At 38.3% G+C, this 55,953-nt stretch overlaps 5 protein-coding genes across 6 annotated transcripts; 2 read left to right on the forward strand and 3 right to left on the reverse strand.

Moving 5' to 3' along the window:
• Positions 1-6,121: 6,121 nt before the first annotated feature.
• LOC102229057 lies at positions 6,122-8,509 on the reverse strand. Its single transcript, XM_005797288.3, has 2 exons — positions 8,404-8,509; positions 6,122-7,714 (listed from the first exon to the last, which is right to left on the reverse strand). The coding sequence occupies exon 2, from the start codon at positions 7,680-7,682 to the stop codon at positions 6,573-6,575; it is 1,110 nt and encodes a 369-aa protein (XP_005797345.2). The 5' UTR covers positions 7,683-7,714; positions 8,404-8,509; the 3' UTR covers positions 6,122-6,572.
• A 5,398-nt stretch (positions 8,510-13,907) lies between these two features.
• Positions 13,908-18,216, reverse strand: LOC102228794 (zinc finger and SCAN domain-containing protein 22-like). The gene is made up of 3 exons (XM_014476053.2): positions 17,910-18,216; positions 15,445-16,300; positions 13,908-14,848 (listed from the first exon to the last, which is right to left on the reverse strand). The coding sequence occupies exons 1-3, from the start codon at positions 17,982-17,984 to the stop codon at positions 14,673-14,675; spliced, it is 1,107 nt and encodes a 368-aa protein (XP_014331539.1). The 5' UTR covers positions 17,985-18,216; the 3' UTR covers positions 13,908-14,672.
• A 2,108-nt stretch (positions 18,217-20,324) lies between these two features.
• Positions 20,325-23,300, forward strand: c5h22orf23 (chromosome 5 C22orf23 homolog). Its single transcript, XM_005797229.2, has 7 exons — positions 20,325-20,393; positions 20,743-20,836; positions 21,123-21,185; positions 21,291-21,434; positions 21,564-21,698; positions 21,864-21,961; positions 23,102-23,300. Exons 2-7 carry the CDS (start codon positions 20,743-20,745, stop codon positions 23,162-23,164), a joined length of 597 nt encoding a protein of 198 aa, XP_005797286.1. The 5' UTR covers positions 20,325-20,393; the 3' UTR covers positions 23,165-23,300.
• On the reverse strand, positions 23,273-43,976 carry LOC102228525 (MICAL-like protein 1). 2 transcript variants are annotated; one of them, XM_023334068.1, is made up of 16 exons: positions 43,106-43,976; positions 36,727-36,775; positions 35,318-35,459; positions 35,139-35,239; positions 33,973-34,103; positions 31,856-32,421; positions 31,715-31,775; positions 30,363-30,763; positions 29,129-29,442; positions 28,026-28,160; positions 27,798-27,924; positions 26,562-26,652; positions 25,988-26,061; positions 25,776-25,890; positions 25,656-25,702; positions 23,273-25,564 (listed from the first exon to the last, which is right to left on the reverse strand). In XM_023334068.1, exons 1-16 carry the CDS (start codon positions 43,246-43,248, stop codon positions 25,431-25,433), a joined length of 2,631 nt encoding a protein of 876 aa, XP_023189836.1. In that variant the 5' UTR covers positions 43,249-43,976; the 3' UTR covers positions 23,273-25,430. The 2 variants fall into 2 exon arrangements, with proteins under 2 accessions (XP_023189836.1, XP_005797343.1); XM_005797286.2 differs by having other exon boundaries at positions 29,129-29,484.
• A 291-nt stretch (positions 43,977-44,267) lies between these two features.
• LOC102228270 (ADP-ribosylation factor-binding protein GGA1-like) lies at positions 44,268-54,985 on the forward strand. Its single transcript, XM_023334691.1, has 17 exons — positions 44,268-44,347; positions 44,872-44,956; positions 46,030-46,105; positions 46,208-46,306; positions 47,391-47,514; positions 48,014-48,114; positions 48,331-48,411; positions 48,715-48,852; positions 49,732-49,813; positions 49,883-49,993; positions 50,108-50,233; positions 50,321-50,364; positions 50,473-50,654; positions 51,335-51,576; positions 52,333-52,502; positions 53,265-53,375; positions 53,491-54,985. The coding sequence occupies exons 1-17, from the start codon at positions 44,302-44,304 to the stop codon at positions 53,599-53,601; spliced, it is 1,929 nt and encodes a 642-aa protein (XP_023190459.1). The 5' UTR covers positions 44,268-44,301; the 3' UTR covers positions 53,602-54,985.
• The last annotated feature ends 968 nt before the right edge of the window (positions 54,986-55,953 follow it).

Below are 55,953 nucleotides of genomic sequence, written 5' to 3' on the forward strand. Positions count from 1 at the left end.
CCCGCTGAAAAATAATCCACACAGCATGAGACTTTCTTCACCATGTTGCACCGTGGGGAAAGTCTGTTCAGGACTTAATGTGCAAAATAAATTTCCTGTGACACCACACATTTGGCATGTAGTTATGGTTTCATCACATAAAAGACAGAAGTTATTCATTATTGCAACAATCCTGCAGCTTTTCTATAACTTTTTAGAAATGCATACGGACGGCTAATCTGCTTGTCAGGATCTGTGTTTTTCTGTGTGTTTAGAGTTTTTCTGTGTCCCTGAGTCTTTGTGTTGTCCTGTCTTCCCCTTGATTGTTTCCCAGGTGTGTCTCGTTTCTGTGATTACCCTCCCATGTATTTAATGTCACCTGTGTCTCAGCGTCTCTGTTGAGTCCTTGTCTATCTACCAGTCGGTTGTCATATCCGTCTCTTCTTGTAAGCATCCATTCGTATAACCAGTTGCTACTGACGTTGAGCCCTGGCTTCCGCTCAGTCGTGCTGCCTGGTGTTTTTGGATTTTGTGCTCAGGCTTGATCATCATTAAACTACCTTCAAATCATCTTTACCTGGGTCTACAAGCGTCTGCCTCACCACCACCTCACACCAATTCATGACACTGCTCTTTATTCATAGTGATTGTGGCTCAGTTAAGGATCCTTTCAGCTGTACAGTCAGTTAATATATGTAGCTGTTAATATTCTTATTATCTCATTGCAAAAACATTCAAACATGAATTATGGGGAGGAGATACTCGTTGAGTAGTGAGCTGGAACATCCTCAAATCATCTCTTGTCCTGCTCTGGTCTGCAAAAACAAGATGGTTAGAGAATCGTGTTGTTTATGCAGCAAAGCGCTTTATAGCAGCGCCAATGTTTTCCACTGTTGCATTCAGGTTTTATAGTGAGGAAATAATTTGTGCTTCACCCTTTTCATTGCTTTGGTCCAGCTTAAAAATCTGCATCAACATTATTTAAAATCAAAACCTAAATCAAACAATTTGCTGTTTTAGATAAAATTGAATGCTTGAATAACCTGTTTTCATGTGGCTGAAGTTACTTCATATTTACAGCACACATGGGGTTGTTACTTTTATTTATTTATTTATCTTTTTGTTCATTTAAAATTTTTAAATCTTCTTATAGGAGCTCTTCTGTCATCCAACAAAGCCTGTTGTTCTCAGCACGTTCATATTCCATATTTCATGGGGTCTTACATCAGTGCTGCTTCAGCTCCGTCCCTTCCCCCCTCTCTGTCTGCAACCGCACACATGCATCAGTTCACACACACACACACACACACACACACACACACACACACACACACACACACACACACACACACACACACACACATCATTACCACCATTACAATGTTGGGGAAACAGCGGCCTTGAACTTGTCTGGCTCCTCCTTCCTCCCAGTCAATCCTCTGTCAGAAGCCCCAACCCCCAACACTCTCCACCATTTCTCCAGCTGCAGCTCCAGCTGTGGTGTGGCAGTGCCTGCTTAGCAACCACAGGCTTTCACTGCTTCTCATATTTATTTAGGGAGGGGAGGAGGTGTGGGGGGGGGGGGTATCAGACTGGATCACAGACAAAAGGTCTGGTGTCTGTGTTGCTGTTTAGGTAAAAAAACAAAACCAAATGTTGTTGCACACTTAACCTGTGTAGTGTAACACTAAAGTGTGTTTTCTTACACCACTAAGACTGAAATGAGATTATGTTGGGCTTCTCCAGATACATTTTTCATTAAAAAAGCTTCTCCTTTAAAATCCATCTCTGCTTTTTCTGCATGTGCAGCATGTGGTGGTGTAGTAAACACAATAGACAGTGCTGTGGATGAATGAATGAATGAATGAATGAATGAATGAATGAAATTCATGCACATGAAGGCACTCAGCGCCCTCTAGTGTTGCCATAAGTAGGAAATGCTGAATGAAAAATCAAAAATGTAATTAGATTTAAATATCTTTTGAGGGACGGTTGTGTAATTCTGAATTTGTTTGTTTTGTTTCGTTATGTTTTGTTTTTTTTTGCTGCAGCTCTTTGGTTGTGAATTCTCCAAAGCCACATCCTGGTTCTGAAAGAGCTGATGTATGGATGCTGATCATGCCTCCATTTCCCCCCACATGGGACATTCTGTTTCCAGCTCAGCTCCTTTAAGGCTAAAAATAGCCTATTTTTTCTGTTTTCCATCTGACGTGATCGATGACTCATTCAGGGTCTCACTATTTTCTCCCGCATTCACCCCCCTCCTCACGTCTCGCTGTCCCCTGTGAGTGGATCACCTTTACCGAGAAAACCGGGTCGCCGCCACTGCGGGGATTGCAGTTTTACGGCGTTTATTAAACAATGTATAGCCACAAATGAAAATCAAATTGTTTGCTTTAGCTCTAAGTGAAAATTGTGAGATTATTTTTGGCTAAAAGCTACTGAAATATGTTGTTTTCTTGAACGTACGCTGTGACCTTCAGATCAGATGTTCCTGCACTGTGCACACAAGAGTTTGAACGCATAAGGTCAAAACTTCTGTGGCTAACAGTCCATGTCAAAATCCAGAATATCAATGAAAGGTTCATTTATTTCATGGTTTTAGTTCAGAAACCAAAGCTTAGAAAATAATTTTTTATATAGCAGATTTCAGAACAACTGTTGTGGAGAGGACTGATGACTTTACAGAAGTCGTAAAGGTCACTGCTGCAAAAGCTGGCTGTGTCCAAGAAGATTAATGGAAAGTTGAGTGGAAGGTAAAAGTTTGAAAGCAACCTTCATTTTTCAAGCTTAGCTGTTTTTGTTTTTGTTTTGTTTTTCTCACACAGGTGTTTTTCAACAGTTCATGTGTAATAAGTAGCCTTAAGAGTGAGACTTCTTGCTTTTAGTGACAAGGTCATTGTAGAAAAAACCTTATGGATGAAAAGGAAAAAATGTCAGATTTGTTTTTTTTTATTTAAATGGCAATAAGATTAAAAACAGTTCTGTGACCAATGTGTTACACTTATGTTTGGTCTTCATTAGAAGCATTGTTTGTTATTTCATACACTCCTGTTTTGCATTATAGTAACAAGTTGATTAATTGGGCCTCTGATGGTGTAATGGTGGAACAGGGAACTCATACAGAGGCTGTCCTCGAGTTTCAGATAAGGACTTATGCTGCATGTTTCACCCCGTTCTTTTTACGTCTCTGTCCTGTCTGAACTTTCCAAATAAAAGTCTCTGATGCCACAAAACCAGCACTAGGTTTTGTGATTGAACACACTTCCCTCCACCAATCACTACTCAAAAAAGAAATAACATCAAACTGTCAGAAATATTTTTAAAAATATATATATTTTTAAAACCATTTAATTAGACAAATAAAATAAAAAACAATACCTTAAGAAGTTAATATGTTAACTTATGTTCAGGAGCAGGGCTTCCCTCCAGCACTGCTCTAATTACCCAGCAGTCTCTTTGTAACCATTTAACTCAGCCTTCACTGTCAGCCATGTTGTTTCAGTCCCAACCCTCCCTCACCCTTCACTGGACATCTCTTCATCTCTCCTCATCCCTTCTTATCCCTCTCATCCTAATATCTACTTTCTATTATCATTTTCATCCAGTCCTCTTTGTTTCATGTCCCATCTGGTTGGTCCTACATCGGCTCAGGAAAAGGTCATTTCCCGAAGACTTCTTCCTCACGCTGAGTCTTTTCCTCCTAAGCCTTTAACAACAAGTTGCCCCAGATGACCCATCTCCAAACCCAGTCCATCATTTCAACTCATATTACTGTGCTGTGGTCTTCTTTGCTAGTGAATTACGTAAAGCATTAAGCTTCATGCATAAGAAGGAAAACACTTTCTTGCGTGAAATAACAGAGGTATTGCAACTTTTAAAAAACAGTAAGGCAAATCCCATTGAAGAGTTTGAGGGAGAGTCACAAGACATGGAAAGTGGGGTGCAGTGTAGTTTTTGAAGGAAATTACTGAAATAAATTTACTTTTCATTGATATTTCAAATTATTTTAGATGCCCTGCCAAAAGAAGACAAGAATAAATGACCAGGTACCCAAAATACCTCAACTTAAATGTCACCCAGCTCTTTAAAATTAGATCTTTTTTTTCTGAGTATTTTAGTGAGAGCAAAGTAGCTCAGATTTTGGCAAATATTAACATGTATTTTTTTCCAGGATGTTGCTAATCTCTGTTTTTCTCTTAGTTAATAATGTACTGCTCTTTTGTATCGGTTCAAAGATTTTTGTTATAAAGCCTGGGTCGGTTAGCTACTGAGGCAATTGGAGTACGTCTGCTTTATTAAACATAACGCCCCAACAATAATTTCTTATTGCTTTTGAAATGTCCCTGTTGAATTCAACTTTTGAAATGCATGTGACCAAACTGGATCTTAAAAATCTCACACTGACCTTTCAGCTATTCCATTTCACAACAAACTCATGAAAACAACAGATGGCTCTGTTGGTCAGTGGGAGTTCATCTTGAACGCGCTGTGTGAGTACATGTAAAAGTGGGATTGAAATTGCTTAGTGCTCTTCACATAGCAGATTTGCAGGGCGCTAGACAGCTGATTAAAAGAGCCAAAAGCTGCTAAATATGGCAGAGAGGACTCATAAAACTTTGACATTTGCATCACCCGACCTTTCATGTATGCGCCTCACTCACCACAGCACCAAGAAGATGATTAATGTCAGACCTACGTAAAAGTTTTCAGAAATCTTATGCATCTTCCCAATATGTATGTTTCTTTTCAGTTCTCAAGCTCGACGTATCGATTGATATTTAATGTTAATAAAACAATGACAACAAAGTGAAGTTAGTCAAACGAGGTTTAACAATTTGAATCGGAGTAGCCGTCTACTCTGAGGTTGGAGTCATGGAAATAAGTTGACCTTCAATTCATCAACTAATCAAACTAAAAGAAATGCTTATGTTGCATTTTGGAGCATGAAAGGCCGTTTTGAATTCATACCACTTGGACTGTAATGAATTTAAGATTAGACTTTGACTCCAGATGCAAATTAGCTTATGCTCTTGGTGACATTTATGTTTGAGTTGTACATTGTACCTTTCAAATAAAGTTTATTATTGTTAGCTTATTTATTACTATACAACACCCTTCCTTTTTGAGCCTTCCAGTGACGGTCTTCCTTCAGTGCTTATTACTGACCTGCAGCATTACACAAGTGCACTTCAGCTGGAAGTTATGAACTGCTGTCTAGTCATTTTCCTTCAGGATTCATGATTCCATCAATTAGGCTATAAAAATATTCGCCCTGGGGATCTACAGTATTTTATCCTCTTTATTACTTTTACAAATCAATCTCAATCAATAAAACTTGGCTTTCTTGACCCACACAAAAAAGGAGAAGCCTTCAACGTCAAAGTTAAAACTGATTTCTACAAAATAATGACAACTAAATACAAATTATATTACATAAAATAAGGCGTTGCATAAATTCAACAGAGGTCCAGCCAGTTGGTGCTAGTATTCCACTTACTGTGAAATAGGAGAAATGGAGATCACCTAAGTGATTGTAGTATAAAGACGTCTGTGTCTTGATACTGGAAGGTTCATTCACTGTTTCATCATTATTGCTGGCCAGACAAAAAAAAAAAAAAACACTCCAAGCAAATCAGAGAAAATGCTACTGAAAATATAAGTCGGGGGATGGAAACAACCTTCTCTAAAGCACTGAACATATCAGACACCAAACACTGCACATCACCACAAACAGTCCATGTGGGGATGGAGTGTCTGAGGAGAAGAGCTGGCAGAGGTTGAACAGTTTAGCAGGAAGAGCGGAGGAAAACTGCTGCGCCTGCATGCAGCCTGATGGAGACCTGTCCACACAGACTGTGTGCTGCGGAAGGCGCATCTACTAAATACTGACTTGAAGGTGGTGAATGTTCATGCAATCACTTATTTAATGTTTCATATTTTTATTTAATTGTCATCACTTTTCAAGAACTCATTTTTTAATTTGACATTAAGGGTTTTTTCTGTCAAAAATAAAAATGTTTAATCAGAATTGATTTATAAAAGCAATATAAAGGGCAAAAACAGTTCAGGTTCTGACAATTATCCTTTCTTCTTATTAAAATCAGGTCAGATTTTTTTTTTTTTTTTTTTTTTTTTTGATTCTACAAGCAATTAAAGCTTTAAATGAAATAAGAGGAAGTCAGTTTTGCAGCTGGCCTGGTCAAACCCAGCAGGTTATGTGCTTGTGTGGATCAACAGACAGAATAAAATACTGAAAAAAAACATTTTAATCACACTAATTACAACTTTAGCACGAGTAATTTTATAAATAAAAATAAAAAAATCCCGCCAAACAAACCATATGGTTGAAATTGTACAAAACAGTGAGAATTAATGTTACATCCTTTATTTCCTTAAAGCGCTCCCCATTCCCCACAGTCTTCTTACTAATATATTAACCCAATAAAATTTAAAAGTCACTGTCACTGATTTATCCATACATAGAAATAAAGATTGGTTATAAAAACGTTGCCGTTTTAGCGGAGATTAGTTATAAGCTGAATGTTTGAGTGAATGAGATCTCTGTCAACGTTTGGGCTTGAATTTCTTTTTTAAGGGATTTTATGGAGAAGCTGCTGGGAGAGGAGCCTCCTGAGCTGAGCCACCTCCTGAGACAAACTGCTGATGTGCGACTTCAGACTCACATCTCCTCCTGCTGAGAGCTTCCTGTTTGACTTCTGAAGAAACGAGGAGTCACCAAGTCCACAGGACGAGTCCCGGACCTGCTGCTGCTGCTCACACCCATAAGGAGGCTGGACCGCGGCCTGACCAGTCCATCCCACCTGCGGGACTGTTTTTACCTGGATGTTCGGCTCCACCATGGCTACAGGTGGGCCAGCAGGTCTGCTATCAGGTGATGAAGACATCCTCCCGTCGGGTGGACTTTTGAACCGGAGCTTGTGTGGGAGGTTCCTCAGACCGTCGGATGAGTCTGCTCTCCCGCTCGCTGCCTCACACACCCGTGGATGCTGTGTTGGTGGAGGCCTGACCCACTCATCCAGTGTGTCATCATTAAACCCAGTGCTGTCTGCCTGTGGGACACATGGACGGATGCTGGAGTCTCTACTGCCAGTCTGTGGAGACGTTTCTGTCCAGACACCCTGCACAGGCTGGGTGTGGTGGGTGTTGTAGTATGAGAGGCCATCGGTGTTACTGGGGGTCAAACTGGGTGGTGTGGACAATGGCAGGATGGACACATCAGACGGGTCCTTGACCATCCCGAAGTGAAACTTGAGGGCCAACACCTCGGCCTTCAGGCGAGCGTTCTCCTCCAGCAGACCCAGGACCCTGCGCTCTAGCACCATGTCGTTTGCCCGCCTCTTCTCCCTGGACCTCTTGGCCGCCTCGTTGTTTTTCCTTCTCTTGTCCCAGTAGTTTTCGTCTTTCCTCTCACTGGGGGTGAACTCACGCTTGCGACGCACACCGTCGCCGTTACTCTCATCGAAACCTGCTGCAGCAATCTCCTCTGGACTGGCAAGGCTCTCCTGAAACTCCAGTCCGAAGGAGCGGGGCTCGTATGTCTGCATTTTGAGGTTGGAAACATTTTTCTCAACGTAGGATTCAGAACTAGAACCAGAACCAGAACCTGGTCGTCCATGATCTACAGACTCTGCATGGGGCAGAGGGGGCATCACGTCAAAAACAGGACCCAGAGCTGCCATGTTCAAACTGGACTGCTCGGTTAGGGCTCCACCTAGAGGCGACAAACACAAATGCATGATGTGAGAATTACAGCGAGAGCCAAAGGTGCCACAACCAAGCAAATAAATAAAACTTTAAATAAATAGAAAATATATTGAGTCAATTTATCAAACAGATAATTAAACACTGTATAAATTATTAATTAAAACTTGATTTCAACATGTCTCCCATTCTACAGCTCATAAAAAATACATAACCATGTACTTTAAAAATTACATTTAATACATTTTGGTGGAATAGATATAAATAATTAAGTAAGCAAAAAGTAAAAATCAAATCGTTATTCATAGCATATATTAAATTAATGAGATATGTGCTTCCAGCTGTATTTAAAGGATTTTGTTTATAAATAGTTATTTATTTTTGCCATTTTGGTCCTTGACAACATCATCTATTAGGCAAAAAAAAAAAAAAATTAAAAGTTAAATATTAGATAAGAGCATTAGGTAAAAGCATGCCATAAGTAAACCTTAGACTTTATGTGCCAATTCAAATAATAACAAAAAGTTCATAAGCATCCCGATCAGTTAGTGTAAATTCACAATTAGGTATGGCAATAAAAATCCTGAATTCTCCCCACAACTGAATATGTTGCCTTAAATCAGAAACTTTGTTTCATTTCAGATAAATAAGAAGGAAAACCCCCTCAGTGACACAGAGAGAAGAGAAACTCTGACTTACCTCTTCTCTAAAACTTTATGAGGATGAAAACCCGAAGCCTTGCAAGTCGTGTGGCTGTTTGAGCCCCTCAGAGTCCTGCATCTCTCTGGCATCTCCTCCTCCAGCAGCGGCAGCTGCTGGTTCGTCTGGGGTCGGATCCTCACCCTGAATAACCTCCTCCCTTTTCCCTCCACTCCTCCTCCGCCTCTACATGACGGGAAGCCAGCTGGACCAAAAGAGAACTGCCACCATCTATGAACTGCATTCATAGAAAGAAAAGACTGCATTATGCTTATGAAATTATGCTGCTATGTGATAACAACTACGCATGAAAATGTGCTAAAAAGGGGAATATGTTATTTTATTGTTTGTTGTTGAAAGTCACTTTATGTGAATCACCATCAGTGCATTTCTCCAACTCACAAACTGACTTAAAACAGTGGGATTTGACTCTAGTTTTCTGTTTTTCTCATGTTATGGTTGTTTTAATAAGCAGAGGTCAAAGAGTAAAGCTTTGATTCCTCAAGGCATTTATTTAAATTGGTTGTTGCAAGATGGTACTATATAAGCCCGTAGGAAGTAAATAAGTATAATCAGACCATCTTTAATTTATTTTAGGTTACACTTCAGTAAAAAGTGGCTATTCAAGCAGTTACTCAAATAAGAGTAGAAAACTATTTGGTAAAAATGCTACATAAGTAATAAGTAACTGATGATAATATCTAATTTAAAAACTAAAATAAAAAAATACAAATGAATGACAATTGCAAAATAACAAAATAAGGCAGAAGAAATATTTGATAAAATTATTTTTTTTTTCAACATACACTTAAATGAAAACTTACTGTCTATATTTTAGAAAAGGGTAAGGTACATCCAGCGATAATAATGCACAATTCACTGCATATTTACTTGAAATGGCTCAGCAGACAGAAAATAGCATGTGTTGAGCGGATTTGTCACTCAAAATTATTGTAAAATATATAGAATTGCAAATAAAAGGAGAAAAAAAACTTTTTCAAATAAACATGCACAAAACAACAAGACTTTATCTTAAAACCTGAAAAACATTAAGCGATACTTAATCAAAACATGATCATAATCATCATTCTTTAGGTTTTACTGCAAGGGAGTAAGACTTCCTAAATTTTATTATATGAAATTAAGCTTTTTTACATATGTATATGGAGGTACTTTTATCAGCTGACAATAAAAAGCCAGATTTGTTTTTATTTTCCTAATTCTACCAAGATAATAAAAAAAAGTGCTGTTTCTTTCAGGCATGTTTTGAAAATGAGAAACAAAGCTTCAGATACAAAAAGAAAAACATTTGCAGGTCTTCTAGAAAGATTAAAATCAATGCTGCAGGAACCTTTTTTGCTTTGCGGAGCTAAGCTATGAGGTACTGAGAGACGGCTCAGTGGTTCTGCACAATACAGTGTAAGTAATATAACCAAATCCATACAGAGAATCAATCAGCCTGATTCAACGCCTTCTCTTCAACGTAAAGGCGGGCTGTTGTGTAATGCACAAAGAAAGAGCATCTGAGGACAGTGCAGCGCTGGAAGTTCAGCTGAGGCTAGACGAGTTGAACGACAACAGCAGCATTGTTCACTCTGCTGGACGACGACACTTCCTCCCAAAACAGGGAAGTGGTTCCCATTCAGGCTCTTTGTGTCAGTCTCATTAATGTATATTTTTCTCCTTTTCTTCTTGAAAATCCTCTTGGCAATTGAATAACTGTAATCCTTTCTCTATGACCATGACACAAAGGGGGAAAGCCAGATACGCAAAATCACTGCAGGATAAATAAATAAGCTTCTGGGAACACGTTTCAGTACAAGTTCTCTCACCAGAACTTAAGTGGATTATCATTTTTGTAGTTATAATCACATCACACACTGAATACGTGGGACACCTGGCAAAGATGTGTAAAAAAAAAATTTATCCTTCAGTTCCCTCAGTTTATTTTACTACCCTTACAATTCATTAGAAATGTTCACATTCAAACAAAAACAATTAAAAGGAAAAAGTAAATTACACAAATTTCACAGGTTAGCTAAATATTAACTAAATCCATCTTCTGTTTTCTAAAGTTTCAACAGAAAAAAGAGTTAAATCCAACCTTCAATTTCATCAGAATATATTCAGAGGTAAAAAATAAAAAAAAACAATCCAACTTTGAGAAATATTTAGATTTTTATTCTTTTTGCACAATTACAAGAGCACCTATCAATTCCTATAAAACCAATGAGACAAAGCATTCCTTATATTCCTATTAAATTTTTCAAGCTGAATAATATACTGGACTTTCAAATGACTAAACTTGGACAACCCATTTATCTGGGGTATAAATAAGATGTGACATAGAGTCCCATTTCCCTTTGCCAATATTCAAAATGGGAAAGACAAGAGGACATGTTGCTCAAGCTGCTCCTTATATATATGTAAATGGGTAAAACAAAACAGCAACTCACATAACCTTGTTGAACATCAGAACAATAACTTAAAAAAATAAACTTCACCCATATTCATCTTGTCACCATGCAGGGAGATTGAGAGCACAACATGAACATTTTAAATCCAACATTTCTCATCCTCACTAAACCTGGTCTTTTTTTTCTCATAACCATTTATTCACGGTAAGGAAAGAATAGACCCTGTAGAATGTTGCAGAACTCTAGCAAGGTGTAGCATCTTGAGTTGACACAGATTTAACATAAAAACACTTTTTGCAAATGTTTGTTTAGAAGAAATGCCAGGAAAAGCACTTCTGTCTTCCCAACGAAATTGTAAACAAACAGAGTTTTGTAAACTAAAGGACTTTTTGACAATAAAAACACCAGATGGGTGTGGCATAAAGGGTGAATCAATGTAGCAACAAAAAGAAAATACTTTTTATGACAAATTAGAAATATAACTCAGTTTATTGCTGTACCTCCATGTTTGGTGAGATTTAGAAAGTTTGTGCAAAAAGCCGTCTGAAAACTATCCAAATAAAAATGGTCGAGGACCGTGAGGTCTCTTTTTCTGTCACTTTTCAGAAAAATCTCACTCAGCCAAAGTGCTGTGACAGCTACATAAGCACACTATGAATAAACATGAGCAAGGCGCGTCCTGCAGGTGGAGTTTCATTACATCCTCGAAGCTCGGCGGTGCGGTGACCTTGTTTGACTCTGTCCACGTTCACTGGGGTTCAAATCAGCTCACAATCCCCTCGCACTCAGCCTGTGTCTGCAGCAGCTTTATTACTCTAATCCCCAAGCAGGCGCCTCAAATTTTACACAATCACTGGAGCGTTGCCATGAGGTGCACAGTACTGTATTGCTGCAGTGAAAACAATCAGGGATGCTGCACTGTGAGAGAAAAGGTGCTTTTTGACCAGTTTGTGTTCTTCCCATTACATCTATTTTCTTATTATTCTTTTCAGACCAAGATCCCTCCAAGCCCAGGGAAGCTGGTACAACATAATGTTTGTTAGTGTACTTTTTAAAGTATCGTTTAAGGTTCTCCAAAGTAATCTTTCCCCCTTTTTATCACACATGGATGAATGGTCGTTCTTTATGCTGCGCCAATTAAGGGATCGTAGATCCTGATTATCCTGTTTAAGCTTAACCTTTAACAACAAAATTCCTTCAGATTCCAAGAATATTTTAACGACCCTTTGTGGAAAAATCAAAGCAAACCATTTCTAATTCCTCTTTCCTCATTTGATTTCTCTAGTTGGTTTTCTTAATGACTTTTTGTAAAAAAAAAAAAAAAAAAATTATATATAAGTTCCTGTTATATATGTGTGACTGACGTTTCAGTCACACATCAGACAAGTGACTGAAATTCACTTACAGTAAAAATATAGTTTTATTTACTGTGTATATTTTTGTTCTTAAAATAAGTTCAAACAACTTTAATGACTGGACATTTTAAATTAGCATTTTTTATCAAATCTTTGTCCTTTTTTTTTCCATTAACCCAACTTTTTAGTTGACTGAGAGTGCACACATTTAGTTAACCTTGTCAGTCTGCTAGACTTTGCTTCAGAGTTGCTAGTTACCATGGAGATGCTGCTGGATCAGACAAGAGTCACAGCTGCATCAGTTCCCTTTAAATACCACAACCATTTAGGTGAGCAACGCCACTATCTGATCGTAAGAGGCAGTATTTGGTATTATTTATTCAGCTTTTCATATGACTCAACAAGGTTTTTTGTTTTATATGTTGCTAATTAGCACTATCTTAACCGGTGTTGTTAGTTTAATCTTTTGTATAAACCATTTTGTTGGTATAAATCATTTTATGTTTACAGTGTCTGAGCCTGATCAGCCACTATTTAAGATTTCTTCATGCCTTCTTTGTTGAACTACGTTGAACGTTGTTTTGGGTCCAACTTATGATATCTAAAACATATTTGACATTTTTATAAATAATTTTTTTTTCTCTAGCTTGGTTGTGCAGTCCCTGACTAGGTCTAAATAAATAGCAGGTAGATTGTTGACATTTAACGTATATAGAGGATCTTGAAGGGAAAAAGTTATATCGTCACCTTCTTAAATTAATAGTCATTTGTTGACAAAAGTCATTTTTTCAATAAAAAGCACCACATGTTTCTTCCAAAAGATGTTTTAGGCAAACAACAACAAAAAAGAGACACTTTTGGCAAATATAAATAAATAACGTAGGCCATTATTTTAGAAAGATGACAGAGTGCTACATGCACCACTAATCCATCCGTCTGTCCGTCCGTCAGAGGAAGAAGAGGCAGCAGCCTGAGGCCCGGTCTTCACTCTCTCCAGCTACTTGACCCAGCTCCTCCAAGGGCATTCACACATACACACATTTACGATTATTTTTGCTTGATGAGAATTTAAAAAAAATAATAAAGTACTCTTTAATTGAAGAGACATAATCTTAAACTCAAATATTCAGAAAAATATTACTTTCAATTTGAGTACATTCATCTTCTGAACACGGAAAAACACACTGAGAAGTAAAAGTGTTTTTTTTTCTAACATTTTCAGTGTAATAAAATACTCCTATGCTAAAATATAAAGCTTTTTGCACATCTCCAGGTGTGTTAATTAATTTTTTTCACATAAAGCCAGTCCTCCTTTTGCACAGATTAAAGCTCTGTACAACTGTATGCGGGTTCTGCAAATTTGGATAAATGGAAACTTTCATCACTGTCATTCCTCACTGTATGCGCGCGGTATGTGCCAAATTTTGTGACACTGGCACAGAGCGTGCTTCACAACATCCTGTTGATTCCCACCATGACATAATCAGGATGAATCAGCGGGTGCTCAGTTACATAAGCAGATTGTCATCCAGAAACACAGTAGACTCACCTACCAGTCACTAACATGGCATGAGAAGACTGCCACCTACAGGAAGCAGCTGATACTTCAATTTGTTTATTTAAATTTTTTGAAAGTTTTTCTTCTCAAAAATCTTTTTACTAGAGTCATAGTCAATTATTTTCTGCGGGATCAACAACCAATAATAATTCAACATACTCTGAAATGTAACATAATGAGCCTTTATTTCTTGATTTATGGCAACAATATGTGTACAACTTTAAAACCTCTGTTTGATAATAAAAATAACATTTTCTAATAACATAGTACCTTCTGTTGACATAAAAGATCATAAATATAAATATTATACTCATTTCTAGTTGATAATAAGGAGCTCAAAGTATCAAATATTTAATTTTTTTTAAATGAGAAGAAAAAAAAGAAAATTATTTGATTCTCAACCTATGATTCATTACGACAACCAACAGCAGTTTATGGTGCTTTTGCATAATACAACTGACAGACTTCAGAAGATATCAACTCTTTTTCTTTAATATTCAATGTTTACTTTGTTTTCTTTTTCCTGATGGTCTGTTAGTGTTTAGCTATCTACATGCGTATAGTATATACAGTGTTGGTTTAACAGGCTTTCATTTGTCCTCGTTTAAATTTTGCAGGGTTTAAAAGTTCCAAGTTCACTTTTTATAAGTGGCTAATAAACAAATCCTGCTTTGCTTTTTGTTTTGTCTTTTCATTTCATTTTCATTTAGGACAAATGATGTTGGTCTAACATGTAGAGTTGGTGTTCAGTCTTAGAAACAGGAGAGCTGTTGCAGGTCCTTAAAGTGAGAACATGTGTGGTACAAAGCAAACACACCAACAGAAACATATGTTAAATGAAAAGTACTGCTTTTTCAGGAAGTAATTACCTGAGAATGGCTGTTTAAACGGTGGTTATCAGTAAAATGAGTGAAGACCTCGATGTGAGGTTTTGAGTGGTCAGACATGTCTCTTCATGTGAAGGGCCAGGTGGTCCGAGCGGGAGAAGGCCCTGTGACACAGCATGCACTCATACGGCTTCTGGCCCGTGTGCTTCCGGTAGTGACGCGTCAGTTCATCGGAGCGGGCGAACTTCCAGCTGCAGCCTTCCCATGGACAGCTGTAAGGCTTCTCTCCTGTAAAATTCACATAGCGGTTTCTACGGAGGTCCAAAAGGGCCATAATTCAGTTACAAAAACAATCATCAAATAAAATGCCTTAGTTTTTAGTTAAAAATGCATTTTCAAAGATGCATTATATACATTATAATGCATATATATATATTTCATATATATGAAAATGAATACATTTTCTTTTATTTAGTAATATATTTATTACTAACATTATTCTATGATGTATTTGGAACATTGTTGTACTTTTGGACAACAATGCGGGACAACGACATTTAAAAGCACAAGGCTTTTAAAATACAATGAGTTCAGTTTTTAATTATTCAGTTGAACATTTAATTATGTATTTGTGCATTTTATAAATTCCTAAAACGTCAAAGTAATTACATAAATGCACTGACTTCGAACTGTTTGACTGCTGAAATGTGCTATACAAATAAACTTGAAATGACTTGACATATTTAGTGTAGTTCCCGTTTTTGTAAATGATCACATGTAATCATTAACTCAGCACCTTATTTATTGAATTGTGGCTTTCCACATTAGATACCCATTCTGGTTGTAATTTGAGTGTCTTTCCTTGTGGTTGTTCCTTTGATTACCTGTGTGGGTCCGGAGGTGGGCCTTGAGGTGCGAGCTCTTGGTGTAGGTCTTGGTGCAGCCGGCATACTCACAGCTGTGGATGGCAGGTCTTTTTTTCACCGTGGGCCTCCTCACACGCTTCTCTTCCACTCCACCAGGGGGCAAATGTGGCCTGATCATGATGGGCTGCTGGTGATTGGCCAAATGCATCGTGGCCTGACTGTGGGAGTGGGAGTAGTCACCAAGAAAACTGGAGTTGAGACTAAAATGAGGCACGTAGCTGTAAGGTCGAGGGTTGGGGGTCATGACCTGTGGCTGGATGAACCTGCTGTCTGGCATGGTGCGCAGTGGGTGATGCTGCTGGGTGTAGTAGTGGTTAAAGTCCCAGGAAGTGAACTTAGTGTGACTTCCTCTGCTGTGTCTGTCTCCACTGCCTCCTTGTGGGATGTCAAACTGATTGATATTTTGTACGTTAGGGAATACGCGTCGATCCGGCTGGTTGCTGGTGTAATCATGGTGGTAGATCTCTGGCTGCGCTGATGTGGTTTCAGCAGGAGACATGAGCTCAGCCATGACCCCACTGTTGCCCATCTGCACACCCCCCTGCCCTGTCTGCTCCTTGAACATGCCCACCTCTTGGTACGTCAGGTGTGGGTCGGGTTGTGCCAGTTGTTGACCGTCTAAAGGAGCGTTGAAATCAGGAGAATTTTTGCTCCACTCAGACAGCAGAAACTCAAGATCCAGCGATGTCTGGCTGTCGTCATCCAGGAGCTCCTCCGTCATCTGCTGGTTGACCTGGACCTGCTCAGAGCTGTCTGGTGAAAGTTTGTTGATCGGAGAGTCCAGAGGGAGAGCGCCATCGCTGGACTTCCACACCTAGATCAAGAGGTATGATCATAAGATGACTCCTACCTTCTGATTTTGCATTCCACAAACATCCAAAACTGTATTGAAAATGTACACAATTATACACTTTCAGGATCTGTCATATAGTTAATGAGTATAGTAACTATACTGTATATATATATAGTATACTAAGTAAAATTTGGCAGCCTGTCAGAAAAACCAGGAAAACCCTTCTTAGTTGTTTGCATGTAACACTAACTCAACATGTCTTAGAATGAACAAACAATCATTCCCTTAACCTGAGAGCATGACAGTCATGTTTATCAGCTTGTGTTGTTAATTTATTTTTATCTTATAAATATGTGGCAATTCTGCTACAGTTATTTCTTTTTGGGTCTTTTGTGTAACAAACTTTGTATCTATGGGACACAATCATTAAATTATAATAATAATAATAACTTTTAGTAGTAGCAGTATTATTATTAATACTATCCATCTTTTTCACATTTTCTCACATTACAGACTAAAAGTGTTTTCTTTTTTTTATTTATTGAGATTTTACGTGACAGACTGATGTTAATTTTATTTGTTTTTCACTCATTTTTAACTTGTCCATAGATGAATCAAAAAAGTTTTAAGACAATTAAACTAGTACAAAACAACAGTTGCTGGAGAACCTTTTTTTTTTCTTTTATGATAATCTGAAACTTATGGTATGTATTTGTACTCAGCTCCCTTATTCTGATACCCCGAAATAAAATACAATGCATCCTATTATCTTCAGAGATCATGTAATTACTAAAAGGAAACAGAAAGGGTATGGCACAAAGACAAACCCACAAACAACTGATAATTATACCAGTGCATTGTTAATAATTATACACTTCTTTGTAATGAATAAACTGCACTAAAATGTGCGGCTGCAGTGGCTGAATGACTCATCTGCAAACAGAAAAATGTGAGCGCAGCTCAGACACATGATGAGTAATTGTGATTACGCTCAGTTATGACTCCACCAACATAACTATGACATTTTTCCTGTTTCTGTTCAAACACAGCACATCTGTCACTTTTTTTTTTAACATGTTGGCATGATATTGATTTAAATGAATAAAAACAAAAAAAATTCTATCATTTCCTATTTTGAGAACAGCTTTCATATACTGAGCGAGAACTGAAGGAGTTTTATAAGGGCTCTGCTGCTCTGGAAACCCTAAGTAGCAGGTTGGTTTGCATGTACCTTGGTCTGGCTCTGAGCACATTCATGTTGTTTAAAGCTGGATCTAAAGTGAAAGTTTCAAAAACCAGCCTCAGTAAAATATCATCTAAATACAAAACACTTTCCAATAAGATCAGAAAAAGTTTTGGTTTTTTTACTGATATAATCACAAGCAATACTGTAACCTTATGCAATTTCAGAACATTTTAGAAAACCCTATCAGAAAAATATATATTAACTATGTTACCAACTGCACAGAAAAAAAAAATCTAATTTTACAATCTAACCTTTCCATTTTTCTTAGATATTGTTTTAACTCCAGCTACAATCCTCTCCCCCAACGTGCATCTTTAAAGCTCTTTTTATGTTGTTGTCTTGCCAACGTGCAGAAATAAAACATACAGACATTGCCATACTCACTTTCATGTTGTCAGTGGAGTGAGAAAGACCGGAGAATGAGCTAAAGGAAGGGAGCGTAGCCTGAGTAGCAGCCATCAATCTCTTTGGTGAGAGATTGCAGGAAAATAAATTAAAATACTAACAGTGATTATAATTCTAACAAAGTTTTTTAAAAATTTGCAAAATTTCTCATGACTACTTTCCCCTCACTTTCTAAAATTTCTAAACTTTCTAAAGTTCTAGTCGCCTCAGAGCCCGAGGGCCTCAGAGAAGTAAAGTCTCCTTAGTGCTCATCATTATCTCTCCTGTCTTGTCTGTCTCTGTCAGCTGGTAGTCCAACTTCAAATCTCTCTTTTTCATGTAGCTCTGGACCGTTAGAAGGAGGAGGAGGAGGAGACATGAGTGAATTACTTTACCCTTTCCATTGCTCAACTCTCTGTCTTCTTGTTCTGGAGAATTTAGAGCCAAAAACTATTCAATTGAACTATTGACAATTGTTTTTTTTTTTTTCTATTTTAAATAAAATACATCAATTTAACAATTTGCAGAATATTTGAAGAAATTATTGCAATACTTATTATTATCACAAAAAAAAACTTCTAATTTATATGTGGACACTCAGATATTTTATATATAATTTTTAGTTGAAACACTTGAATGAATCCATATATCTGGCATAAAAAAGGTAAATACCTAAAAATGAATAATTGGAGAACATATTTTACAGAAAAAGGCAGAAATCAAGTAGGAAACAACTGAAAAAAAGAAAGAAAGGAAGAAAGAAAGAACGGAAGGAAGAAAGACCCTCTGAGTTTATAAAATTGACCCACTTCTTTAATTTCCTTATTCTTTCTCTTGAGTTTAGCTTTATCCTATAAGTAGTGATCTTTAGATAATTTCCCAAAGCTCGGAAACCTTTTAATAAATCTTTGTTGTGCCACAGAGTACAGACTTCATGGGTATATTTCAGGAATGTGTAACTATATGTAAAATATTAATTTCAAGTTATTATGAAGAAATAAAAAAAACACTTTTCTGTTGGCGTATCTTTGGAAAAGCTTGCTAATTTGATAAGTAAATATGTCACATATAAGAGAAAATAGAAATACAGAAAACATAGAAACAAAAATATTTCTAAATGTATTTTAAAGTTTTAAGTCCTCTCTGGAAAGTTTTCTTATGGAAAGCGTAGCCCAGTTATTTACGCAGACCTGTCCGTATATTCCTGGTGCGGACGTGCAGCTTCTGAGAAGACCTGCATGGAAGGTGATTATATCCTCGCTGCTGTTTATCTGTGGAAACGGGTTGAAGGCAGCCTGCTGCCTACTCACAGATAAAGGCCGCTGCTGATCTGTGATGACGAGCCGGCCACTGATAAAGACTCTCTTTCCATCTGAATGATGATTACAGCAGACATTCATAATTAAAGTCGAATGGCCTTAAACATGAAGTTTGTTTGATTCATAAAGTTCTCCAGCAAGCATTCTGGGATATATATAACATCTGCCTGCTTGAATTGAATTGTTGAATTGTTTGAAGGGTAGTAAAAACACCTGTATTGTTTCAGAAATATGACACTATGAAGAAGTTGTCACACTATACAAACTTAGTAACTTTCTCACCTGTCTTCTGTTTCATGACATTCTGATGGTGTAGACTAACATCTGGCTCATTTGTAAAACACAATTTGATGTGTATAGCAGAAAATTTGATTTATAACCATTTATAACCATCATAACCATTAGTAGAAAATCTTGTGTTTCTTTGGAGGCCAAAGGTTAAAAAATGCTTGTATTTGAATAAAACAAAAAAAAAAAACTCAATAAAGACAATCTATGGGATTTAGATTCAACGATACAACATTCAAAAGCAGAACTCTGAAACTCGTCTGAAATAAATTGAAATGATGACTTTTAATCTCATAATTATGACTTTGCATCTCATAAGTTTTTATTTTAGATTACTGACTTTATTTGTCATGTTTAAAAATTTAAAAGACATAATTACCACTTTAAAAGCTAAAGGTAATAAAGATAACTTTGCATTTTATAATTACAGTTTTGGAACTTGCTATTTTGACTTTGTGTCTCATGACTATGAGTTTGAATGTGATAATTATAACTTACGTATTCGTAACGTGCTGGTATAATTTTTTTACTTTAAAGCTGATAATTACGATATTGAAACTGATAGTTTTGACTAAAAATGTAAATTAATACTTTTAAACCCATTACTTTGAATCTGAATTATGATTTAAGACTCGGAAACTCATACGTTTTTAACTTAAATAAATTAAGGTGTTAAGAACTTTTTTCTTTTACATATTTTTTACCATTAAGCAAAAATTGGCTTTCGTGAACAAACCTGCTGAAATAATACGTAAATAATTCAGAAACGACCATTAACATCGGACTTCCCTAGTGTTTTGCTGTTGCTATAGAAACACGCTTTCGCCGACTTCTTGAGCAGACTTTTGGATTTGGGTGCTTTTAAAACTCAAAGCAGGTAAAATTGTGTTGTTTTTATTACCAGTGTCACTACTTTAGAATGTTTTCCCCTTTATTGTCTAAAAACCAATCGTCAGTTTATTATGATTTCTCTTCGTTTGCCTTTTAATTGTATGCGGCGACGCGCTGTTGTTAGCCAACCCTTGTTAAAACAAGCTAGTTATTAAAAACATAAATTATTTTAACGTTAAAATAATATACATATATATATATATATATATATATATATATATATATATATATATATATATATATAAGCACCTTTATAAAGATATGACCTTTTGAGCCTGAGTAAGTGGTTTTCTATTCATTCTTGTGTGTGTGTGTGTGTGTGTGTGTGTTTACAGATGGAGAACATCTTCATAGGTGCAGGAGGAGGAGGACTGTGGAATAACCCCAGACAACCACGGTACAACAAGGAGGCCGAGGAATTGAGGAGTTGTGAGTGGATAAATTTGTTTATATTTTACTGTGTCCACTCATGAAATTAACTATATTAATAAACAGTTGTTTTAAATCTAATTTTTGACATCAACTGCACGGCTAAAGATGGATGAAAACATAGCTAGGCAAGCTTATTAAACCTTTGGCAATAGATTAAAAAACATCATTTGGCTTTATATGCGTGTCCTCAGAGGCTGAGATAGTGTTATTGTGTAGCAAGGTCAGTGGTTCAGCACTCCTTGTCTCACTTGTGCTTTTCGTGATGTTCTTCTGATTTGTTCAGTGAGAAAAGAAGAGGCGGACCTTATATACATCAAGAGAGAAGAGAGCATCAGACGAGCAAAGTGTAAGTCTGTTTACATCACAGTATGTGTTCAGTCAGCAGTTTTAGAAATACGTACCACCACGCACCGGTGAATAAATAAAAAGTTTTCCCCTTGCGTTGGTGCAGCTTTGTCGACTTCTGCTTCAGAAAAATCTACCGCAAGTAAATCTACCTATCAGTGCGAGCCTAGACGGACTCTGAAACGCAATGCTGAAGCTTGTCGAGCTGGGAAGAGCTACGAGAGGGAAATGTTTCACCCTGGTCCCTATCGTATGTACCTGAAATTATATTTGACTGAACTTCGGTAGATATGAAATTCTCCTGTGAATCCAAGAGAATGTTCAGAACATCCAGACCCGATACTGGTCACTCTGATCCTTTCTCTGCTTGCACTCTCAGGAGATATGGAGGATGAGAAGAAGAGGCTTCAAAATTTCATGGCAACAGGAAGATATGAAGACCCTGGAATGTCAATAAAAAAAGCTGAACGTCGCAAACCGGAGGAATCACAGAAGCCCGACCCCTATGAGGAAGGTAGTGCTAAGAACACAGATCCAGATGGAGCAGCAACGTTACACAAACAATCCATCAAGGATGAGTCTTGATTGTTGTGAATTAGTCTTCATAATTCTCTCCGAATCTCTCTAGCTTTCTTTTTTCTCCTGTGTTCCTCACATGAAGCATTTTTCTTCTCCGTAGTTTTAAATGAAATAGAAGAAAGGAAACAGTTTCTAGAAGATATGGAAGCTTTGGGCCAGAACCAGCACTCCTTCGTTGTCAATTCTCAGATATCACAGGTGAGCAAGTGGTTCATGTTGTCAAAAATAAATGTTTACATCCATGCTAGCTACCACATTGTCTACAAATGTATGTACATATATTTAAGTGTTTATTGTTGTTCATTTGGATGATCATGTCTTACTGATAAAAAATAAACTAAATTCAGTGTGTCAGGAAATTTGAATATTGCATAAGACCAATAGAGAAAGAATGGTATGACCAACATACTCATGGTGAAGACTGCTAATTTCACTGTTTGACCAGGAGACAGACATTGATAACCCTTAAATTGTAATAGTCAAATATTATGACTGATTACAAGTGAAAGGATAAAATGTGATAAAGAAAAGTGCATTCAAGTGTTTGGGGGAGTTCCATGAGGTGTAGATTGCTCCAAGAGCCACCATTCACAGATGTATTCAAGATATGGGCTACCACCGTTGCATTCTGCGTGTGAAGCCAGTACCGAAACAGAGAGGTCAGACATGTCCTACCCAGGGGAAGGAGAAAAAGGGCTGGACTGCTCCTCAGCCTTCTTTCCAGATAAGAGTCAATTTTGCATTTCATTTCAACAAAATTCAGGTTCTTGAGTTCCAGCTAGAAGTTTCTAGTCTTAGCCTCTTTCACAAAATATTTTCATCATAAGAGGAAGGGTCGTCTCCCTCTGACCTTCATAAATAAATAGATATTCTGCACAGCTGAGGGCTTTCAAAAACGCAAGTCAGCAGTGCAGACAGACAAGTGCCATGTGGCATTGACACCAACTGGACACGTAGAATTTGCTTCGTAAGTTTCCCCAGACCTACGATCTCAAAATACTGACAGATGTACTCGGTTTAACAATCCTGTTGTTGGCGGGGCAAATATTTGATATTTTAATGTTATACCTCCTCAACTGGCAAAAGAACTGCTTGCCCAGCAGGCTCTATGTGGTTTCTGCAGGTTTCACCAACTCAAATTTAAAACTTTTTAAGACCATTAGGAATGGAATTTAAGATCTCCATTATGACAGAAATATACAAAAGAAAATAGCAAATAAATAAATTGTTTGGGTTGGCAGCAGAAGTGAACATCATCAAGTCAACTGGTGATAAATTTGCACTTATCCAGGATGTTAAATTAACAGCACATTCTTCCTGTCCTTTTACCAACAACAGAAGCTTAATGAGCTGGAGGCTTTGGAAAAGGATCGCAGTTCCAAGCAGAACGCAGGCAAGTGAACATCACTTCAGGGATAACGCGCACCGACGAGACGGCTCTGCGAAGAACGTCTCAAACTGCTGGCTGGCTCATGTTTCAAGTTTATACATCAGTGAAAAACAACAAACTGGATAAATAAATTTGGTTTATTCTTCACCCTACATCTGTCAGTACTTTATTTAATCCGGCTGCTGTTGCAGAATACAGTATAGACGAGAAAGATGTGCGACCAAAGCCCTTGGTTCACGCTGGACAAAAATCAGGCACAGAGCAGAGGCAGAGCGATGGCAGAGGAGTGAAACTAAATGACAAAATCATGAGCAGAGCAACAACACACACATTTACATGAACTCTACAGACCTTCATCCATGTGCGCAGTTAAATAAATGGCACTCAAACAGCAAGATCATAAATACAATTTCCTATGAACCTTAAGGCAATATACAAACAGCAAGGCTTTGTAATGTGAAAGTTATTGATTGCATAAAGAAGCCTACATAAACCTGATAGTTAAAGCTCCTATAAAATGGTATTTTGCTTATTGATATACTGTCCTTTTCTAATTATTGCATGTGTGACGGATAATTATGAGAACTATAACAGAGCTACAGGTTGTTTATTTAAAAAAAACATTTTCTCCCTTTCACCTTTTTCCCAAACACACACTTCTCATAAATACTGTAAGTTTCCAGCACAGGCACAAACAAATGACAAGTATTTCAGAGACACTACAGCAGCTGGAATTCTTTAGGTATACTTTACTGGTTGAGCTTTTCAATGGAAAATGCTGCAGTTTAAAGCAAAAACACAATCATCCTAAAAAACATAGTACCACCAGTTCAAACCAAACGGGTTGAAACAAATAAAAGGTCCACCTTCTCTCCTAAGGTAAGGTGACCCTTTATCCTAAGGTAAATCTGTGTAATCTGTAATTGTCAGATTACACATAGTATGTGTAATCTGACAATTATTAGCCTTAAAAGACTTTGACCTGTGAGTAGCCAAACTGAAACTCAAAAATGTGATGTTTTTACCGATCAGTGAACGCACCGTACCTCTGCACCATCAGGTCACAGTAACAAAAATCTGACCTGTGGACGCTGTTACTGTGTAGAGAATATTTTCTGTAGCTGTGGGGTGTTTAAAATGTAGTCAGAAGAAGCTCCACTGCTGTAAGAACCTTGTTGAAAACAAAAAATGTTTTTGCAAATAAGGCTGCAGAAGAACGAGAGAGAGTGACACTTTCAGTAGGCAACAGGAGGGCTGAATGAATTACATTCATAGATTATGGGTGCACCGATGTATCGGCGCAAATTTCCTTAATTTTGGGAAATCGGTGATCATCCAATACTTACAATGTGAAGTCAAACTTATCCCCCAATCATCTACCTCAGCAAAGGCCTAAAAATCAGCCACTTCTTCTTTTCTCCTGTGTGACTGATTCAACAGCCCACCAGGTCATGTCTGCAGGTTTGCAGTTAACAGTCACCCCAACTCAGTAACATTTCAGACAAAAAAAAAAAATGGAGCCAAAGTCAAAATCGGCAGGTCAGGCTTTTTCAAGATCCGTAATCAGCGCTCAGCCAGAAAACTGCAATCGGTGCACCCCTAACTGTAGTTGGCCCGTTCTATTCTTTCTGGTTTTCAACATCGATTTATCATTATACTTATTATATATTCTCAGATGCAGTCTGAAACTGTCTCTGTTTCCAAGATTAACTGTTAATGATTGTTTAGCACAAGAAATGTGCAAAAGAATATTTTGAATGCAGTTTTCTTAAAGAATACTCCTCTCATGCCCCCAAGTAAATCTGGATTTGGATAAAAAACGTTTCGGAAGGTCAAAGCATAACAGAACCAGAGATTGGATCCACTCCCACAAAGTTCTGATCGGTGCATCCCTACAATAAAACCATGACTTGTGGGTCTCAGGTATCAAGGTGAAACAAAAAGTTTAAAACATGGTTCTCTGCCGGACCTTCATGGTCACTGAGCAACACCGGAAGAGTAAAGCTTGGAAATAAAACAAATCAGTGTTGCGCAATAAAAACATCCCTTACACTTCACCGTGTTTACTATTCAGAGCTCAGAAAGCACTTGCTTGTTAGACCATCGCTTTGAAACACAAAGATAGATGGAAACAGTCACTGCAGACATTTTAGAAGGATTGTGAGCAGATGCAAGGTTGCAAGTGAAGTTTCTCTTCTTGACCTGATATGTTTCATAATTCTTCTTTTAATAAAAACTTATTTAGTCTTGTTAAAACAGTCCAACAGTCCCTGCTCCTCAGCTTTTGTCCTTGCGAGGGCTGTGGCTCTTTCCTGCGTCTCCTTTATGGCTCAGCCTCTTTAGAACCTTGATGGGTTTGAACTTTGTCCCTTTTTTCTTCTGGTGGTCACTGTCTGGATCCTTGTGAAAGTCTGACCAGAAGAGGAAGAAAATAAAAAAGTGACTTACAAAAAAAAATTAAGACTGATTTAGGAGCCTAGCGCCTAATTTTAAACATCCTACCTTTTTTCTTCAGCATGGCCTCCATTAGTTTGTCTTCTTCTTCTTCCCTGTTAACACAGCGATCATAAATATTACCAATCAGTACATACTAGTACAGCAGTGAAGCAAGCTGCTGACTACCTCTGTCGCTCCTGATCCATGCTGTTAACTATTTGGTTGCGCTGTTCAATGATGGTAACTAGCTCTGCCATTAGCTCCTGTTCCCGACTCTTGTCCTCCTCAGTCCAGTCTTTCTCTGTTTTAAAAAAAAAAAAAGAATACAAACATTTGTTTTACACTGTTAGAGACTCAATCTGTTTGTGCCAAAGGGCATTATGGAAGTCTATAAAGACCTGGTTTGTTGAGAAGACACCTCAGCTCATACTCCACATCAGCTTGCCTCTCCTCCAGGTTCTGCTGCTTTGCACTGTGTGGAGAACAAAACACCATTTTCTGGTTCATAGTTCAACTTCTATCAGATGCAATATAGCCTTGTCTCTTTAGAAAATAATCCATTATTCCATGTTTGCACTGTGGTACAAAAACAAGATAGAAATACCGTCAAAGGTTTGTGTACAGAAGCATCAACAGTCTGGGCCAATAAATAAAGAATCAAGCAATTAAAAGCTTCCCGATAGTTTCTGTATCTGTAAATGGGTTAAAAGATTGCAGATGCACATCAGGTAATTCAGGTAATTACCTGATGGTAAGGTAATTCAGGTCATAAAGTCCAATTCTTTCGTAATTTTATGCCAGTTAAAACTAGCTGCAGATAAATTTACACAATCATAAACAGGAAAATAAAAGTTGTTTTACTTTTATCTTTACAAAAAGACTGATTCATTTAACCATTTGCTTGATGAGAGCATCAATCAGCTTTTAGTCCTCAAAATATGAAGAGAACCGTTTCTTCAGTATTAGACTTACGTGTAGACCAGCTCAGCTTCACGTCGCACTAAATGATGTTTATGGTGAATCAGAGTGAACCAGTCCACCAGGAGGCGCTCCTCATCCTCATCTTCACAATAGAAGAGAAAGAACTTAAGCATGGCTTAGCATTAAATATCATTGAATACTTGTATTGAACAGAAATCATCTCTACACACCTGAAGAAATGTCTCTGCGACATAAAAAGAGCACATGATAAGTCACTTCAGAGCTTTTCCTACCTTTTATGTGACACTTAGCCTGAAAAACAAATTATGATAGAGGGGAAAGTGTAATCTTTCATCTCCGATTGAGATGGGATGTTGTTTTAGTGCCAAATTATGGTCAAAAGTTTTAATGTACGGTGGCTTCATAAAACTATCATTTGTTTTCCAGAAGGGATTAGGAGATTTTAGCCATACCCAGATGTTTACTTTTAAAGAGAAACCTTCTCTCTTCAATATATGGAGAATACATTAGTTTGTTTTGATAAGTAGAACACAATAAGTTCTTGTTGAACATTTCTACAAGTAGTGGGCTCCTAGCAGCTCCTCTGACCCGCCCTCGTATTGACAGTTTCTGTAGTGCAGGGGTCTCAAACTCCAGTCCTCAAGGGCTGCAGTCCTGCAGTTTTTAGATGTGCCACAGGTACAAAACACTGGAATGAAATGGTTTAATTGCCTCCTCCTTGTGTAGATCAGTTCTCCAGAGCCTTAATGACCTAATTATTCTATTCAGGTGGTGCAGCAGAGGCACATCTAAAAGTTGCAGGACAGCAGCCCTTGAGGACTGGAGTTTGAGACCCCTGCCAGTGTACTGACTTAACTATTTATCCTACTGGGTTTTTTTGTACAGTGAGATTTTGATCCTTTTGTAAACTCTGTACAAACCACAGGTTTAGCCAAAGTGATGCACATTTAATGAAAATCCTACAACTACCACAGACTAAAAGCTGGAACTGAAAAACGATTCAACAAAGATTAGAAGATTGCTTTAAGATTATGCACATCTATGCAACCTGACTACTCTTTCATGTTTAACTATTTTCTAAATTTACTCTTTTACCTTGTGAACTGTACAAAGCAACGGTCATATGAAAACGTGAAACAAGCTCTGAAATTATTTATCTTTGTCTCTTTTCTTTTTTACGTCACAAAAATATATTTCCAAGGGTGAGTAGACTTTTTATATTTACTGTATTGCATCGAGAAATAACAGAAACCACACATATGATACCGTTAGGAGTGTCTCTCAGCTTCTTCTCCAGCTCCACCCCTCTCTGCTCCAGCTCATCCAGCTGCTTCTCCAGCTGAACCAACTCCGCATGGATGTCCTCTACTGGGATGTACTGATCCGACTGCACCTGCAAGAATTATTTGGAGCCTGGTGAGAACGTATCCTATTGGCATCATTTAAAAAAAACAAACAAACAAAAAAAAAACCCATGATCAAGCTACTTCATACCTTGCGTTTGATAAGTGGGAACCCGTGTCCTGGTGCCGGGGGTCTGGCAGGACGAGAACCTTTGGAAGGTCGAGTTTCAGATTTGGCATTGGCAGGAGAAGCTTTCCTGTTGAAGGGATTCTCCTTACAAAACTTCTGCAAGAATTTAAAAAAGACATTTGATGGAAGATAAGCAAACCAATGTTGCAAAAGAGAACTTATTCTTCAGGGAGAGAGAAAAAGAGGAAGAATGGAAAACAGCCAAGATAAAAGTATGTTTCCATGTCTCTTGGTAGAAGAGACAAGAAAATTTGCAAAAAGAAAAGCTTAGCTTGATAGCGACGTTGAACGGTCTCGTTCAACAGCCAAACATTTATGCTAGTGATCTTGCATTTGTGTGAAACTGGGTTTGAGTTGATTCTCAATTTTGGCAATGTATATTTCTGATGTTTTTTTCTTTTGGCTTCATAATGTTTGATAAAAAAAAAAAAAATTTAAAACTTCTCAATGTTTGACATTGGCTAGCAAAAATGTTTTTGCATCAATACAATAAAATGTTTAGTTCCAATGGTATCAATGACATCAGCAGTGATGTGATTAGCCAATGTTATGAATATGTGTTCATGTACTCCATCTTAAGTCCAGAGCATGCTAGTTTTTTTGTTACTTTTGCCACTACTAGATGATATGCATGTAAAATGTAACATAAACAGCACTATTCAGAGATGCAATGAGTTTATAGCAGCTGTGCGAATGATCAAATCGTCTGTTGATTTGCAGCAATCCCCATTAATAGAAGATGTATAGGGCCCCAAAATCAAATTTTGCTTAGTCCCATTGAGGCTTGGACCAGCAGCCCTGATGCCAACATCTCCAGAAAACATATTAAAGATTGTGATTGTAGCATGTGTTACACACACCAGGACTGGTGTCATTTCCAAACAGCACCATAAAAAAAGACATTTGATGTAACAGATATACACCTGGACATTACGGTGTCAGGTGTATGGCTCGGCCTTACACCTGAGGCCGAGCCATACACTCGGCCAGGTGTATATAATGTCCATATACACCTGGACATTATGATGTCAGGTGTATATCTGGGCTGGATGCGATTTCATTACTTTGTTGGGTGCCTTCGTGGTTAGCGGGCTGGGAGTGGTGGTCGGTCGAGGTGGCTTGGCTCCAGTGTTGCGGCTGGTCTGAGGAGTGGCCGGCGCAGAGCTGGCATTGGGAGGCAAAGCAGACGGGGAGGAGCTTTGGGAGGAATGGTTCTGGAGATCTGTAGAGGACGAGGAAGATGGGTTGTCGCCGGGTGACAAGATGGACGGCTCTGAGACACTCTTGCTGAAGCTCTGCTCCTGGTCGCTGCTGGCACCCAGTGGGAGCTGGGAGGAGCTGTGGTCTGAGGAGGAAGACAAACTCTCTATGCTGAGAGCTGGAGAAGGAGAACAGGAAGAGGGCTGCGAGTGAGAGGAAGCTGAGGAAGGTTGTTCGGTAAGAAGAATAAAATAATACAGAGGCAAGATGGCACAAATGAAGCGGAAAAGAAGAAGGGAGGGGATAAAATGGAAGCAAAAGAAAAAGAATGATTAATTTTCATTTACAGCACGTCGTCTAGAGAAGGTCATCCCTTCATACACTGACAAGTATGTAGATAAGGAGAAATTATAACAGGACAGCATGAAGGTCTAAAAATGTTTATATTCAATGCCATTCTTCTATTCCATTTCATTCCAGTCTTCATTTCTATATTTCACAATGATTTTTGTTAATCATTATGAATTAATAAATGTATACATTTTTGTTGGTTGCATGTGTGTTGTTTTATGTTCTCATCAGGTAAAGTGGCATGAATGACCTGTTCCTATAAAAATAAACTTGCCTTTAATGCATGACATTTATTAATATTTGTTAAAGAACATATTATTACAACACAATACTCTTAACAGTCTATTTCTCCATCTTTACTCCTTGAGATCTACTGGCCTGCAGCTTTTAGATGAACCCAGCACACATGAATCAAATTCACCAGGCCTCTGCAGTACTAGATCACATGTTCAGGGGTTCATTCGGCCACCTGATGCAGGTCTGTTGGAGCAAGGATGCATCTTAACGTTGCAAGATAGATCTTGAGGACTGACAAAAATGTTCTAAAAACTACTAGAGACAAAAAAATGATTAAGGAATCCTCAATTTCTTTTGGTAAAACTTTCTAGAAAACCCCTTTATGCTTCATTCACTCAGCACAAACCTGTAAGAGCTGTGAAGCTCATATGGGCATGCTGATACGAGTTTAATGTTAATTTTTAGTTAATGTGTAAATGTTCAGCTAGATGAGGTTTTGATCAAACCAACCTTGGTTCCCAGTAGGCGGTTGGGGGGGAACCCGAGGGGCTGGCCTTTTCTTGCTCTTCGCGCTGCCTGGGCTGGCAGAACGGGATGAACTTCCTGTTCTGGGCGTGACCTCTGAACCTGCCCCCTCAGGTGTCTGAGTGATGTTGTACCATGGGTGGGTGGCTGCCACTGCGGGTGGAGCTGTTCCTCCATCGCTTCCCTCTTCATTGACTTCATCGTCCTCATCCTCAAATGGGTTGGGGGGCGTGCTGGGTCCAGAGCCCTCCGCTTGGAGAGAAGACAGCGAGCCTGGGTTTGGAGGCGTTGCCACTCCAGGAGGGGGTGGAGGAGGGGCTTTCTTCCTCTTAGTTTCTGATTGGACCAGGGCAAGCCAAGGTGGGTCTTTAAGTTTATGGGTGCCACTGAACCATGAGACACAGACAGTGATGGAGGGGTCACACGGAGGAAAACCACATCATACACACCCATACACACACAGTACCTTAGAAAAGCATAAATACCTCTTGAACGCTTTTTCACTTTGTCATTCAACAACCTCACATCAAGATACAATGAAATGTGAAATGGAAGGAAAATGATAAATAGTTTTCACATTTTTTGCTAATTGGAATCTGCTATGGAGTGCTTGTATTTGGCCCCTTTTACACCAATACTCCTTAAGTTGTGCAGATGTCAAATAGTCTTAACGGGAAACTAACTCTGCGCATCACCCTGACTTTGTAGGTGTGCTTTTCTTTGGCAGAAACAGTGAAAATCGTACTCACATAACTGGAGCTACAATGTCAAGTTTTACATTACAACATAGTGCAATAATGTGTTGGAATGATTCTAATAGATTGTTACAGGCCTAAATCTACCTGAAAACCCTGTTTACAGGAGCTCCTCATCTAATCTGACTGATCATTAACTAGTGTAACAATGTAAAATGGGGAAAATCTCAGTCTCTAGATGCGCCAGTACTGAGGTACACACATACCTCTAAAAAGTACATGTGTAATTGCAATAGAGATAGAGTTATAAAGTATTAATTGAGGGAGGGTGAATGACACACCTTTTAGATTTGAAAAAAAAAGCATCTATGTTTCATTCTTCTGCAACTTTGAATTATACACCACCCTTTGTGTATCACATAAAATCCCCATATTGCAGTTCAAAGTTTAGGGTCGTAAGTTGACAAAGTATCCAACAGTTTTATGGGTATGAATACTTTTGCAAGGCACTAACAGTGATGGTTCACGCTGCGACAAAATGCATTTCAAAACTGTGACGAGGAACTGCTAATGACATGATTCAGGGAGGTGAAATGGTGCCGATGCCCAGGAGAAGTGGCATCACACAGAAAACTGGCCCACCTTCCAGGAGACTGTGATCTTTCTCTTGGTTTGGGAGGAGTGGGGGGCTTCAGATGTTCACCTGTGATTTCAAAAGAAAAGTATGAACAAATGTTTGTGTATCTAATTTGAGAGCACTCAGATCCTTATGAAGGAACTTACCGGCTGGGGAGCTGTTTGCGGTGCAGGACATCCGAACCCGAGGCGCTGGGCGAGGTGGAGGGGTGACCTCTGACACCCTCCTGGGTGCAGGAACAGGTCGACTGGCTTCAGCAGCTTCACCATCAGAGGGAGGAGGAAGATCCCCATTTAAAGCATCTTCAGCTTGAGTTTCTTCCTCTATTTCACCCTCATCCTCCTCTTCATCACTCTCTTCAAAAGGATTAGGAGGAGAAGAAGGACGCGATTCCTCTTCTTCCTCACCCAAAGACTCTTCCTTACTTGTTACTACAGCAGTGGCTCTGACCGAGTCATCAGCTGGCGTCTCAGTGCTTGTTGAGCGAACTGGAGAAGGGGTCTTCGCCTCATCCCTCTCAGAGAGCACGGGGAAGGGAGCTGCACTGCGACCGGTCCGAGCAGACTGAACTTCTTCTGGTTTCTTACTGAGATCTGGACGGCCGTTCTGAGTGGCAGAAGCGTGTCTTGAAAGATGGTGTGTACACACCAATGCCCCAGAGTTATTTCCTTTGTAGGATCCAGGAAGCAGAGTGCTGCGGCACTCTGTGCACCTAAAAGAGAAACATCAACCTAAAGATTTTCTTACAGAAACACAGAGCTGTCACCCTAGAAATAGTAATAATAAATCTTATGTCAATAAAAGTCACAACTCAAACTATGTTTGAGTTGTTTGTTTTTTTCTTTTACATAAAAACATAATTTTACAATATATTTTGTTTAAGTATAATCCTGTAATTATGATGCACATATAAAGCACATCCATCATATTTGCATTATCAAAAAAAAGACATATATTAGAAAGTGAAAATGTTAAGCTTACGGTTAAAAATCTTTAAGTGAAAACATGATGGTGGTTTGTTGGTGCAGGCCACCATAAACATGTCTTCACTAGATACTAACAGGAAGAACTATTCATGCAAAATACATCAGTTGAACTGAATTCAAGCTAGGGTTATGCAATGAATTGCTTTTTTTCCAATTAATCACATTTTCTTACATTTTTGAAAAATCAGATTTTTTTTTACCAATACACTCCTTGGATTTCCATATGTCAGAATGCCCATGGCCCACCATCTTGTTTAAAAGTGTGCTGTACAGCTTCTATTTAGTTGGACTTTAAATTCAAGTCAGTTCACAGAAAGATTAATTGAAAGAAAAGCTACTTTTTGAAAATTATTTTTTGTAATTTATTTTGTTTTAAGAAAGTCAGAATAAAAGGCTTAAAACCAGATTTAGTTTGGAAAAAAAAAATCAGATTTTATTTCTAAGAAATATCATCCAGTCCTAATTCACGTTAGTTTCTTGACCTGTGTGGAGTAGAAAGCTTAATGGAGTTATGTCAATTGTTGCCCTAAATTCCTCTGGTTCAGTGGCTGGGTAAACTCTTCAGGAGTCAGGTGGTGGATGAAGTAGAGGTGATGATGAAGCGTTGTGGGAGAAGTGCTACTCTTAAATTGAGAACAAAAAGATTTTATGCTGGCCAGAAGTATATCTTTATAGACAAAAAAAATTGTGTCTAAGAACAAAAGAACCTAAAGACTACATTGTATTCAGATACGATGAATTTCCTTGATATGTGATTGATGTTTTAAAAGCCAATATCTGATTAGCAGCTGAAACAATTTCTCCACAGGTTTTTACATGACAGCATCAGTAAGTGCTTGTTGTTTCCATTTGAAAATATAATTGAATGTAATTATGGTGTGCCATTTAGCACACTACACATAAATGATGTACCATAGTGGCCCGTCTAAAACGTTCATATTTTGTAATAAGTATTTGTTTTTCTGACTCTAACTATGTGCTGTGGTTATAAATCTGTTTTTGGTTAAAAACAAAGAAATTATTTCTTAATTGTTTTTACTGCCATTTTTATCATCTAAATGCCCCCAAATATCTATATCGTAAATATCTGAGTTAATAATTTACACGTAAGACTGGAAGAAAATGTTTATAAACAATAAAATACCCAATTCTTAAATATTAGCTACAGCAATCCATTTAAATAGATGTCACAATAATTTAGGAGTTTATTTTTCTCTAACGTGCCAAAAGTATGTTTGACTCCACTGATGTTTTGCAGCCATCTTCTCAGTACTCACCTGAAACAGTTCCGATGGTAGAGCTTGCCGTCGATGAGGAACCTCTGCACCAGGTGAACGTGTTTCTGGCAAGCAGCACAAGTGCTGCTCAGGCTGCTGCGCTTGGCCGCTGCAGCCACCTCTGCACCGGTCTGCGCAGGCAGGACCCGACAACACCACAGACCCAGGACGTTGTTTGCAGGACGGGGGGCACAAGGAGGAGACATCAGGGGAAGGGGCAAGATGTAGAGCAATGAGGGAGGGGGAGATTACACATGGAGTCAGGATTTGAGGATGTGGATTGTTCATTCTGCTTAATCTGGCTACATCTGCAGCTTGCTGATTCACGTCTGCACAGCTTAAAACAGCAGTTAGTTCAAACAAAAAACGTGTTAAAGTAATAAATAGTTAAAAAAAAAAACAGATTAGCACTCAAATATTTTTTGTTGTGACTGAAATTTAGGTTTGTTATATTTTTAGGCATTTCTGTGTGTTATGCGTTATGTAAAGCGCTTAAAAGGCAACGCACTGCAAATCCTGCCACACAGGATGTTAGGATAAAACCGCAGTTAGTCTTTTATATACAAAAGATGATTAGAAAACACTGACCTAAAGGGTTTTCCTTTACTTACTACCCCAACCCCCACCCCCACATTACTGCCTAGGCTCAGGACCAGAGAGTGAAGGGGGGAACAGATGTGAGGATGAAGAACAGGAAGAGGAATGAATTCCCATCTACAGACATGAGGAAGGGGGAGGATATGATGCCAGTATGGGATGGAGGAAAGAAGTTGGAGCCATGCGAGAAAAAAGAAAGACAGGATACAGAGGCTATCTTTATAGACTTATTCTATCGCTATGGTTACACCCCCCCCAGCCATAACACAATGCCCAAACAGGGACACATAGAAATATCAATCCCAGTGAGGATTGATGTAATGCTGGCTTCAAAGTTAAAACCAAACGGATCATGCAGATATATATGACTTCAGATATACATGTACATTTTAAAAAGGGAACATGTGGCTTAATAGAATTTATTTGAAAAATACTTGTTTATGTCATGCAGTTTTAATAAATATTAGCCATGGAGACCAAAACCCAGCAGTCAAGTGAAAAGCAATGCAAGTACACAGACATTAGTTCATTTTAATGCGTTTTCCCTCCATGCCATTTCACACACTTACCTCAGGCTCAACCTCTTTGTCTTCTAAAGGCGTTGACGGCCTTTTTTGAGCTGGTTCATTATGGCTGACTGTACTGAGCCTCTTCATAGATGGGGGGTTTGCTGTGGTTGACAAAGCAAAAGGAGTCAGGTTAATCACATGGCAGACTTTGAAGATTTTGGAGAACGAAGTGAACCCACCTTGGGACTTGTTGTTAAAAAAGTTATAGTACTGAGAAACATATGTGATGACGCTCAGTCGGTCCGGGACTTTCATGGACACCATGTCTTCTGGGTCCAGCAGGGCTGGAATTCCCAGCTCCACCTCCGCCACCTCAAATGCCTGCAGCATAAACATGAAGGAGGAAGGGAAGGAACATTATCTGATAGGCTGATAATTTATAGTAGCTGACGGGTGCCAGGGGTCCATGATGTGTAGCAGGTTAGGCATATAGAGAACTCTTTTTGATCATTTAGCTAACCTGATTATTAATTTGACAATCACATAATGACTTTATCAAATTGATTTAATTAAATCCTTAGGGATTTACTTGAATTCAAAAGATTGATAGATAATGGAGTCAATGAAGAAAGTGAATTCCTGATAATTATCGCTGGTTTACCGTCTGTGATTGTTACAGGTGAACCACACAAACAGAGCTAACGGGCGAGCCATGAGGTTGCTTTTTACACAGCCATTTATATATACATATATATTTTAATCGCTGCCTGATTAGCTTGCAAAACCAAATGGAGCTTGAGCATTATTAATCTGTGAACAAATCTGGATTTTCCCTCACATCCTTTAAAAATCATTCTCACAGTGAAAGAGAGACAGTATTAGATGCCGCAGCCTGTTTGTGTTGTGTAAGCTAATGTGCTTACATGTAATTAAAAAATTATCCCTACCCCTGGCAGATTTAAGATTAAAGAAATCTTCTCATTTACCAGATCAGTTCAATTCAAAAATACTTTATTGACCCCAAAGGGAAAATAAATGTTGCTGGTAAAATTGTTGGTATAATAACTGGAAGCAATGGTAATATTATGGAGAGGCTAGAACAATTTGAGAAGGAAACTAAAGATCAGGGTGATAGGAAAGAGGGTGATTCAAAAACCTGGAGCTTATTGCAAAAGTTTTCAAAAATACCAGTAGAAACAAGGAAAAAGCTGCTCAGCAATTATAAGAAGAGTTTGAATGTCTTCATGCCATTAAAGGTTTTTTTCCCCTATAGCTTTTTTATAAACAGTTGGAAAAATTAAGACTAAAAAAAGTTGCAAAGTTCTTTGCTCTTGCAATCCTCTCTTCATAACTTCTCTACAGGCTTGTGCAAAGAACATGCTTTTTTTCTGACCTTGAATGCATCACATGTCTCCCTCGGAGTCTGAGCCTTAGTCAGACTCCACCAGGATTAAGTAAAGGATTAAGTAACATTAACCCTACATAAGCTGTTAAATAAATCAAAGTCACGCTGGCCATGACTGGATTCACCCCAAAGGACAGGCGGCTAACAGACACAACGCCTAAAAGCTAGCTTGCAAGAAATGAGCTAATACTCTATCATTAAAAACAAAAAATGACTTCATGAGAGCAAAACTTTGTGACTCACCAGATGGTTGTTCTCATAGACGTTTTCTTTAGACAGTGAATCAAAGTCTCTGAAATTAAAAAAAAGAGACAGAAACAAATTAGCATGTAGCCACTATAATTACAGACTGCAAGCTCATTTTTTAAAATCTTACCAGCTGTAAGCCTCCTAGATCCCTTGAAATGACCTTTCCATAATTTACTAGTGTATTTACATATTGTTGTATTTTGCAGTGAATTTTAATACTCCCTTTGCTATTTGATTTCTTTTCCTTCATCCCTCCCTGGTATTGAAATCAATTTTAAACGTAGATTAGGTGAAGATATTTTTTATGCATGATAAATCTAATTTGCATAAATGGTGACAGGAAAAGTGTTGTTTTAAGTTTCTTTTAAACTTAAAGAACTTTGAACAAAAATTAAATAGACCACATTGACTGTAGCAGTCAGTTTTTCACCCATCCAGGCTCTTGTAACTTTTTTTGTGTCCAAGGCAACCAAAATGAAGGAATCCCAAAGAATCTTCAAAGTCACCCCTTTACTGAACAGTATGGTATTTATTCCGCTGACAAAGTCTTACTCATCATCTTTCTATTACTGGCAGGGCAGCTAGACACACAGCAATGTTGAGCTGGTCTGCTTCACACATACCACAGCTGAGAATGTCCAACCTCCACATAAACGCCACGTGAGGCCGATAAACTGCCTGAACAAAGGGAAAGAAACAGCAGCATCAAACTAGCGTGGGCCTGATAATTACAAGACTTGGCCCTGAAGTGCTTGGAGCAAGCAAGTACAGCCGGGCCCCTGCCGGCAAACTTCCTGCAGTAAAATTGGAAAACGTCTGAGCAGCTCTGGGATAACCGTGTCTGTGTGGATGCAAATGTTTAATGCAGCATGAAGGGAAAAAAAAAAAACACACCCTGTCCTTGGCGAAAGCTTTTGGAAACCATGTGGTTGTTTCAAGAAGGCAAAATCCTCTGAATGAGCTGCTTGTCATAGGCTCACAAAGTGACCTCTGTTCTCTTTAATCTAGTTCCCATGGCTGCAACACACTCCACCCCTGACACCAAAATTGTATTAAACTCCTCCGATGCCACAAAATGAATTGAGAGCGACCTACAGCACTCCCTGAAACCTTTGGACAGGGTTCATATTCTAGATCCTCGCTGACACAGACGTATATGATGAGACCAGGCGTGCGACTGGAACTGCAATCCTAATCCTCTGCAACTCAGCCCCACTCTGGGTTTATTTTGGGAGTGAGTAATGCTGAGGAACAGTGCGTCTTTGACTGTGTCGGGCGTTTAAAATCCTCACGATGAAAACCTGGCTGTGTCAGTAACTCTGTTCAATTTAGTTCAGTCAGAAGATTTTTGTGCTGACTAAAAAATAAAAATAAAAACAGGCTCAAGTTATGACAGAAAAAAAATACCTTCTAGTTTCCCATTTACAAATGTACCTATAATTACTCAGCTTTAGATGAAAATTTGTTTTACTGGTAAAAATTTTACATTTCATGAGTTTTAACAAGGAATACAAGACAATAAAAGCTTAAAAAGTTTAAGAAAACTGATATCACAAGCATTTTATTCAAAATTTAACATAATGTACTAGAAGCAATATCTACAGCAGTCTAAAAATCTGAACACACTGAACGCAATTCTTCATAAATCAAGTAAAAAAAATAGTCCAAACAATTCTAACTTTTTCATTGCCTCGCACAAGGACAAAAAACAAACCAAACATAAAAAAAACAAAATAACCAACAGCAAAGGCTCTGAATGCTGCTTGAGATAAAGCTGAGAACATTGTTCGCCATCAGTCTAAGAGACTGATAGTGGACTTTATCTGGACTTCCTTTTTTATCATCATAAATGTTAATTTTGCCAACAAGGTATCTTGATATCTTGTTTAAAGTTAAAAAATAAGTGGCTGCACCACTTGGAAGTAGCAGAAGGAAAAAGCTAACAGCAGCTCCCACCTGATTCCTGAGGAGGCAGAGGGTCAAAAACCATCGACTGATTATAAGACCTGCAGCAAAACTTTACTAACCATGGGCTTAGTCCATATAGCCTGATATCTGGGAAAACTAATACCGTACATTTTTATGCATTTTGGCCTTTCATCCACACAAAAGCTAAAAGATGATCCACATTTTCGTGGTTCTCCTCTTTCATCACAGTGTTCCAACACTATTTTTAGCATCTCAGCCACTAAAAATGCACATCAAGTGGGTTGCATGGAGGCAGGGAAAGTCCAGCCAACTAGACAGATAAATTCTGTCTAGAATTCTGCAAATTCTATGACAATTTGCATGTGTGTGACTCTCATCCTACCAAATATTGCTGCCAAATACTAAATACCAGCAGGCAATTGCAGTGAATAGTGGCTCTACACATCGACTCATGGCAGAATGCAATGCAGGCCAAACTTTACAATTCTGCATTTTTAGAAGCTTAAAAACTGCGTACCACTTCTCCTACGTGGTCTATTAGATAAAATCTCAATTAAATATATTTTCATGTTTGGGGTGGTAATGTGAAAAAATGTGGAGAAATTGAAGTTTCCCATACTTCTGCAGGGCACTCCAGCTTAGACTAATTTGGCTGTACCAATACTGACTCCCCCTGCGTTAGTAACGGTTGGCCTTGGCCACAGGAATTATGATGACGCCTCTCCTCCGCATCACTGCCACTTTACTCAGATGAAAATAGTTGGCTGCAGAGTACAGTATAGGGAAACAATGGCCTGGATCCAAATTGATGGCAAATAGAGTCTGACAGGCAGAGAAGTCTCATGCACAGATTAGACCAACAGCGCTGCCTGTCTGGATCAGTGCGAGTTCGGCTGCTCATTCGCAGCACAGAGAAAGTTAAGCAAAAGGGTATGCTCAAAAGAAAACAAAAAGTATAAATGATTCATGAACTTTTGTCCTTTAAACCCTCCATATTCTACTCCACCGGATAGTCAAAGATTTAATAATAAGTCAATATTTACTCTGTTACATCAAGGCAAAGTCTAGTTTGCACTCTGAAAAGAAACAAGACGCTAATCTAAGAATCAGCCCACCAGATGTTTTCTCTTTGTCACCAAGTACCAGGGGAAGGACACAAACACATGATTTACAGAAGGCTTGTGTGCAATCCAGCCACTACAATGGAGGTCGTTGACTTGCTCCAGCAGGAAATCCTAACGTTGCTCAGCACAGGCGCTACCAACAGAGCTGCATTATGCTACACTGAGAGGACTTCTAAAGTGAGTCATATGCAGCACAGATTTTCTGTGAATGGTTGCTGTCACACTGCAAAGAAGGGCAATTGTTTAAGCAAGGGCTGAACGATACTGCAGGGGAAACAGCAAATACAATATTTACATTTTCTTCAGCATAGCAATAAACATATTGGAAAGTAGAGACATTTTCTTAGGGAGGCATAACATAAAATCAGATGTGTTTGTGTAGAGATGTCTCTAAACAATAGTGCTGTGATGCATGACAAATTTCACACTTGTATATTACAGGAGTAATATACTTTACTTTTTTCTTCCAAGCAGAGAAAACACTCTAGCCTGAAACTTAAAGAGAAGGAAGTGGTGTCACAGGTGCTTTGATGTTAAATTACTGCTGGTAGTGGAAGTGTTTTTGTTTTAGATGCACTCTAGTTTTACTTTTGTTCTCACTTATGCTCCCTTTAAAAATACGAACTGTTATGCACTTCTTGCATCTTCCGTTGTTTTTTTCAGTTATTGTCTCTAATTTAATGTAAAAGCAGCTTTGCAGGATGATGTGTTTGAATATATTTGATTTCTGTAACATTCCATGTCCTGTGATGTGACTCGAGAGCATGCCAAAGTTGGAATGTTGACGATAATAATCTGTGCAGCGTTTAGGCTGATTCATACTGTGCCCGAAGCAAGAGCTAAAAGCTACTCCAAGCTCCTCTTTGCTAAACATGGACGATATGAATCCTGAATAGTCGTTTTCAAAGAAACAAGCAGGCTTTGCTCCAGTTATGCAGTATTTGTTGTTAATATGTCCGGATCAAGCATTAAGGATCAACTGTCACGTGATCCGAAGGTCATAATGGAAAAAGCTGATTATTTTCTCCTAGTTATTAAATGCAAAACTAAGAAATTAGAAACTGGTTTTAGTCTATAAAGACATCAACCTCCAGAATAAATTTAAACACCATTTTTGAGTAGAAGAGAAAGCAGATAAAAAGTTTTTGATACAATAATTGTAATAAAGCTGCAATTGCTTCATTTGCTAGTGGATGGCAAACATGCAACTCCATCTAAAAAACTGCAGCACAACTATCATGTGTTAAGCATTAGAGTGTTTAGAATTAAAAATAATAATAATGTTAACTGCTCAAAATCAGAATCAACAGAACAACAAAAACAACCAGGAGCAGCCTTAACATTCCAGCTCTAACTTGATGTTTTCTTGGTTGTTTTCAGGATTTGTCTATAGCCCACTATTGGATTTTCCATTGCAGCTTGGAGGTAAATGCAAAAAGGGAAGACTACAAATGAATTGCCTACCAGAATTAATTAACTGTCTGAATCTAAATCTATATTAATCTAAAACAGGAAACTATTTTGATCCACAGATAAATAATCATGTGCGTCATAGCTGTGATCAAAATGAAAGTCAACTCTGAATCTGTCTAGATGTTTGAATTGCTTCAATATGAATTTATTTGACTATATTTATCTATATTGTTGGCCATTAAACTGACCTGTTCTGTAAAAGGTCTTGAGGTGACAGTTGTTTGTGAATTGTTGATGCACAAATAACCTGCATTGTGAGAACATTTCCTGCTCTTGACCTCAACCAAACCAGTGGAAAGTCATCCTGAACCTCTTCCCTACAACACACCACCCAAATCACAAAGGTGATGTTGTGTTTTGTGTCGTCTTGTGTTCTCTCTCCTGTGCAGGAGTAAAAGGTCAATCTCCCACTAAAGCACTACTTGAAACAAACAGAATAGTTTCGGATAAAAATACATAGTTACACTTTGTTTGGATGTACAATAATAGGATATGGCATAAGTAGAAGATTGTTCAACAGATTACAATACGTTTTTTAGTATTTGGAGTATTTTTTGTGTGTGGACAAAAAAAAAATCTACCACTTATTTTAAAATGTTTTTTAGAGTATTCTTGGAATTTGAATTAAAAAGATGAAAGAACGCTACAAAGTAAGAACACTTACTTTTCAAATTTCTAGCATACAAACTGCTTTATACTTACTTCTAATACTAATTAAAACCTGGATACTGTTTTAAACAGTTCACTAAAGGTGCATTAATAAAGCTTTTCCCGATTAGCGTAGATTTCGAGATTTCACTTTGGTCCGACCAACAGTCTTCAATTTGTATAAGGACTAAAACACACAAGCGAGCAGACAAAAATGTTTGCTTGGCTAAAGTACTAGTGATTAGTGATACAGAAAATCCAACATTATATTTATGTATCTGCCCCTTACCTACATTTCATTCTTCAAAACCCCCAAAAGGTTCAAAGTACTTTAATTGCTTTACTTTTAAAGCATTTACTGAAAAGATAAAAAGCTTTGTATTTAAAAAGGCCATTTCTCACAATGATTAGGTCATGGTCATGTTATGTAGGGTTAAAATGTGTTGAGAAATTCCTCTTCTTGAGCTTGACTAAAACAATGTTAAGTCATCCCTGTCCCTTCCCCATAAATAATTAACCACCTAAATACCATGGATGATGTTGTGTTATCTTGTGTGGGTGTGAAATATGGAGTGGGTGGGTGTTTATCACAGACAGATAGCAAGGCTTGTCCCACACTGTTAAGCTATTCATCAGGGGGGTTGTACAACACAACACGTCTAAAGGTTACATGCAGATTGATCAAGAACGGAAACAAGCAATTGCTGAACAAATTACAATATTTCAAATTGTTATAATGCTTTATTGTATCAATGTGGACAAAAAAAATCACTCATTGGTCATTTTGTTCAACCAACTGGCATTACAAACTGACTCTGACTACTTTGTCAACTAAGTGTGCAAGTGAATCTGAATCTGATTGGCTTTACTTGATTATACGTTTCTGTGCATTGATTTCACTCTTTTCCTTGTTAATTGCCTTGACATTACATTTGTTGTGAATTAAATTGAGCCAAATATTAGGTTATACAAACCCTCATGTCTGCCAAAAGTCTTGTGATCATCTGATTAAACTTGGAAGTGAATTTCCAGCTAAATTTAATGCAGCTGACTGTAGACCTTTATTTTTATTCCTGGAAGACTTCTTCACAATGTTGTCACAGCAGGGTGCTGACGTTTCCTTAGGCTTCATGGCGTTTAAAACATTACAGCCTCTTTAAAGCTACATCAGATACACAGGGAGGTTTCAGAGTACTTACATTAGGTCTGGTCTGTGGCGGTGTATGATGGCACAAAACGCCAAGCCGTCCCGAAAGGACGCGGACATGTCCCTGATTTCCACATCGTTGTAGTCCTCGCACTGTAGCCGACACCACTCCTGGAGAGCCTTCAGGGATCCCATCGTGCTACTGTTCAGCACACATGAGCAGCTGCATTAAAGCCAAATAAAAATCGATGTCTTTTAGTTTCAAACGGCGTCAGGAGAGACAGGAAACCACAGCAGCAGCAGGCGGAGCAGCAGTAGCAGCGTGCTGCTGCAGAGAGTCGACAGACAGCCAGCCAGGCAGGCAACACCCGAAGAGACGAGGCGTTGCATTCACCCACGTCCACAGAGTCACGTTAGGAACATGGACCACAATTGTGCGAGAAGTTAGCTAACTGTTGGAAGTGCAAAACAAAAAGGCTTAAGTTCATTTCCCGTGTGAAACTATCGACACTCAAACGGCTACACGAGCCTGTTGTTGTTGTTATAACACCAACTGAAGCCCGGAGCTGATAAAGTAAGCTTAATCAATACAAACTTCTTGACGAATCCACTTAAATAGGCTTCTTCGTTTTTTTTGGGGGGGGGGGGTACGCAGATAATATCCAAATGCCGTGATAATGTCGAAACAGGGATGATAATTTCCTCCTCGACCTGGTCCACACCGCCTTATTGCTGCTACAGTGTATAACTGACGCTGGGTAAACTCAAAACTCTTGTCAAAACCTAACATTCAAAACGGACAATAATTTTAAAAAAAACTGGGCATGTGATATAATTCAAAGCGGAGGAGTTACTGTAGACTAGTTTAGCTAAATTTGTTGTCAGCACACCTTCGACCTTTCTTCTCTGAACCACTCTGTCGTTCCTCCTCTCGGCCATCAGGGGGCGCTGCACAACCAGAGAGAAGAGATGGGTCAGTACGTCCGCCATTTTATGAGTTTTTCTTAAGTGAACACAAACAGCAAGGTGACTAAAATAGTAACTGTATAATAATAATAATAATAATAATAATAATCCATATGCATGCTTCATACTCAAACTTTTGCCTTAAATAATGGGACAATTTTTTGCCTACGCATTAACCAAAATGCCACTCACAACATGACGGTGACGCCGACGACGTCTGCCTATCCACGCGATGTTACAAAAGTCACGCGACAGTAGCCACTTGGTAAGAATCCTGTAAAGATGGCGGCGGCCCCTTCTGATGAGACTAGCCTTCAGTCTCTAATCAGTAAGTCATCATACATTACTAGACATGATGACGTTTTAAGCGATATTAAGAGCTGAGATACTGCTTTAGAGGGATCTTTATGGTTAAACTCGTGTTCTATTTCGGTTGTCACCGACGCCCTCGTCACAAGCTAATGAGTTGTCACTGTCAAAATATCAAGTCAGCAAAGTGCAGTTGGTGACAAGAAAAAACGACAACTACAACCTGTGCTGTTTTTGGCTCTGCTGTTAGCGTCTACACCGTTGTCAGTCGTTGGTCAAAAAGCGAATGAATGTAAATATCCTGGAAGATCCATTTGATACTAACCGGGTCCAAAAGAACGATCTGCTCGACTGGAGGAACTTCTGCAAAGAACAGATTTTCCTGATTTTATTTATCCGTAAAACCACAGAGCTGATATTTTGCTACTCACAAACTTAACATAATTTAAAAACATTAAAAAAAAAGTCACGGAGTCTTGTTTCATCCAGTTGGCACGAATTTGTTCCATGATTTTAAATGTAATGTTTGTTTCTCTCACACAGACAAGGCCACCAATCCTCTCAATAAGGAAACTGACTGGGACAATATCAAGGCATTTTGTGATAAACTCGACAATGAACCAGATGGGTAAGATGGTGAATGAAAATTACAGATACAGAGCCGACTATTTATTTGTCCCTTTAAAGATTTCTTTTATTCTTGTTTTGTTTTGGGGTTTTTTTACCCACAATGACATGTTTCAGATCTTGAAACAAATTTACAGTTAGTCAAAGATGAGCTCAGGGAAGAGAGAAAGCTATTTCCAATTGTTTATTTTATATTTTGAGAGAGAAAGCTGTCTGAAACACTACTTGAAAGACTAATCAGGTCATGCCAAAGCATCTCAAGTAGTTTTAAGTTCAGACTTTGACTAAGCCACTCCAAAACCTTTTGTTCTTTTGGAGCCACCTTGAGTCGTGCTACATGATCTTGGGGTAATATATTGATTACCCGGATTTCTTCTTGACAATTTTCTGGACGCAAACAGAATCTTGGTTCCATTAAACAAGGCAAATTGTGCAGGCCCTGAACCATAAAGACCGCCATTTTTGACTGTAGGTATTACAGTCAAAAATTACTTTTTTTTAAGGTATTGTAATCCTGCGACAGACTGGCGTACCCTGCCTCTCGCCTGAAACGTTCGCCGGAGATAGGCACCAGCACCCCTCCTGACCCCACTAGGGACTAGGGTGTATAGAAAATGGGTGGATGGTATTTTAATTTAGTTAATACTTTTAAAAAAAATGTAAGTTTGGTTATGTCTCAAAGTTAACGCAAAAAAGTGACTTATCGCAGTTAATTCAGGAATAAACGAGGAAGTGAACTATATATTTTTCACATAGGGACAGGCACAAATCATCATGTGAAAACTGCATTTTGTGTTTACTCAGGTTACCTTCTATGTGACCTTAAAATTAGTTTCATCTCAGACATTTGTTTGTGAAAGAAAAGCAAACATTTAAGGGGGCAAATACTTTTCAGTGCTTTAAAATCTTGACCAAAAAAAATTACGAAAAGTTTGACTGGTTGGAAACAGTGCCGTTTATTTAAGCCAAATGTTTTTTTTTGTCATATTTGTTGAAACCATTTAGGCTTCCATCAATGTTTTAAACAACTAGAGGATTTGAAAAGGCTACAATTAATATTTGCATTATTATCAGCCCTCAGCTTGCAACCAGACTTCTTGCCCACAAAATCCAGTCTCCTCAGGAGTGGGAGGCAATGCAAGCACTACTGGTAAGACTTGAATCAATAAGCACCAAACTTTGAGTGAAATTTGGTATCTTACAAATGGATAGATGGATATATACACAAATTAAAATTCTTGTCCTCTCCCAGGTGCTTGAGACGTGTATGAAGAACTGTGGAAACAAGTTCCATGGTGAAGTGGGAAAGTTTCGCTTTCTTAATGAGCTCATCAAAGTGGTATCGCCTAAGGTAAACGCCTTCTCTCCTGTCTCACTAGTTTAGAGCAACTTAATACGCTTGAGATTGTTTCTTTTCTTTTGAGCTATAATAACAAAGGAGAAACTGTGTCTTTCACCGTCATTGTTTGTAGAGTAGAGCTTGTATGGATGTAGCAGCCAAATTTTCAATACAAAGTCTAAATTATAAGCTATAAAACGGAACTGCTCTTTGTTCCCATAAAAAAGTTCCTTCACAGGCTGGAGAAGTTTATTATCTGATGTAAACTTGGGAACACCTTATGAAAGCTCATGTGTGTCTAGAGTATTTGGACATATGTATATTTAATAAAAAATCTTTTACTGTGAAATAGAAGTTAAATAAATATCACTACAGAAAAGGCATTTAAAAATGTATGATTAAATAAATAAAGCTTTGTTTTAGGTAAGGGATTTAGATTTAGCCCATCTGAAATTGCTTAAACACAAGCAGGCAAATCATACCTGGTGCTCATGATGTGAGCACACAAAAATGTGGTTTGGTTATGGTTTTTATTTTGTGTGTGTGTGCTTCATGAGTAACGCCAGTGTTATTTTTCAGTTTTTACATGAAATTCTATGGCTTTCTTTTCAGAAGAAAAATGAAAATTAGGTATTAGATATGTATATCTTATATATATCATATTAAGTATTTAATATGATATATTAAATATCATATTAAATATGATATTTAATATGATAAATATTTTGATTTGTTGTGACTTTTTTTCTCCTCACGTAACCAGATGTGGTCTTGCCGGATAAATATGAAAAATTAAATGAAGCACAGAAAAAATATTTGTATTTCCAGACTGTTCAGTTGTTTCATTGTGTGTTTGCTGATCCATCCATTTATCCAACTATCTGTTTTAAAAACCACCTCATTCAAAGCCTGACCTGTGTATAAAAATCTTCTGTAAACAATGATGGGCCTCCTGTTAAAATGCCTTCAAAAGGAATTGGAGCTGTGGATTTATGAGCGTTGATATGGATTAAAAACTTCAGGAGCCTGCTGTCTCCAACCTAGCCCCCTAAAATAATCATTACAGTATTTGAGACATTTTCTCTCTTTCTTGTAGTATTTAGGATCCCGGGCTCCAGAGCTGGTGAAGGCAAAGGTGTTGGAGATGATGTACAGCTGGACCGTGTGGTATCCTGATGAGGCAAAGATAGCTGAAGCTTATCAGATGCTGAAGAAACAGGGTGAGCTCTTTTTTTGTATTTTAAGTAATTAAGGAATTTACTTTGAGAGGGTTTCTATATTATTTTTACTGCCTTTTCTTTATATGTGTGGGAGATTAGCCAAAAGTAGCTTATGGAAGGTTTTAGTTCTCTTCCCAAGCTGATAATGTCGGTTTTGGTTCTCCATACTTGCTCTTCTCCAGCATGTAGGATCAGTTCTGCTTTTAGCTCAAGCACGAGACAGATGTCCTGGGTCATGAGTAGTTGACTCTGCTGCGATGTTAAAAATGGACTTCTCACCTATGACTTAATGTGTATTTTGAAATTAATGCTTTAATTACAAGATGTGAGGTTATCCCTTTAGGGCAGGAAAAATTGAATGTACTGTGCCAGATTTTAAATGTTTTTGGATGATCTTGAAGTATTCACACACTGTGTTTACACATGAAGCAGAGGTTGGGCTGTTAGTTCGTTTTGGTTCATTTTGTGGGCGGTTAATAGATGCTCCTGTCATTTCCAGGCATTGTAAAGCAAGATCCTGTGCTTCCTGGTGACAAGCCACTCCCACCTCCTCCACCCAGAGCCAAAACTGCCATCTTTGAGGACGAGGAGAAATCCAAGGTGTGTGACGAGAGATCAAGAAGCAAAATGTATCATGGTGAAGTAGATCATTTTCGTTTAGTTTTTTGGGGGTGGGGGTTTGTGGATATGCTCAAGACTCATAATGAACAAAAATCATTATGGCCAGGTGAAATTGAGCTCCTGAGGACTCGCTATATACACATTCCTTTTCCTCTTTCTTTTTCCATTCTCTTCTGCCTCATCCTGTTATTGTAGATGCTGTCTGGCCTGTTGAAGAGCACCCACCCTGATGATTTAAGAGCAGCAAACAAGCTCATCAAGGAAATGGTTCAAGAAGTGAGTGGCTCAGTTCACAAAGTGCAGGACATCAACTCGCATGTAAACGATTTTGATTTCTGTTCAAATGAAAAGTCCAGTTTTCAGAAAACCTGAATCGCCGTAATTTTCCTTGTGTCGTTTTTATTTGATGTAAAGATTAGAACTGTGTTAGAATTCAGTGGCTTTAAACTGATTGCTTTTTAATTTTTAAATGCTAAATAGGATCATTTAATTATTTGGACATATGTCCTATTAAAAAAATAACTGGATTTCGAAAATGTCCAATTGAGATGACTTGTCTTGCATTATTTTCCCCCCCAGGACCAAAAGCGAGTGGAGAAAGTTTCCAAGCGAGTGAACGCCATCCAGGAGGTGAAGGAGAGCGTGAGCTTGCTGAGCCAGCTGCTGGACGGCTACAGCAAGGAGAGCTACTCCCATAGCAACCAGGAGCTCGTTAGGGTTTGTAACGCTCAGTCATTAACAAAGTCGCCTGTCACTCATTAGGTTTTTGTTGATTTTTCTTAACGGTGTAACTACAGTAGATCAGCATTTTTAAATGTATAGACAATTTTTGTCTCCTGTAGTTCATTATTACTGTGACTCCTTTTTTAATTTTCTGTCTGAAACTTCAGTACCTGTTCATTTAAGCTTACCAGAGTTGCTCAAGATGAGAAAAATATAAGCCTCAACTTAGTATTTCACCTTTTGCCCCTTTACTCCACGATTAGAGCAATGTTACCATTTCACACGAACCAGTTCTAGCAGCACAGGGTGACATCTACTGGTTGTTCACTGGCAGCCCAGGGTGCAGTTTTTGGTGGTCCAATGCAGCCAAAGGCTTTCTTTTATATGGTTGCTTTACATTGCTTCCTATTTTTGTTATATATTTTTCTCTTTTTTTAAGTGGGGTTTTGCATGTAAGAAAAAACTGGACTGTTAACAAAGCAGCTGATGCAGTTCATAGCAGGTGTTGCTATGTACTGCATCAGTACATAGCAACACCTGCATAATGAAGATAAAACTCCCATTTGTCTAGATTTTAAATTTTGTTATTCTGTAAACCTGTTAAGTGTAATGTATAATTCATTTTTTCTTGTTACACTAAAAGGTATTCCCTCCACTTTTTATCATATTCTGGTAGATTCTGTGCCCACTTCATTTATTAGTAAAAACAAACTAAAGCACCTTGAAATGAATTCATCTTTTATTGTGGAACCATAGCGTCACACTAGGAAGTTGGGAAAAACCTAGCCTTTGATTTGGATATAAAAAAAATTGAGTTGATAAATTACTGTTTAGTGACGCTGTTTGCACATTGTGACATATTTTTGATCACAGGATCTTTACCAGCGCTGCGAGAAGATGAGACCTACACTATTCAGATTAGCGAGCGACACAGAAGACAACGACGAAGCTCTAGGTACATTTGGGTGTAAAGTTTAGCATTTGAACGCCACCGTAATGTCGCTAACACGTTTGCGCCCTGCAGCCGACATCTTGGAGGCCAACGACAGCCTGACGCAGGTCATCAATCTGTACAGGCAGCTGGTTAAGGGTGAGGAGGTGTCGAAAGACGGAACGTCTCTCGCCTCTCAACAAGGTGCGTTTGTCTTTTCAGATCTCAGAGTCATCGTTACAGTCGTGTGCAACTCCATTCCTTTTGGTTTAAGTTGCTTGTGTTTATTTATTTTTTCTTCTACACACTCTAAATCAGGTGGCAGCTCAGCACTATTAGACCTGACAGGACTCAACATTTCAGAAAACACAGAACCTTCCAACCCACAGGCTGCACCTCAGAGCCTGGGCTTGAGCCTCTTGGATGATGAACTCATGTCTCTTGGTAAGCAAGCTACAGATGATTTAAACCTGAGAGTTATTTAACTTTTACCACTTGCACATCATACATTTTTTTCCTCCTGCTTTTCAGGATTGAATGTATCAGAAAACTGTGACTCTAACATCATCTCTCAGGTGGGAATTAATACCCTCACAAACGCGCCCCAGTTATGATTTGGCATAAAAATGATTATATTCTGCAGCCTGTTGTCTCACTGCATCAAACTTTTCGTTTGTTGTCAGTCCTTAAATATTGCAGAGTCTTCGGCTCCGGCTGTAGCGCTGCAACCAGCTGTGGTGCAAACATCACAGGCTACACCAGTAGGGGGCTGCACTGCTACGCCAAGAGCAATGGAAGAGCTGGATTTGCTGGGGAAAACATTGTTACAGCAATCTCTACCTCCAGAGAGCCAGCAGGTGAAATGGTGAGTGGACTTCCTGTTCAGGGTTCCTTCACAGCCTTACAACGCGACGTTTTGTAAAATAAGACCATTGTATTCCAACGCCTAATTCATTATTCAATTGCTTCTCACAGACTTTAAATTTTGCCTGTATTTCTAAAAACCTATCAAACCTTTCATCGGTGTTTTTAATAGTTCCATATGTAAAGGGGGATATTATGTAAAATTGACTTGTTGAGTTTCACATTGTGGTTCAATGTAATACCCTCATCTAAAACATATCTGGAGCGCTGCTTTGATTCCTTCATTCATGTTTGAAAAATCCTTGACTCTCCACTGGCAGCCATTCTGTTTGCTTGCTATTTCAAAGCACCACCATTTCCACACAACTCCTCCAGACTAGCTGCAGCAATTAGCAAACTGCGACTCTGTTGACCTTATCATACGAACAATTTCTCAGTGAACCGTTGGTAAAAAAAAAAAAAAACATTGTTAAAGGCTTAATAGAGAAGCATTGTTGTGACGACTTCCTGAAGGCGGAGAGTCTTAAAGAGCAGGAGCTTCTTAAAGAGACAGAGACCCAATTTCAAGGTGTTAAATTGCAAAGTCAAATTTCTTTTAGGTCATGTTTGATTGAAACAGCATTTTTGATTGTGCTAGAAAATGATCCTCTGTGGGGTTTGCTCGTTTGTTTTCCTCTGTAGGGATAAACTCCAGCCTCACTCTAAGGTCCCTTTGCGAGATCTCCAAGCAAAGTCTGGGGCGAGCTCCAGGCCTGCTGCTGGTCCGGGGCCGACGTCCGGCCTCCTCGTCCAGTCAGAGCAGCCTGATGGCGTCCTCCACTCCAGTCTTGGCATTGCAGACAAAAGCTCGTCATCATCTGTTGACCCCAACGACCGCATCTCATTAGCAGACGTCACAGTGCCTCTAGAGTCAATCAAACCTAGTAAGCACCAAACCTTTAATCTACAGCGGCTGTAGGAGGTATTCTGCACTTTAGAGGCTTTTATGATGGTGTAATTCAAGAAGCATGAATTTAACATCTTTAAGTCCGATTTTCTCCCTCGTAGGTGGTTTTTACAGTGAAAATTTTATAGACGTTGAATTTAAAGCTTCTCAACAAACTTTCTGCTGTGACATCAGCAAAACTCGCATCAGATTTAGTTCGTCACCTAAAAAAACAGCTCACCATCTGCCTTTCTTTTGGTTTAGTTTTTTTTTCCAGGTTAATCATTATTTACTCATAAAGTCACCGTGCACATGTCTGTAGTAACGTCACATAAGGCATAAAGCAAGAGATTACAGTTCTTTTAAATACATTGACTTGTATTTTCCTCTCTACTGACATGTTTTTATTTAAATTCCTAAAGTCTTTTAAGCTCTTTGTGAGAACGCTGCACAGATTTCAGGAACAATACATGGAAGTCATTTGCGAAGAGTGCTAGTGTAGACACAGAAACCGATCAGGTAGAAAAATACAAATATGAACAGATTCTTACCAGTAAAGTTTTCTTTCCAACTCAAATATCCATGGTGGCAACCCCTAAAACAAACCGCAACCTAATTGCTTCCGAATCCGTCAAAATGTGTCACAAGATGCTCGTCCACTATCCACTTTTGATGTTTGTAATCAGATCAAAGCCACTTATTGCTCTCTTTTCTACTTTCTTCACACCATTTACAGTTTGTTTTTCTGTTTCAGGCAGCGTGTTACCGGTGACTGTATTCGACAAACACAGCCTAAGGGTTTTGTTCACGTTTGCATGCGACTGTCCTCCGTCGAGGCCCGACGTGTTGGTGGTGATCATCTCCATGCTGTCCTCGGCACCCATTCCCGTCACCAACATCCGTTTCCAGGCAGCCGTTCCCAGAGTATGTCCGTGATATTTTTGCATCAGTTAATCAGCCTGAAATCGGACAGGTTTGCTCTGATCGGAGGCTCAAATACTGAAAAAGTATACACACTTTTATTGTTTCGTATTTTATTAAATGCACCACAAGTAATCAATACCACCATTTTCAGTTTACATTTGCAGCAGTCAGCTGCATGTACTTTATGGAGTTTAATAAAAACCAGATAAAAGTTAAGGTTCTTGTTTTTAATTATTAATTTTTTTCATTAATTTTTAACCTTTCCATACAGAAGTAAAAGAATACACACAATGCTGAAAAAACAAAATAAAGGTTAAAAAAATACATATTTTTTGTATTTTTTACATAAATAAATAAATAAACAAACATAAAATAATACATAAATAAACATAAATAAATGTTTATTTACATACATAAATAAATAATATTTAAATTCCTGTCAGTGGTGCAGAAACTGGCATCATATTGTAATTCTTCAGTTTTTGTTGGATTCAAAGAACTTATAACTTCTAAGATCTTTAGAGAAAAAAAATATGAATTTGTTAAAAATATAAAGAACCCTGGAAATCTGTATCGGCCTGGAAAATCTTGATCGGTTCATTCTTGCTAATAGTATCGCATAAATGTTTCATTTTCATCTCTGCCTGCTCATTTTAAGAAATGAGCTCAAATGAAAGTTAATCATAATTCTTGTGTTTATAAACATTGGAGATTTATTCCAACCTATGGGCTTTGACTAATCAGTGGGTTTATGTTTCCCAGGTAATGAAAGTAAAGCTGCAGCCTCCCTCCTGTACTGACCTGCCAGCCTTCAACCCCATCCTCCCTCCAGCCGCTATCACACAGATTCTGCTGTTGGCCAACCCTCACAAGGTGCTTTCTCCACATTTCACTACAGAGAACATCTGATGTGTTTTATCTGTGTCCAGCAGGGTTTGATTCACCCTGAAAACGGACTGTGACCTGTTGTTTGCGGCTCTTCTTTCAGGAGAAAGTGCGTCTGCGCTACAAACTAACTTTCAACCTGGGAGATAAATCTCACGATGAGTCCGGCGACGTGGACGAGTTCCCACCTCCAGACAGCTGGGGCAACCTTTAGAGAGAGAGGGAGAGGACCGGGCCTCCTGTCGTCAGACCTGCACCATCCTTTATATTTGGGTCGACGTTTTCCTTTCGGAGGGGGGAAATAAAGACCAGATTACAATGAAGCGGTTTCAGACTTTGCTGTACAAAAAACTGATGGACTGTGAGAGCAGTTGCTGAAGCCAGTTGACCTTGTGCCTTCTCACCCTTATTTGATCCTGTCAGTGTTTCTAAATGGAGTTGCTACATTCTCCTTCTCAGATAATTAGCCCAGTGTGTTGATTTGCAGATTTCCTTCTGAATGTGAATTGGTTTAACTTACAAACCGTTAAGCAAATCCCTCGTCATATGAATCATGTTGTTGTTTCAGGCATACCCACAAATTAGTGTGATCCGTTCCTATACGACATCCTGCACCGTCAGCTGCACATTAAACATTTTGCAGGTCAAACCACTGAACGGGTTTCCTCCAAACTAATCAAGACACGATCAAATTAAAACTGTGATTTGTGTAGAAAAAATGAAACTAAACGCATTTTTAAAACCACTGCAGTGGTTTAATTTTCAGTCTAATCTTTATAATCTTTCCAGAGCAGGGGGAACCGATGTATAATATTGTTACCAAAGCGTGCAGGCTGAACACGACGATGACGTCTTTCTTCAGGAAACGCAAAGAGTTCCCACTGCAGCTAACTATTGTTACTGAACCTGATCCAGACAAAATTAATCCTTAAATCTTATTTTCGCCTCATTTTTTCTTCGTGTTGTAATTGAAAGGCACATAGTCTCCATTCCTTTACAAACTTCTTTATTTCCGCACTTTTTCTGTTTTTAGGACTCTGTTTTTTTACAGTTTAACTCAGGATTATTTTCCTTTTCCTTATTTAAACTCGTATGCACTTACTTTGTTCATATTTTGCACGTGAAATCATTGTTGTTTATTCATCTCTTGTCACTTTGCTTTTCTACTACTGATTAACCCAAAGACTCTCAACTCCATGTTCATGTCATACTGATTTTGATTCTGCCACATGTGCCTCAGATTGGGTTGTCTGGTTATTATTTTTTTTGTTTTGTACACGTATAACTTAAATGGGTTTCTTTTTTTTTTTTTTTTTTTTCGTCATGTTTGTCTTGACCCAAAATGACTTTGTAAAGCATAAGATGCATTATGTGTTAAATGATCTTTCTATATGTTGTGTTCAGCGAGAGAAGAAATATATAAACTCCTCTGTATTTTTTCTGGGGTATTCAGAAGGAATACAATGATGAGATTTTAGAAAGGTGGCTGTTCTTGGGAAAAATTATAAGGATAAAAATGTGGAAGTATTTGTTGGCACCACTGGTAAAGTTGTGTGAAAAGCCTTCAAATAAATTTTGTATGGGGGAAAAAAAAGAAATGCAGCCTTTAATTTAAGCTTTGCCACAATTGTTCCTATAAAAAAATCCCTTCAACATAAATGTAATCAACTCAAAAAGACTATTAGTCCAAAAAGAAAATTAAATGTTATAACTCATATCATACAAGTATCTTCAAAGCGCTGTGGATGGTGAGGAAGGATCTCCTGTAGCGGACAATCTAGCAGCGAATCTGAAGAAGCCTCTGACTGAAGTCTGTTTCTGTATGACACTCTGATGACTGTCAGCTCAATTTCCAAGCAACAAAGTCAATATTCTACAGTAACATGTCCTGGATGACACAGTTGTTGGCAAGCACTGCTGATCCACCTCATTTGCTTTTGCTACTCCTCCTGCATATGGAGGAGTAGCAAAAGCAGAAAGTTGGGCTCAGAGACATTAGAATAGGGGATATGAGCCTTTCCCATTATGACTGACGGATAAGATGGTTTGAACTTTATCCTCCACTGTTTGTTCTGTTGTCCTGCTCTGAATCCATGAAACCTACTTTTTTTTTAACTCATCTGGAATTTGGGATCACAGTTCAGGTATTATTGGAGCTTTTCTTTTGTAATCAAAGCAATTTAGAATCTACACTTTTTCAAACTGATCAAAATTTCTAGAAACGTCTAATTATCAAATTGCAACTGCCATTTTGCAGTTGCCGAGTCATCATAGCAACCATTAGACAATCAGTTTCACAGGGATGCCAGTAAAAACCCTTTTCAACTATAGTGATCCAAAACACAAGGCTGTCAAGAGAAAATAAAGTATCTTTATCTTTATATGTAATACAATGAGATGTAAGGGACAGTTTGGCTTTATCAAGCATAAATTAAGGATAAATCACAACTAAAAATATAATAAAACGTGAATATTTACAAATATCACACCTATTCTATCAGCAGCTGAAATATTTCAGTGCAGTTACTGCTGCTGAATGTTTCTCAGTGTTGTGCGAGTTTATGGT

The sequence above is a fragment of the Xiphophorus maculatus genome, chromosome 5 (assembly GCF_002775205.1).
Source record: "Xiphophorus maculatus strain JP 163 A chromosome 5, X_maculatus-5.0-male, whole genome shotgun sequence".
Classification (NCBI taxonomy): Eukaryota; Metazoa; Chordata; class Actinopteri; order Cyprinodontiformes; family Poeciliidae; genus Xiphophorus; species Xiphophorus maculatus.

Bases quoted from the DNA above. Each gene is read 5' to 3' on its own strand.
- LOC102229057 (XM_005797288.3), bottom strand. From the start codon at position 7,682: ATGGCAGCTCTGGGTCCTGTTTTTGACGTGATGCCCCCTCTGCCCCAT.
- LOC102228794 (XM_014476053.2), bottom strand. From the start codon at position 17,984: ATGGCTGCTACTCAGGCTACGCTCCCTTCCTTTAGCTCATTCTCCGGT. The intron at 16,301-17,909 runs GTGAGTATGGCA...CTCTTGATCTAG, and splicing joins ACTCCACTGACAACATGAAA to GTGTGGAAGTCCAGCGATGG. The intron at 14,849-15,444 runs GTAATCAAAGGA...TGAATTTTACAG, and splicing joins CCACCTCCGGACCCACACAG to GAGAGAAGCCTTACAGCTGT.
- c5h22orf23 (XM_005797229.2), top strand. From the start codon at position 20,743: ATGGAGAACATCTTCATAGGTGCAGGAGGAGGAGGACTGTGGAATAAC. The intron at 21,186-21,290 runs GTAAGTCTGTTT...GCGTTGGTGCAG, and splicing joins GAGCATCAGACGAGCAAAGT to CTTTGTCGACTTCTGCTTCA. The intron at 21,699-21,863 runs GTAGTGCTAAGA...TCTTCTCCGTAG, and splicing joins GCCCGACCCCTATGAGGAAG to TTTTAAATGAAATAGAAGAA.
- LOC102228525 (XM_005797286.2), bottom strand. From the start codon at position 43,248: ATGGGATCCCTGAAGGCTCTCCAGGAGTGGTGTCGGCTACAGTGCGAG. The intron at 36,776-43,105 runs GTAAGTACTCTG...TTTTAATTTCAG, and splicing joins CGCCACAGACCAGACCTAAT to AGACTTTGATTCACTGTCTA. The intron at 25,703-25,775 runs GTAGTCAGCAGC...CTGTGTTAACAG, and splicing joins ATGGATCAGGAGCGACAGAG to GGAAGAAGAAGAAGACAAAC.
- LOC102228270 (XM_023334691.1), top strand. From the start codon at position 44,302: ATGGCGGCGGCCCCTTCTGATGAGACTAGCCTTCAGTCTCTAATCA. The intron at 44,957-46,029 runs GTAAGATGGTGA...CATTATTATCAG, and splicing joins CTCGACAATGAACCAGATGG to CCCTCAGCTTGCAACCAGAC. The intron at 49,994-50,107 runs GTGCGTTTGTCT...ACTCTAAATCAG, and splicing joins GTCTCTCGCCTCTCAACAAG to GTGGCAGCTCAGCACTATTA.